The sequence below is a fragment of the Gymnogyps californianus genome, chromosome 3 (genome assembly GCF_018139145.2).
Source record: "Gymnogyps californianus isolate 813 chromosome 3, ASM1813914v2, whole genome shotgun sequence".
NCBI lineage: Eukaryota > Metazoa > Chordata > Aves > Accipitriformes > Cathartidae > Gymnogyps > Gymnogyps californianus.
Genome location: NC_059473.1, coordinates 94,737,617 through 94,809,705, shown reverse-complemented (window position 1 = coordinate 94,809,705; position 72,089 = coordinate 94,737,617). Strand labels below are relative to the sequence as shown.

General features: G+C 43.3%; 1 protein-coding gene across 2 annotated transcripts; it reads right to left on the bottom strand.

Moving 5' to 3' along the window:
* Nucleotides 1-44,098: 44,098 nt before the first annotated feature.
* On the bottom strand, nt 44,099-55,010 carry OGFRL1 (opioid growth factor receptor like 1). 2 transcript variants are annotated; one of them, XM_050894248.1, is made up of 7 exons: nt 54,723-55,010; nt 52,603-52,689; nt 51,966-52,047; nt 47,509-47,587; nt 47,350-47,416; nt 47,062-47,207; nt 44,099-45,500 (listed from the first exon to the last, which is right to left on the bottom strand). In XM_050894248.1, the coding sequence occupies exons 1-7, from the start codon at nt 54,990-54,992 to the stop codon at nt 44,741-44,743; spliced, it is 1,491 nt and encodes a 496-aa protein (XP_050750205.1). In that variant the 5' UTR covers nt 54,993-55,010; the 3' UTR covers nt 44,099-44,740. The 2 variants fall into 2 exon arrangements, with proteins under 2 accessions (XP_050750205.1, XP_050750206.1); XM_050894249.1 differs by having other exon boundaries at nt 51,966-52,044.
* Nucleotides 55,011-72,089: the final 17,079 nt, after the last annotated feature.

Below are 72,089 nucleotides of genomic sequence, written 5' to 3'. Positions count from 1 at the left end.
CATAAGAAAATTCTAACTTTCTGACATAAATAGAGGTTTGTAAAAAGGCTATAAGGACGAGTTTTCACTATATTTTTGTTAATACACAATCATCTCTTTTGTTTCATTTGTTCTGCACTTGCTTTTTTGTTTGAATTGCATCTTATCAAAGTGGTGCAGAAATATGAACTGCAGAGGATATTTAACAGGCCTGATAATTGAAGTTATAGTGTTGGAATTAATAACCAGACTAAAAAAAATATATAGTGCTTTATCAGAATCACAAATTGCCAAACATGGTAGCATTTTCCTGTCCAGAACCCCTCTCAGATGGCAATGTCAGGCTGAGCTGATTTTCCTTGGCACATCAATTTCCATTTTGGAGAAAAGAAATTTCATCTTTGGGCCTTGGATTCATCATATCACTGACAATTAATGATATTTTGAAAAAAGCTGTACGTCTCAAAATCCACCGCAATATGGCTGGCCCATAGCACAGCAGGAAAGGAAAATTTAACTATTGTAAATACATATCTCCATTAGCCTCAATAACAGAAATGCAACAATATCTTGAAAACTTTCATTGTATGAAATAAATAATAAATGGTTCCTGAGCAGTGATTGTCCCAAGGAGAGTAAAGTGCTTGCAAGTTAAAACTAGACAAACAGATTTTTCCTGGTCTTTCCCAAAAGCCCACCACTTACCCATGTTCTGTGATTGTGATGGGGACATGGTGCTTTTGTAAATGTTGTCTTTCAGATGAGCTATGTAAGTCTTGATCAGCTGTATACAGGACCTGGCAGAGAAGTTAGAGGGAGAATTATTAGCCAGAAAACCAGGACAAATTCCTTCTTGGGTAATCTCTCTGCATTTAGTAATACCTTCAGGAAATGATGTTACTCTTCTTCATTTTCTGTTCTAAAATAATCAGTTACCTTCACAAATTGTTGGTGTGGAGCTGGATTGTGTTCCCCCAGGATACGATTACTTTCCAACATGTCCCTTGTATAAAGACAGCCCTCAGTTTAATGCATTTTCCTTTTGCCATTGAGTTTGTTACTGCTGTGGCAGCCAGGCTGCCTTAATCACAAGTGCTGTGGCGTGCTCTGGATCAATCAGTGATGTCCCTGCCTAGTCCCAGGGTTTTGCTCCGCACAGAGCAGCGGACTGCCTTGTTCCCCTGCATTTACACACTCACTGGGCAAAGGTGACACTGAATGTAGGAATGAACACAGAAAACAAACTCTATGAGGAGGGAAATGTCATATTAGATCCATATTAAGCCTGAGTTTTGATAGGAAGGGACCATGAAAAATCACAGGAGAAATAATGAAAGAGTGACACTGAAGGAAAGGGAAGTGAGTAGGGACTCGTGAGTGGGAGAGGGTAAGGAAAAGCAGTGAAGCTGAAGCAATTGGGAGATGTGAGATGAAGGGGCTGCACTAAAGGCTGAGCAAAATTGCACTGTGTTCTCTGAATGGCCATTGATTTCCCTTCTGCTCACGGTGGCGATTTTGCAAGTGCTGCTACTACTTTGTCCAGCTGTAAAAAGCTCAAAATGAAACTCTTAAAAGCATACCTTTACAATATAGTCTCTAAGACATTTTGGGAGCTTTTAAATTGAAAAGTTCTACATTAAAACTAGGTTATTAGCAACAATTACATGTTACAATCTTGCAAACCTCTGGTTCCTTCATTCCCATCATCAAAGCTTTTTATATCACAAGGTTTTTATTCATTTAATTGTAGCCTTACATTAAACTTGTCCTGCATTTTATCTAGCTTCAGTTTCTGGAACAATAGCTTATCCTTTCAACTACGTAACTTTCGAGTCCCTTTGTAGCATGAGAGAAAGATGAAGATGCTGAGTTGATTCACAATAATTATATTGTTCCATTGTAAAGAATCACAGAGCACTCTCCCTAAGTTCCTTAATAAAGACTTAGCTGTAATTAAGCATTAGTAAGACCTATTAAAACATTAGTCTACCTGGAAAGTTGGTATCCTCACAAAAATTCATATCTTTGTTCTCCACTTTGATCATTGTTATATTAGATGCTTTCTATGCAAATTAACTAAATTTTCTTTCTGAAATATTGTTCTCCTTTAAGCTTTCCATGATTAGCTAGAACTTTGACTTTCCAGCTGAATTCAGTTTAGCCTTTTCTCTCTGCAGCTCACTGCAGTTCAAACTGCCTCTTCACTTACCCACTTTCACTGAGCTCTGACATTTGGCCAATATTTGACATCTCCCCTTGGATATCCACTCATGGGCTTAACTGAGGAAAACCAAAACTCCTCGTCTTCCCTGTCAAATTCTCAGACTCTCTCACTCTCTGCTATTGCTGCCACTGCCACTGTCCTTGTGTTGCCCTGGACACTATGTGGGGTTTATTTTTCTCCTTTCTCCAAACATACAGGCCACGTTCAAATCCAGCAGAAACTCCTTCTAGAGCATATTATTGCTGATGCTTTGCACACTGCCATTCAGACCCTCCTCACCTCCCATGGCAGCAAAGCCTACTGTAACATTTCGTTCCTTTTGCTTCTATTACTCCTTTCAAACTATCAAAAGATGAGACAAAAGCCAATGTGTTCCCGAGCCAGCAGCCCAGCTCTCCCATCCTGCTGAAAGTCTTCACAAGTTCACCCTTTCTGCTGCTGAACCCGAGATGTTACACCTCATGGCCGAGGCTTCGCACAGTTTCACCTTGTCCTACTTTTATGATTTAGTCTCAGAACATGTCGCCCTTCTGCCTTTCATTATCATGCTACCAGCTTTGAAGGTTCCCTTCTCTGCCTCGCTCACAAAAGACTGTAATCTTCTTCGCACATCGCTCCTCGTACATGCTGCACTCACCCTGCACTGAGGCCATGATCCTGTTTAAAACCCTCCTCAAGACATCACTGCCTTCTGCGGCCTATATGTGCAGCCTCCAAGAAATTAGTCATCCATTAATGGCCAAGACTGAATATCATGAAGCTGATATTCTTGGGGTTTTCTTATATTATACTTACAGAATCAGACTTAGTGACTCTGTGAAAGCACAGAGCTCTCTTTTATGTAACCACAGCATCATGATTATTCATCTCATCACTGTGTTCATCTTCCATCTGGTTCTTCATTTCTTACAACTTGTTTTGAATTCCATTTTAAACTCTTTGGGGCACAGACGATGTCTTCCCATTGTTGTGGTTTAAATAGTGGTATCCATAGTCCTTCCAGTTCCAGGGGACCTTGTTCCCAGTTGAAGTAAGTCTTTGGGTGCCATCACATCCCAAATTATATTAAAGAACAACAGTAACAGTGATTATGTTCCAGAGTAACAAAAGAAAGCAAAATTAATAGTAGCAAACAGGACCGAAGTCTGAAGCGTGTTTCTGGACAAACACAAATAAAGCCAATTCCTAGTTTTCTTATTAATCCTTAATAAAAAGATTCCAGGATAAGTGGCATCCACAGCCACATTCTTACTGGTGGTCAAAGCAGTACCTGGGACAGACAGACAGACAGATGACTGTACAGTGGTCCTAAGGCTAAGCATATTTTGGTAGTGCATTTCCAAGCGAATTGTTCCAATTATGATCATCTTTTCATACTTGTCAAGATACTTTAAATAATGTTAGGCAGCTGACCTTTAGGAGACCAAGTGATAACTGAAGCTACGCTATATTGTGTTTAAAGGGTTAGCATTTTTATGTGTTTTTAAAAAACAAAATTGCTCTGACTAGGTTCCGTGTAGAGCTGTTCACAAGACTAGACACCTTTCATAGAGGAGAGAAACACGCAGCCCGGTGTGGAACTTGGCATCCCCTGGGAGGGGATGCGGTGTGAGCCAGTGGGCTGTCCTGCAGCATGCACTTAGGGAGCATGGCCTTAGGCAAAGAGCATCTCTTGCAGCTTTGTCTGCTGGATGTTTCAGGGATTAAAATAGTACCCAAAAAGCACAAGTGGGCTCTAAAGCTGTCATTTTGGCCTAGCCCGTAGCACAGCTGTAGAAGGCTGGAAGGGTAGCCTAGAGTCATACCACCATAACCAGACGGACAGACACTTGGTGATGCAGGAAAGCCCATGCTGCCACAACAGTCAAATGCCAATGACTACTATAAAAAGCAGCAGATAATCAAATGTATCACTGAACGTGAGCTATCAGTCTGCTTTTCTTTCAGGAGAGGTAGTGATGTCTGATGGTTTTAGCTGCTGAAGATTCAGGTACATTGGTTGCTGCTAGAATTTGGGGCAGAAGTCACATGCATCTTCACATGTGGTCCCCTGAATTGAGAGCTTGTCTGTCCTTAAGTTGAAGTATTAGTTACACCTGAGAATGGTATTTAAATCATGCTTTTCAAGATGTTGTAAAAGGAAACAAAAGGTTTCAGGTGGACTTTTGGCAAGTGGGACTCTCTTTGAATGGGCACCAAGATTAGGATTTAGAGACTACATGGTTAGCTGGGATGGGCCTGTTACATGTGCAGGGAGGAGAAACGTGCTCTGAAACATTGTGGTGTAGGAGTCAAAATAGACCCTGGAGGGGCAGCAAAGTGGGGATTATGGGAGGCTGCAACATCACATTTCTGCTCCTGGGGTGGGGAATACAGCAGATCTGACACATCTTCATAACAGACTGTATGCTCTTACCACTGATTTAATTTCACAAGGTTTCCTGTTGTCTTCCATGCCATTCTCCGGGAAAGGGAGCTCTATTCCGCATGAGAAGATCATTGTCTAGGCCAATACAGCCTTTCTCCCCCTTCCTAGTCTAATCGTCTTGTTAACTGTAATTGATAGTAACATTTTGAATTGATGTCCCATTGAAATAATGGACAAATCACTTTTACTGCGACAAATCGCTTTTACTCTTCCTGACATATTAGTTTTAAAGCAGTGATCTCTAACCACTTATTAATGCCTATTCATATGAATAATCTCAGAGGCATCTGCCCTGGTTTTGGCTGGGACAGAGTTAACTCTCTTCTTAGTAGCTGGTACAGTGCTGTGGTTTGGATTTAGTGTGAGAATGATGTTGATAACACTCTGAGGTTTTAGTTGTTGCTAAGTAGCGCTTATCTTAAGCCAAGGGCTTTTCAGTTTCCCATGCTCTGCCAGCAAGCAGGTGTGCAAGAAGCTGGGAGGGAGCATAGCCGGGGCAGCTGACCTGAACTAGCCAAAGGGGTATTCCATACCATGGAACGTCATGCCCAGTATATAAACAGGGGGGAGTTGGCCGGGAGGCGCGGATCGCGGCTCTGGCATCGGTCAGCGGGTGGTGAGCAATTGCATTGTGCATCACTGGTTTTTTTCCTTCCCCCCTCCCCCCTTTTTTTGTTATATTCCTTTTCATTACTATTATTATTATTATTATTATTATTATTATTATATTTCATTATTACTATTGTTAGTATTATATTTTACTTTAGTTATTAAACTGTTCTTATCTCAACCCACGAGTTTTACTTTTTTTTTTCCTTTCCTCCTCCTCACCCCACTGGGAGGGGGGAGGGGAAGCGGCTGCGTGGTGCTGAGTTGCTGACTGGGGTTAACCCACGACAGCATCAAAGCTCACTACTTTCTTTAGGTAAAAATGTAAAAACGTAGGATTGGTCTGCAAAACTTTGTCTTTACTTTGTACTTGATTTTTAATAGGTAGCAGCTCTTTTTGTGATGGCAACACAAAATGGTAGAAACAGGAGAAGCAGTTAACACTGAGAGATCTCAAGAGGATTTTTTACCACTAGGGCCAAATGGCAGGTTGACTTCCTGACCTTGTTGAAGGCTTAGCACTAATCAAGTTATATCGAAACACAACCATGCATTATCAAACACATCAATAAATATCAAACACAAGAATTTTGGCAAAGCTCCTGTACAGTTTCTTTATTTTAAGTAATTTTAATTTCTTTAGTTTTGCCTTTTTATAGAGCTGCTTTGGTCACTGGATGAACAGTTGTGAACACTTTCACAGGCACATTATGCCTTATTCTTAAGACTAATCCCTGTGCTTTTTCTGCCAATGACTTTGCATGTAGAAGGTAAACAAGGATTTCCAACCACTGCCTGTGATTAAGCAAAGCACAATTTATAGGGAAAGGTCTCTTTTATTAGAGGAACTGATATAGTTGAAGAAAAAGTAGCTGGACAAGCTGCTGTGATTGTAAGTCCTTTTTCAAGTGATTAGGAGTTAGAGGATTCAGGGAGCCCTGAAAGGAGAACGTGCCTAGCAAACAGCTTTGTGAGGGGAGAAGACTCTGATGCTGCTACAGAAAGGAGCTGATGTTTGTTCTTCTCATCCACACAATGAGCTCCTAAACCTCCCTAATCTCTCTAAAGTGCAGATGCTGCTTTGTGAGCTTTATATTTTAACTATAGCCCGGTGACAATTTCTGCTAGCAGTCGCTCAACTTAGTAAGGTTTGACCTTTTCTTGCAGATGAAAGCTGTAGCCAATGTAATTTTAAAATCCTAGGGCAATTTACTTTAGTGCTACAGCATACACCAGAAAATAACATCCTAACTAACCAAATGTCAGCAGAACACAATTACTTAGGACAACTAAAATTATATCTTGAAGGCAGTCCAGAGTATAGTCTTAGTGGAGTCTTCTTTATGAAAAAAAATTGTCTTGGTAGGTTCTGTTCAGGAATGCGTAATTTGTTCAACCATGTCGCATCACTTGTTATCAAGTGAGATATTTAGTAGAAGTGATAACTGTAAAAAGACAGCAAAATTATTAGCCTATCATAACTTCCTAGGGACAATAATTTTTTTACAAGACTGTGCATACTGAGTGGAAATATATTGCTCAATAGTAATGGGAGGTAAGGAGCAACTATTTTATAGTACTACCTTTAAAATCCCCTTACTCAACATTTGCTGACATTGCATTATCTCTCATAAATGTATTGCATGTATTTGTAATAAAAGCAAAATTTAAAGAAGAAAATAAATCACTGGTGCCCAGGTTAAGAAGCAGCTTTTTTTGGCATCATCATCATCAAACAGCAGTGATGGCAGTACCCCCTTTTATACAGATGTGTGGGCTAGAATTCGCCTTTAAATGTTGGCAACTGTGGTACCTCAGCTGGGATGCAGTAGTTGCGTTCCTTTGGATGCAGTGAGCGAAGAGAAGCACGAAGCTCAGCGAGCAAGTCGGGCCCTGGTTGAGGCAGAGCTGCCCACCTGGGCCACCTCCTCCCGCTACACCAATGTGGACAGAGGCGCCTGTTCCCACGCACAAGCCTTGCCCATCATTGCACACCCTCCTCTGTTGAGGGCTATCCACATGCCCTTTCTTCCAAGAAAGTTCCTACAGTTCTCAACACACAGCTGCCAGGGAGGATTGTGCTGTTTATTGCTGGTTGTTATATGATAGATGCAGTAAGAGGCCTCAGCTAAAACTGGGCTCTATTGTGCAACAATAGCAAACGTGCTTGCCTTCTCTAGCCTGAGACTCTCACAGCCTAACTAGCAAAATAGGACACATTTATATTTCCCCAAAGAAATCCCTTTGCTCCTTGTGTCAGAGGCTATTTCATCTCAGCCGTGGAAGGATAACAGGCTCAGCTGGGGAGAGAGGTACAAAAACCTCTCCCACAAGTCCAAACTATTTGAAGAGCTCTCTGTCCTTGCTGCATTGCAGGACTGGTGGCCAACATTGAGGGGAGTGCAGGAGCTGCCCACAGGCCTCCTGCATGTTTCCCGGGGGGTGTACCAAAGGAAACTCCATGTTTTACTCCTGTACAGGTGTAGATATAATTCAGATGATAGGAAGATTTCTCTCCAGAGATACCTTTGTTCCAACATTGATTATTTAGCTGCACGCTGTCAATCCTGCTGCTGTTGCCTCAGACAAACCCTGGCTGAACAAGGAAGAAAGATGATGCTTTCTCTTCTCTATCCCTGGTGGACAATACCAAATTACCCTGCCCACCATTTGTCTCTGCTACATTTTCTTGTAGCTGAATGGTGCAGATTAACCCTGCAAAATGCATGGAGTTACTCTGAGAGGAATAAACAGGGTGCCTGGCTTGGTCACGAATTTTTGCTTACCCCACACACTCCCCTTAGAGAAAGTAGCAGAAGCTGATGAAGAGACACTTGTGGGTTTGGATCTCTTTGCATGATCCATGTATAATGGGAAGAAAAAGGGTAAAGAACAAGCCTGTGGAAGCTGCCAGGGTTGCTAAACCGTGCAGTGGCTGAGGCAGCGCAGGGCTGCCCAGCTGCAGAGCTGCTGCATGTACCCTGCCCAAATCTGTGCTGGGTGGCCAGGCCATGGTGGAGGCAGCAGGCATGTGGTCCTATTCCTCCTGCATTCCAACCATGGCAGTGGGTAAATCTCTTAGCCATGTGCCTCCCAATTTATTTTTTATTACTACTTTGGGACTGGGAATGTTTCTGACCTTGTGTTTGTGTAGTGTCTCTCTTTGTATGGGACTCTCTCTCCTTTTAGCTGTCCCTAGAGATATTGTACTTTTAATATATACCATAAGGAGACAGAAATAGTTTTTTTCACATAGTAGGAGGAAAAAATGGCAGACATTAAATACTAAAAGTAATGCAGAAGGCTGCTCATCATTCTTTCTATGTATTTCATTTTAGACTAGGATTTGTAATTTATAATAAAGCAGTAAAGTTTTATGAATTCTGGTATTTTTGTTTCACTTCCTAGTCAAACTTTTGAAATGGGTTTAGTAAAAAGAGAAACAAAGAAGACAATAATCTATACAAGTGCTAGAAATGGGAGCACAGGGGAGCAGTTTGAAGCTGTACAACCAGCTGTGCAAAAATGTTGTCGTTTCTGCTACTGCCTCAAATTGGTCCTGGTTGTAAGGCTCAATTCACAGACCAGACCTGGATGCCAGTCTTGGTTTTCTAAACAATTTAAGTTTAACTCTCTGTTTCTTCTGCTCTTTTTACCTTTCCACTAATGTCAGTCAGCCTTGCCGTCTCCCATTGTCTTCCCCTCCTACTCATCTAGGACCGTCTGTCCTGGTGCCCAAAACCGTTCTGTCAGTGTTTTCAGGTCTTCCAAATTGCTTTGGAAAATCCCTTTCCACATGCTGCCAAACAACCGTCTTAGCAGCAGCTCTTGTCCTTCCCATCTCCTCTGCCCTTTTATCTCATAATCACCATCACTCGCTGGGTCATGCCAAATATGGATTTGTGCTCTTCTTGGCAGGATCTCTGTCCTTACACGTTTGTTTGAGGTGTGTAGCACATACCTGATGACAGCTTGAGAAATAAAGCAGGTGAATCATATTAATCTATTAAGGCATGATTTTTAGAGAACTGAGGGTGGAAATTTCCCAAAAGCTCTGTGGATTTTTATGAGTGACTCCGAACCATAAATCTCATACAGATCTCACATGGGTCTCACTCTGGATCTGGGGCAGGACTGAGGGGGTAGCCCGCAGGAAATCCGTATTCAGGACAGGAGAGCTATGGCTCTGGGTGCTAGGATGAAGCTCCTCCCATGTTAGGGAATTAATTTTGAAAAAAGCAACTCTTGACAACTACTTTTGAGGCAGCCAAGGGCGTGGCATTTCCTTCAGGTAATGACCCAGCAAGGCAGGGTGCCTCCAGCCAAGACTCTCATTGCTGTAAGTCATCCCCCAGGTATAATCACAGAGCTTAGGCAAATCTGGAGTAGGATCTATTCTGGCAGAAACAAAGCATTGACCTTGTAAAAGAAGTCTTGTCTATACAGTGAGTATGAAGACGGAGCCTTGCTGAATACAGGAGCAAAGAAAAGGATGACATGCTGGACGGCAGCAGTGGATGTACCTATGCTGATAAAGCAGCTAAAAAATGCTGAAAGGCTTGGCAGCAAAAAGGTGAAGAGAGTTTAATTAACAGACCCAAACCAACTAAGTGACCCAGACCCAAACACAGGGCTTTGTTTATTTGTAACAAGAATGTTTAACATAACCCTCCTGGTGATGTCACATTTTATATTTACTGTGCAGATCTAAAAGTGATGACACAGATCTCAAGGCAGTGGTGAATTAGTGCATGTTTGATATTCAAAGAGAGAAAAGTGCTCTAGCTTCTGATGTACTTTGTTGCCGTACCAGAGAATGTTTTGGTGTTTCCGTTACCCGTTTTGGCCATTAGGCCAAAAACCTCAGTGGTATGTTCAAGAAAGCTGCAAGAATGAAAGATCAGTTACAGCATCAACATTTTGGTCCAAAACCTAATCTTTACTCTACTTCTCTGTAACATCTATGTGTCAAATGCAGCAGTTTGATGTTCACTCATCTCTGTTAACCGTGTTCAAACACTTTCAGATTCAAAAAATTTCTTGTTTTTAATTTCTGTCAATCTTTGGATAAGCTGTGATAGATCCGAAGTGATTTCAAATTACAAAGATGATTTGAACTTTGAAAGTATTCTAAAATACACTCTAATAAATCATTCCATTTCCTCTCCTGACACCCTAAGCCCGCAGGGCCTGTGCGATAACCACTCCTTTCTCGAGTCTGCTTCATCCTTCAATGAAGCAGATTAATTTAATAACCTTAACATAGGGAATTTTGTATCTCTCTAATCCCTGCAAGTTGGAGCCCTCAATACATATACCCTAGACACCGACAAATTGAAAGTTCATTCAGAACCAGAGCGATAGAAAGACCAAGGGAAATCGCGACACCCGTCAGTTCCCATGGCAGCCCTGCTGCTGTCTGCGCTCAGTGGAGCTGACAGGGGGTCGGATCCAAAGGCATCACGCTCTGAGACAGACCGAAATGTGCAGGGGAGCTGAAGACATTGAAGCACTGTGAACGCTTCCTTTGGACATCATACTGTAAAGGGAAAATAATTGAATTAGTCTGAGGCTTGGCTGATGTTGACATTTTCAGCGAGAGGAGTCAACTTGTAAGCTTCTGCAACCTTCAGTCCTTGCTGACATAAAGTAATAGTTTGTTCCTTGCAATATCTTATTCACTTAACGTTTCAGATACACTGTCTGACGTACCTTGGGATCAAAAACACTCCCTAGATAAGCATAAGCTACTAATACAGAAGGATACTATTTACTTCTTTGTGATGCCCTTTCCTCCACTCTCACTTTAAAATGAGTTTTCTGTTGGTAAAAACCCACCAGATTGACAGCTTTATAGACTGCAGCTCTTATCCACATAACAAGTATATCACAAACAGCAGGACCCTAGCCATCCTCCTTGCCACATTATCCAAGCAAGTGCTTACCAGGAAGGAGGTGCCTCACCAGAGGAGAGTTTACTCACTGAAACACTCATTCAATTTATAATTGGTTTGTAAACGGTGTTAATCGGTATTCTAAAGTAAACAGCAAATTACCCTGAGACTGGAGTTAGAGCATAAAAATGCTGAAGAGGGGAGCACCCACACAGTATTAATCTCACCTAAGTTTAAATATCTGCAGCATAGAGATGAGCTACTTGTCCAGAAGTCCTGCACAGTTCAGGGAAAGAAACAGGACCATCTAGAAGGATTTGTCTCAGGTAAATTGGATCTTACATGCCTTGTTTATATGCAGATACCTACATTACAAGCACCTGAATTTGGATTGACGAATCCCATCCCAAATGACATTTAGATGGCCAGAAAATTTTTTAGTTTTGCTGTTCTAGGTCAAATTCAAAGTCATGATTTCAAAGGAAAAAAAAAAAAGATGTACGCTGCGATGAAACTGTGATTTTGAAAGATGTTGTTAGTCCACTCGAAGTACTAAACTGACACTTCAGAACAGATAATAATAATAATAACAGAAAGCAAAAAGGAATATATTTTGCAGGTAGAGTGCCCTGTTTTCAGAGTCTTAAACTGCCCCAAAATAGTCGGTATTAGTATTATTTATTATTTTAATTTTACCTGCAGAGTGCCAGGAACATTCATGCAACTTCACAGAGAAATAAAGGTGACAGGCCCTTACTTAAGACCTTAAAATATTAATGAGACTAAACATAGGAAGTGATGACAACAAATGAGTGGATAAACTGGGGCATGGAAGAAATAGTTGACAGCAGTGTAACAGCGTGAGAAAAGCGCTTTGGGGTGGCAATACCTCTTTAATTCCTCTTGGGCTCCTCCAGTTACTATTTTGTATGTGTGAAGGGGGTGATAGAAAAAACTCAAAGGACTTGCCCAAGAAGAAAAAGTGCCAGAATTGGGACTATAAACTACAGGAGTTCACCAGACCTACCTCAAGCCACTGTACCAAATTACTCTCTGAAGAGCTCACAACAGTGGAACAAGTAAAAGTCTGAAAACATAGTAAGGTAAACAGTTCATTGTTCCTCTCCTTATTGAAAGAGGTTAAAGCAACTTAAATAGAATTTCACTCAAACATTGCCATCCCGATGGACAAATTTCAGTCCAATGTAATTGGAAATGGCAGTTGAAAAACCTTGATAAAAGGGGTTTAGATGAGAATGCTAACAAAGAGCAGTAAAAACTGGCAAGGCTAATGCAAGATTGTTTTTCCTCCTGTCCCCACAGTAATTTTCTAACCCAGCTATTGAATTTCTTATAATATTCGTTAGGTATCTCCTGAGGAATGCTGTGAAAGCTGCCATTCAGCTGCTCTAAAGGAATCCTTATTGTCTGAATCGAGGAGACACATTCAGCTCACGAACACAAACCAAGCTTCTTTTTTTACTCCCTAGATTTTCTGGACAAAGTTTTTCTCATATTATTCCAAATTATGGACCCAATTCACCTCAGGCTACAATAAACTATGGTTTTAGTATGTTCTGGGAGAAGATGATTGATTAGGTGCCTGACAGAATACACACTGAACTAAGCAGGATCATCTAACCCCTTCCCAGTTAATTAAGATGTCTTCTGGGATGACCTGTCGATAGCACCCCTCACATAGCATGACAACCCCCTCCTCGAGTCTTTAAGAAGATCATTAGTATTTGTGACCCTTCTATACAGATACCCCTTGAAGTGACCTAAGATCATTGTTAAGGAAAAACACATATGAGCTTCAACCAGAGGTGACAGCACAGTGTTACATGTATGGCTTCAATCAAAAGATGCACAAGAGACTGTGTGATAAGCCAGAGTACTTTTCTATAAGTTTATTAACAAGACAGCCACAGCAAGCGGCAAAGAGGGTACTAGTCGTGTATGAACTGGGCATGTGCAAACTGGGGATATCAAATGAAAGAAACCCTGCACCTTAAACAGGTCGTGCAACTACCAAAATTGTTACAGGTAGGTCTATAACTTAAGATTCTTCCTGGTTTGTATTTAAGGCAATTGCTTTTTTATTAATAGCACTGAAGGAAGGACCCTGTGACATGTTATTTTGCTATTTAGAGTGATGTTTCTGAGTGCCACCAAACGTTGCAGGAGAACCTGTGTTAACCTGACAATGTCCAGGAGGAAAAGGCACTCTGTGCATGTGAGAAATTATGTTTTGGGATGTCTAAATAAGGGCACAGCACAATGAATGAGGGGGGAATTGATGTAGTGTGAAGATAGGTGACAGGAGAAATGGAACTGATGTGAATAAGGTATAGAGCATGTGTACATACCATGCTTCCATATACCACATAGAAAACTGATTATTTTTATGAAGTAGCAGAAATAATCATGTCTACATCTTTTAAGGAGTGAGTGAACTGGAATAATACATTTCTCTATAGAATGAAGTCTTACAGTGTATTACAAAGAGATTGTGAATAACGTTGTACCATCTGGATTTCTATTTCTCCATATCTTATATGTTAAAATAAAACTAATCAGTGAAATCTGAAATCAAAGCAGTCCACACTGCACTGAATTTCCTGTTGCTAGGCATCACTTGTTCATACTGTGATGTGAGGTGTTGTTTTATTTCTAGCATCAAAAAAGGTGGCAAGATTTTCCCACCTTGTAAACATTTCATCAGGCAGTAGAACAGATAAGCAGGTGCCGAAAAGAAGACTGGCTAGATCCATCATCCTTTTAAATCCCAGGAGAATACAATAACCCAATCCAGGGAAACGGGCTGTTCCCCGTGATCATGTTCATGCCTTTATGCTACCGGTTTTGTTCTCAGACTGGCAGGCTGCCTCCTGTCCACTTAACCTTGGTTTGAGCCCAGTAGCTTGGATTTCACTGTAGCATGTACTGCAGGAAATCATTGAGTTCCAACCCAAAAGTGCCACGAAATGGAGAAGCCACCCTTTCCCTGAAAGTTGTTCCCAAATTATTCACCCAGACTGCTTTCAAACTGAACGTGGCTGGCTCTAGGTTCCAGCTACCAATTCCTTCTGTCTTCTCTTTCTCATCAGTAAAGGATTTCAGTACCTCATCTTTTCTCTCAGATAATTACACTATAATCAAGTCTTCTCTTGAGTGTCTGTTGGATAAAATAAATTCATCGAGCTCTGTATGAATATCACTGAAAGGCTTTTCCTGTAGCTGCAAAATATTTTTTATATCACCTCCAGCATTTCAGCATCCTTGAAAAATCGTGGACATCGAAAGTAGAATTCAAATAACCTAAATTTACTTGTCTAAGACACAGGTGTCTAGTCTAATATAATAGTTGTGGCTCTCTCTCCAGTCAATGAAGAGAGACAGACAGTGCCAGGAGGCAATTTATCCCACCTCTCTCAGGCACCTAGGAAAGGCTGGATGCCCCGTGAAGGTGTCTAATTGAATACGCAGGATGTCTGAACAGCTAGTTTAGACTATATGCTTGTCTTTTAAATGGTGAATGCTAGTCGAGATGTGTAGCACCACGGAGCTGTACAAATTCACATATCAATCAGAGAAGAATATATCACCTCCCACTCATTCCTTCCTTCTACTAGTAATACACCCATCAACAGAAGTAGCTTTTTCCACTTGGAATTTATATTCAATTGCTCCTCTGCTACAAGCACTAAATCCATTTTTAGAGGCACGTTTACAGTGTATGTTCACACATTCTGTAAATAGGCCTATGCACTCCCAGGTTCTGGATGTGGGGGTTTTTTTATTCAGTTGTTGCAAAAATGCATGCTGTGTGAAGAAGATCGGTTTATCAGACAATTCCGTCAAGACTCTCTTACCACTGTGTCCTTCTTATTGTCATATATGTTTAGCAACACTTCATGCTGGTGTGGGCCCTAGAAATGCATTATACACTAGGACCCAGGGTGCTGTCAATAAAATCCACAGTGATGTCCCTGCTTTGGAGAGATTACAAAGTAAAACAGCACATCTGTTCATCATTCTTTGCAAACAGTGTAACATCTTATATTGCTTTAGTTCTGAGGAGAAAGAAGGAAAGAAACACACCTCACCAAGTGAGTTTGAAGCTTGCGTTACACAAAGCGGTACTTTGAAAGGGACCATTATCGCAAACCTGTAAGAGAGGATTTGATGGAGAAGGGGACGCAGGAGTCTCAGATCAGTTTGAATGATGACCACAGTAGGATGGCTTTTCTTAATCCAAAGTTTTGTACAGCAAGGTTGCAGTTATTACAGTCTCGTCCAGACAAAGCAGCTGCTGAGATAGCTCCAGCTTCTTTCACATAATCCCAGCAGTTTAAGCAGAAAATACTAGAAGCTGCTACTCTTAAAAATATGCTCTGTGTACAAATAAGATGGCTTGCAGAACTGTGGCTCCTTTTAAATGATATGGAGGACTAATGTTAATCTGACTGCAGCTCTTCACAGACGTTGCTGGAAAAGCTCCTGCATTACCCCACCAAACTGAAGCTCATTTTGATGGAAGAATTGTAACAAAAATGTGCAGAAATGCCACTTCTTAAGTCAGCATTCTCAGATATTTTTGTTGGACATCATCATGCTCGGCGGTGACACTGTCAAAGCTTAAAAGAACACTGCTGAAGCATTTTACATGATTTTCAAAAGCAGTTTCCTCCTCACTGGAAGGATTAATACTACTCAGATAAACCATCTCTGCTGGAGCAACAGAAAGGTCGATATGTATCTGATTTTTATTTACCAGACAGAGGACAGTTTTGTAGTATAACTTCTTGACAGTAGCTCCTTTTAGCATGTGAAAGATTCACTTTTAAGAAAACAGCTTGTGTTTTGAAATCAAATTTGCCACTGGGGGAGTGTTTTGCTGTTGATTGGAAAGCTACTGCTGTAGAATTGAACTGAAACTGAATTTAAATGAAGAGAATTCAGTTCCTGTGTCTTTTTAATGGGGTCAGAAATACTACTGTTTACATAAACTGCCAAATTGAGAAGATGAATATCTAGATGTCTGAGCTACAAAGTTTTAATCCACAGTTTAATATTGGGTTCAATTTTAGGATTCAGGAATATAACAGACACTGCACTTTTTGTGAAAATGTCTAATGGGACAGGCACGAAGTCACTCTGGAAATAAATAGCCGACATCATTATTTCAGGTCCTAGTACCACGAGCACTACTGTTACTGCTGCCTCAGTTCCCTGCTTCCACCCCCGTGGCAGAGATGGCTGAAAGAGGATGTGAGCAGTCCTCACTCACTCCTGTGCAAATTCTCCATTTTAAGTTATATGGCAGATCAACCTGGTTTGGGATAATCTAGCTGATTTTATTTTAAAGTGAATTAGGCTGGGAAAGAGCAGTCTCTTTGCAGAAATGATATAATTTCTTACAGATTCTAAGTGGCTTCGTGTGCCCTGGGAAAACTATAATGGCCAAAGGAAGCAATCACAGCTTTTGTTGTGATATGTAGGTAAAATCACTACTTTCAGCCGAATCTTTGAGTGCCGTAAGTGGAAACAGCCCTACTGACTACCATTTAACCTACCCAGCAATTCTCTGTCCATGTCTGTGCAGGACACTAATTCCTCTACTATGATGTTGCTCTTCATGGCAATGTCATTGCTAGTAAATAATATGGGCAAAGGGCTGTTCTCTAAAAAATGCTCTTTCCTCCCAAAGCAAGGTGACCTTGCCCAGTGTGGTGGGTTGACCCTGGCTGGATGCCAGGTGCCCACCAAAGCTGCTCTATCAATCCCCTCCTCAGCTGGACAGGGAGAGAAAATAGAATGAAAGGCGCGTGGGTCGAGATAAGGACAGGGAGATCCCTCAGCAATTACCGTCACGGGCAAAACAGACCTGACTTGGGGAAAAAATAATTTAATTATTACTAGTCAATTCAGAGCAGGAGAATGAGAAATAAAACCAAATCTTAAAAACACCTTCCCCCCACCCCTCCCTTCTGCCCGGGCTTAACTTTACTCCTGATTTTCTCTACTTCCTCCCCTCCAGCAGCACAGGGGGATGGGGAATGGGAGTTGTGGTCAGTTCATCACATGCTGTTTCTGCTGCTCCTTCCTCCTCAGGGGGAGGACTCCTCACACTCTTCCCCTGCTCCAGCATGGGGTCCCTCCCACGGGAGACAGTCCTCCATGAAGTTCTCCAACATGAGTCCTTCCCATGGGCTACAGTTCTTCACAAACTTCTTCAGCATGAGTCCTTTCCACAAGGTGCAGTCCTTCAGGAACAGACTGCTCCAGCGTGGTCCCCACGGGGTCACAAGTCCTGCCAGCAAACTTGCTCCAGCGTGGGCTCCTCTCTCTCCATGGGGCCACAGGTCCTGCCAGGAGCCTGCTCCAGCACGGGCTTCCCACGGGGTCACAGCCTCCTTCGGGCACATCCACCTGCTCCGGCGTGGGGTCCTCCACGGGCTGCAGGTGGATATCTGCTCCACCATGGACCTCCATGGCTGCAGGGGGACAGCCTGCCTCACCATGGTCTTCCCACAGGCTGCAGGGGAATCTCTCTGCTCCGGCGCCTGGAGCACCTCCTCCCCCTCCTTCTTCACTGACCTTGGTGTCTGCGGAGTTGTTTCTCTCACATAGTCTCACTCCTCTCTCTGGCTGCAATTGCTGCTGCACAGTAACTTTTCCACCTTCTTAAATATGCTATCCCAGAGGTGCTACCACCGTTGCTGATGGGCTTGGCCTTGGCCAGCAGCAGGTCCGTCTTGGAGCTGGCTGGCATTGGCTCTGTAGAACATAGGGGAAGCTTCTAGCAGCTTCTCACAGAAGCCACCCCTGTAGTCCCCTCTGCTACCAAAACCTTGCCACGCAAACCCAATACACGCAGGGTGCCCATTGGGAATCTGCCTAGGAACGTGCTGTTTGACGTGGGCCCAAGGTGTTCCACGAAGCATACTAACAACTAAACAACAGAGACAGTCCCCCGCAGGGTGTTCAAGTCCCTTGTGTCTGGTTGTGTCTGGCAGTGTAGGTGTAGCCCAGAGGACCTGAGAAACAAAATTTTTCCCTGCTGAGAAAAACTGGATGAAAGACCAGATACATAACCTGTGTTTGTAACACGGCTTGACACCTGCTCCCTGAGCAAATTGGGGTTCTAATTCTACTTCCATTAGCATCTGTTCAGACTTACAGAGGACAAGTCTTTCACTAAGCCAGTTATTAATGTTAGTGATTTTGAAGTTCCTAGTTGTTTGTAAGTACTGTCTTAGCCTGTTCACAACTAACAGCGATGTACAGTGCAAGTTGTGTATTGAAACTTTATAGTTAGAGTACAGAGACTTCCAGGTTATATAAGTGGAGCTTTGCGGATGCTGAATAATGTTATCAGACAATATCCTATCCCCCTTGTTCTCTACTCTAGCTGTGGAGCACAAGATTTATATTGAATACTGATAAAGTGGTATTAAAAAGACTGGTTTTAGTGGCTTCAGCATGTGTTTCTTAAAAATTAAATTCTGTTTCTATTTTAAAGAAACAACAGAGAAATAGCAGTGACAAAGAAAATATCCCTAGGGAAGTATCTGCTTGAAATTCCAGATGGAACTGAGAAAGGCAAAATGCAGCTGTCCCAGTCTCAGACAAAGGGCCCTGATACAGGGAGATATTCTCATCTTTGCAGATATTTCCAGACTTCAAGTTTTTCAGGTATTCTCTATTCCCCTATACACTTTGTTTCTCCTAGAAAGCCCAGGCATGGAGCAGAGCAGCTATTGTACCAATACGTAACAGAAAGACAGTGCTTGTCCCAAGAGGCTGAGGCTGAGATCTAAAATACACGCATCTATTTATTTAGGCAGAATGTAAGGAGACGAACCACAGGCACCTGCTTTTCCTTGCAGACACTTCCTTAGGGACCCAAAGCTGGCTGAGGCATACCTCTGACCATTATTATGTGCTGTTCCAAACAGGTTGATACGTATCAGCCACAGACACTCCAGTACTTCTTGCTAGAGCTCCACACCAAGATCATTTTTTTCCTGCTGTTAGCTAGCTAATATATAGTCTTTTTTTTTCCCCTCCAAATTTGTTTTTTCTCATTTAGTTACTTCCTTCATAAAAAGCTAAGGATGATATTTATCTGTATTGGATTTGCGTAGCAAGGTTTTGGTAGCGGCGGGGGCTACAGGGGTGGCTTCTGTGAGAAGTTGCTAGAAGCTTCCCCTATGTCCAAGAGAGCCAATGCGAGCCGGCTCCAAGACGGACCCGCCGCTGGCCAAGGCCGAGCCCATCAGCGACGGTGGTAGCACCTCTGGGATAGCATATTTAAGAAAGGGAAAAAGTTACTGTGCGGCAGCAATTGCAGCCAGAGAGAGGAGTGAGACTATGTGAGAGAAACAACTCTGCAGACACCAAGGTCAGTGAAGAAGGAGGGGGAGGAGGCGCTCCAGGTGCTGGAGCAGAGATTCCCCTGCAGCCCGTGGTGAAGACCATGGTGAGGCAGGCTGTCCCCCTGCAGCCCATGGAGGTCCATAGTGGAGCAGATATCCACCTGCAGCCCGTGGAGGACCCCACATCAGAGCTGGGGGATGCACCTGAAGGAGGCTGTGACCCCATGGGAAGCCCATGCTGGAGCAGGCTCCTGGCAGGACCTGTGGCCCCATGGAGAGAGAGGAGCCCACGCTGGAGCAAGTTTGCTGGCAGGACTTGTGACCCCATGGGGACCCACGCTGGAGCAGTCTGTTCCTGAAGGACTGCACCTCGTGGAAAGGACCCACGCTGAAGCAGTTTGTGAAGAACTGTAGCCCATGGGAAGGACTCATGTTGGAGAAGTTCGTGGAGGACTGCAGCCTGTGGAAGGGACTTGTGTTGGAGAAGCTCATGGAGGGCTGACCCCCGTGAGAGGGACTCCATGCTGGAGCAGGGGAAGAGTGTGAGGAGTCCTCCCCCTGAGGAGGAAGGAGCGGCAGAAACAAAGTGTGATGAACTGACCGCAACCCCCAGTCCCCGTCCCCCTGCGCCGCTCAGGGGGAGGAGGTAGAGAATTTGGGAGTAAAGTTAAGCCCGGGCAGAAGGGAGGGGTGGGGGGAAGGTGTTTTTAAGATTTGGTTTTATTTCTCATTCTCCTACTCTGAATTGACTAGTAATAAATCAAATTAATTTTTTCCCCAAGTCGAGTCTGTTTTGCCCGTGATGGCAATTGCTGAGGGATCTCCCTGTCCTTATCTCGACCCACGAGCTTTTCTTTATATTTTCTCTTCCCTGTCCAGTTGAGGAGGGGGAGTGATAAAGCGGCTTTGGTGGGCACCAGCCAGGGTCAACCCACCGCATTATTTCACGTTAAATCTATGCATTCACTCGTCTGGTGGATCAACAACAAAAAAGGTTATGCATGTACAAAAATTGGTTTACGCAGGTGAGTCATGCCCCAGATTTGCTTCAGAATCTAGATTTTACTTCAAATATTTTGCTCGAATTCCTTTGTGCTTTTTTCTGCTACCTGCTGTAAGAGTTAAACACTCAGATTTCCTGTGATTTAAGCTGTGAACAGACGGGTTAGAATAAAGGAAAGCATTGAGAGACACCAAATGAGCCAGTTTTCTGTCACTCTTTTCAGGCTGATTACAAGTCTCATACTATGCTATGCCCCCTTGGAGTATTTTACAAAAGATTTCAAATCTGTTGAAAAGGTAAATGAAATTCATCCAGGAAAAAAATAGAAAGATTTTTCTGACAGTCTTTGTTCTACCCAGATAAGGGACTGCTTCTGTATCATTTACAGTCTTTGTGCACAGCAAAGCTTGTTGGCATTCAGAATGGCTTTAATACAGTGTCACTGTACTTGGGAGACATCCTAGCCCGCACCATGCTTTTGTCATGTCGGAGTCACCCTCCCCTCCAAATGGTTGTTGCTGCTTTGTGAAAAAAAATTCAGTTTTTCAGCCTTCCCACAAAGCATGTATATTATTCTCTGAAAAGTCTCATTAAAAAATAAGAATTTAACCATCTTTCACTTGCCAGAGTTTAAGACTGGGAAATAACAGGAGTGATACAAACTGTGTTAATATTATTTTAATCACTGGTTTCTTTTAATCTTCCACACATCAGAGGTAGAATAGCTTTTCCTGAAGAACAAAGCATTCAGATACATATTTTGTATTTTCCCCTGCTGTGTTAATGAAACTGGGCAGATTTTAGGGAAATCAAATTAGTGTCCTCTTTAAATATTCATTATTTTAAACAGGAGGACAGGAAAATTGGTCACTAGCTATTCAGTAAATAGCACTCTCAAATTGGCTATGTCCTTATGATTACTATGTTTTTTTAATAACATTGATTTCTTTATGCAGTGAAATAACATATTGATACAAGCACATTCAGGGCCATTAGTACGGTTATTGTTCAGCTGTTTTCTGTAGGGCTCCTGCTTAAAAAATGATACCTTGATGTGACCTTGTACGTACTTTGTGAAGGCATTAAGTAATATTTCTCTGACTGTCAAACCAGTAGCAAACCTCAGGGAGACCACAGCCATAAACACTGTAAAACTCATAACAAAAAAAGATGTAAGCACTTTGGGAAAATGTGCACTAAATCCTATTTTTGATGAAACAGACTCTTGAATGTGTAAGTGATTCTTGAATATGGACCTTCTGGTGTTATTTAGTTGCTTTTTAAAATGCTACTTACATTGCATATACCTATATTACAGACCTGTCCCAGATTTCCTAGACAGATGTTTATGAACGTGCCCATGGAGTCTGCAGTGGCCAGGGTGTACCCGGCCTGCCACACATCTACCGCTCAAATGACAAGTATTTGGAGAGTAAGTCTGAGGTCTTCTCCAAGCGGTGGGCTTGCTGAGGAAGCACTGACCATCTGTCCAACACACAAGCAGTACACTGACCCCTCTCCATTCAAGTGTGTCCACCAAAGAGCTGAGCTGTGTATGCATTAGGAATTTGGGGAGGATTGGAGAGGCTCCTGTCCTTAACTGACTGCTGGAGATCTGGAAATCTAGTACTAGTGTCTGGAGTCTTCTTTTCCCACCCATACTAAATTTTCTGGTTGGAAAAAGTAAATCATGTGGGGAACCTTGATAACAGCACTTTTACGTACTGTAGGTAAAGTCAAGGAAGCATTTGAGCTAAGAATGCAGGAATCATCAAAATTCACCTTCACGTCACATAGCGCCCGGTCAGGGAAGATGCTGAGCACTACCAGGAATCCCATCCTTGACATACAATTAGTCTGTGCAATTTATCACTTAGCCAGTTCTTCATTTGTTGATCACTGGCTACTTTTGCGCAATGATGAATGAAACTGCCCAGTATGTTAAAGGGAAATTTCAGAAGACAAATGAGAAACACAGATATAGGTCACAAAAATAATCCTACTTCCTAATCTTTACAGGAATACACTTCTTTACTAGTAAAAAAGAAAGGAAACAGGAATGTATGCATTCCATTATTACAGTTTTCTGTTCTATATACTGTACATATTATAGCCAATTGCATCTATATACATCAGCTTCTTTGAGCTACCGCATAGGAATGTGAACCTTCTTCAACAACAACTTTGAACAACTCTCCTGTTTCCGAAAGCCAAAAATACCAATATTTGTCACATCTTCTGAATAATAAAGTTATTCCTGACCTCTGGCAGTAAAACAGGGACCACATTTTTTTCTTTTGACTCTCTGTATGTCATTTTACTGAAGTCTGTGCTACAGTAAATGGTCGGTTCAGGACAGACAAAAAAGGTGCAACCTGAACGCCTGAAATACAATTTTTGGAGAAAATATGGGACTTGGGCCAAGGAGGCAGGGTACATAACACATTGGTTGGGTTTTATGTCCTTGACTCATTCTTCTATCGTTCTCAGCAGGGGACAGAAATTCTGCCTTGGCTCCAGAGGAGGAGGTTGATGATCGGCAACCTGAACCCAAGGACACAGCCCTGTTGCATGCACGCGTACACTTAACATCAACCGTGAAAGACTTCATTGTCTGTGTAAGCCCTCTGCCAGCCATCAGCAGAAGCCAAATGTCATCATAAGCAAAAAGCTCCTCGTTCAAGTCTTACCGGTTTTTTTCCAAGTTAATAAACAAATAATGATTTTTAAATAATATACGAACACAAACATATTTTACTAAGAGGAAAAGAGAATATGGGGATGTACCGGGTGCGGGTGCCCAGGCACTGGCAATGAGGGCTTCAGGGCGGCCTCTGTGAGGAGAGGCTGGGGCAGCCCTGTGCCAGACACAGCTGGTTCCAGCCGGCTCCAACTGACCCACCGCAGGGTACAGCTGAGCCCCTGAGCCAAGATGGTGGCACCTTGGGGAAAGTGTGTATAAGAAAGGGCAAAAATGCTGGAGAGCAGAGAGGAGTGAGGAAAAAGGAGTGAGAAACAGCCCTGCAGGCACCAAGGTGAGAGAAGAAGGCACAGAAGGCACTCCAGGCACTGGAGCAGAGATTTCCCCTCAGCACACGGAGAGGACCACACTGGAGCAGGTTCTCCTGAAGGACTGCAGCCTATGGACAATCCACACTGGAGCAGGGGAGCAGCATGAGGAGGAAGGATCGGCAGAGAGGAGCTGTTATGGACTGACCACAACCCCCATTCCCCATCCCCCTGTGCCGCTCAGGGCAGGGGAGGCAGAGGAGTTGGGAATGCAGGAATGAAGTTGAGCCTGGGAAGAAGGGGGAGGGGGAGATGTTTTAGGTTTTGTCTTTGTTTCTCAGCATCCAACTCTATGTTAGTTGGCAATAAATTAAATTAATCTTCCTGAAGTTCAATCTGTTTTGCCCGTGATGGTAATTGGTGAGCAATCACCCTGTCCTTATCTCGACCCATGAGCTTTTTCATCTTATTTTCTCTGCCTGTGGAGAAAATACAGCAACTTCCCTCAGCTAGATATTTAACCCAGGGGAAAAAAAAACCCAAACCCCACTTCTTTCTATCTAACTCTACTAATCCTTTGTCTCACTTTCCCTACATGCTTGTTTATGTTTATAGAGGCAGTAGATCTATGAACATTCACTTCCTCCCTCTCTAACGTTATCTGTGCTTACTGTTTTGTTGGTGAAGACACATAGCCTGGCAATGCTTTGAGCCTCGACCGTCTGCCTCAGCTAGGGAGTACTGTGGTGAAGCAATGGGGAATGTGAAGGCAAAAGAAACCTTCCCAGGTATCTGTGGAAACAGGCAAACCAGGGGGACAATTCATTGCCACAAGCAAAAGGCAATTATCCAGGGCTGGAACTCAGGTAAATATAGCAGGTTATGGCATTTTCATTCATTTTTCTTCAGTGGGTCAAAATACTTAACAAAAACTCTTTTCTTGGCACTAGGGGTTTTTCATGTGATAGGCTGTCCACACAGCTGTAGACAATAGGTCAGTGCTTTAGGAGTCTGCGAAGATTTAGCATACTGCATTTTTGTCATATCCAGCACAAGCATAGGCTAAGTGATTTCTTTCCTCTTTGGAATGCTCCAAAGTTAGTTTGAAGCATTTGCAGACTCCTACGATGTTTCTCATTCAATTTGTCTTCTTTAGGTTAACAGTCTGAGTCTGTTCAGTATTTCTTTACAGGTCATATTTTTTGGCCATCTCAGCATTCTTGTCGCTCCACATCATACTCAAAGCTGAGGTACAAAACCTTGGATCAAGACCTCTAGGTTACACCTTCAGCATTATTCAGCATTATTAAGGCTGAATTACCATAGCTCTACAAATCTATTCATACCACCTATCACTAAATTACCTGTGCTCAGAGTTTTCTTGATGCTCCTATTAAGGAAGATCTGCTTACATTCGTTTGTCCTCATACCACAGAATCATGGAATAATTCCATTTGGAAGGGACCTTGGGGCTGTTCAGCCTCTGCAAAGAGCCCGTCGATCTCTTGCTCATTCTCCCTGACAGCGTGCAGCTGCTCGCCTCCTCCGCAACTCCTTCGCCTGCCAACAACTCCTCACCCCGCGCACATATCCCACCACAAGGACACGGCCACTGTCCCCTGCCCCAGCCCTGGAGCAGCAACCGGGCACTGCCTGCTGCCTGAGACTGGGATGGCGGCATCCTCCCCCAGAACTCTGTCTGGGTTGAGGCCTCCGATATGCTGAGGCCCATGCTTCCTCCCAGGTAGGAGACAATGTCCCATGGTGCCTCACCACTGTCTTGGGTTTACGTATATAAAACCTTTCTGGTTTTAGGTATACATACACACCATTTTTATATTTTGGTTCTTCCAGTTGTCTGAAGAAGGCTTTATCTACTTCTTCCTGATCAGGTGGTCTGTAGCTGACACCCATCACAATGTCATCCATGATGATCTACCCTCTAATCCTGACCCATAAACTCTCAACTGGCTCATCACCCCTCCCAAGGCAGAGCCAGCTGCATCCCCGCTGCTATCTCACATAAAGGCAACTCCCAGTTGTGCTGATTTCCCAGAAAAGGTATGAGATCTTCCCCCATCATGCTGTCATGTAGGCTCGCCCTTATTTGTGTGCATACCCTTAGGACGGGCCCCTTTCTGCTCCTTTCTGGCTTATGTTGATATAAGGTCTCTTGTTCACATCATCCCACACCCTTTGCTTGCCAACTACTTCCTCACTTGATTATAGGTCATCATCTCTCCCCCATCACTTCTAGTTTAAAACTTCTCCTCGCCAGGTTGGGCAGCATGTTGGCAAAGACATTTTTGCCCTGCTTGGTCACAGGCATCCCATCTCTTCCAAGTTCTTGATCATCAGAAAGGCTTCCAATGTCTTGAAGATGAATCTTCGTTGTTGACACCAGCTGTGCAATCCCTTGTTGACCTGTAGGACCCATCCACTCCGCCTCAAGACCTTCCCCTCACTGGCGGGACTGAGGAGACATCACTTTGGCCCCCGTGCCCTTGGCCACCACCCCCAGATCCATGCAGTCATGCTTGATATGCTCCAGGTCTCCCCTGATATCATTGGTGCCCCCATGGAACAGCAGCAGGGGGTAACAGTCCCAGAGCTGACAGGCCATGGCAGCCTCTCCACAACACCACAGATCAAAGCCCCTAGCAAGCAGCAAACCTCCCCACCAAACTCCCCGGCAAACCTCCTCTAATGAACTTGTTTGTAGCTTTACCTCCAAAGAGCTCCCAGGAGTCTCCCTAAGATCCCAGAAGAAGTTCCCAGATCTCAAAGCTGAGCCCAGCACCTGTTGTTGGCTGCTTCTGTTAACTGGGCTGTTGGCTATGTCCTGCTTTGGCTCCCTGGCAGTGCTGTGCACAAGGATGAAGGCAGGGGATTTGCACCTCCGAGCTCTTTGGGTCATTAGGAGCTCTCTCCCACCTCTGGCTGTCCCACCAGGTGGGACAGGCAGCGCTGTGAGGGCCTGTGTCCTCGCAATGTGGCTCAGGCTTGGCTCCCTAGCTGCGCTGGCCCCATCTCTGCCCCACACCAGAGGAAGAGCCAGGCCCCATATGAAAGGAGAAGAGTTGGGGTTTTTTTGCTAGCCTCTTTTTTCATTTTTCATGACCTTTTTTGAATAGAAAGGTGGGTTTTTTTTTTCCCCACTAACATTTTGTTTTGAATGGTTGGCAAGTTTTGCTGGTACTTGCCTAAAGGAAAAAGATACACTGATGGGGAGGGGGAGTGCTTCAACATTAAGCTCAAGTGCCTTCATGCCCAACGTGGCTTTTTGTCTTGAACAAATGTAGGTGAGAAGCTGCTGCCTTCGAGGCCTGACTGAAATCAGACAAGAAAACCAACAAACTGTGAAGACTGTGACCTTTCTCCATGACAGAATTGAAAGGACAGTTGAAGAAAAAACCCACAACATATAGTTCAAAGTTCTGCAAAGAAGAAAACAAACTGCAAAAGTGTGGAGGAGAAAGTTCTGGACTCACAACACTTAAGTACAGGCTCAATTTTGGATGTGTCAGTATCTCACTGATCTCAGAAGGTCTGTTTAGTGAACTGAAACACGTGCAGCCAAGTGCTTGGCCTAGCCTGTGTGCTTCTCAAAACACCAGGAGGTATCTCAAGCAAACAAACATTTAATCAGTGGCTTTCTTACAGCCCAGACAAAGGTTTTTAAAACGTGGTGATTTTGAAAGCCTGGATACAGAAGGCCCCGGGCTGGCTGGGAAGAGTGAGGTGGTGTTTTGTGAATGAGTTATCATAGTGTCTCCTGATTTAGACATAAGCAGTTGAAGAGATGACCTTATTTTTGCATTCAAAAAATGTTATCAGATGTGACTAATTGGAAACTAGAGGCAGGGGAGAGCTTAGAGGCACAGAAATTGTTCTTGTCTGATCAGAAGGATCAAAAGAGAATCCCTTAGAGAGCTAAATTAAAAAATGAGATTCCTGTGGCATGTTGATCATAAGATTGATTTTTTCTGGACATGCCTGGACAAGGAGAAAAGAGCTGAATATGATTAAATACAATTTTGCTGCCAAGGAGTGAAGAATTTGTTCTCTTTACTACATGCCTTGTTCTATATAATGGTCACATTTCCATTTGTCTGCTCAACAGTTACACTTTAAAAAAAAAGATACAACTCTTCTAGTCTTTCAGGAATAGAGAATGTACTATCTGGCTGTGAAATATCTGTGTTTATAGGAATTTCAGTGTGAGGGATCTGAGTGAATGATTGCCAGCAATGATTTTCAGTTGAAGAATTTTGTTTCAAGACCACATTGACCCTCTGTCTTACGGCTGAGGACGCATAAAGACCACTCACTTAAACACTGAGTCTCCTGTGGCATTGCGGCATGCGTGCAGTAAGCCCAGTGTACTGATGCCGAGGAGTGGGAGACATTTGGGAAGCCCAGCACAGCCACCACCAGCCTGCCCAGTTCATCCTCTGAAGCCTGTCACCAGTCAGGACTTGGGCCTGGGGATATCTGAACTGCCGTGGCAGTTGGTGCTCTGGGTGAGCACGTCTGACTAGGAAGAAAAGAGAAGATGCTGCTGTGCACTTTATGTTCGCCCCTGTCTGCACACGCTGGCATTTCCAAAATAGAAATTTTTTTTCCCCTGAATACTTCAAATCTTAATGCCACCAAATGCAATACAAAATGAATGAATTTACAGCTTTGTGATGGAGCATTGTACAAAATGCCCTTGGGAAACTCATCGTAAGGGAACTTCTTTAGTGTTATACAGCCTCATTCAGGCAAAGCCTCTGGGAGGGGCAGATCCTGGTGCACACACATGGGGCATTCAGAGCGGGAGGTGTCCCGTGCCCAGCAAGCGCAGCTGGGATTCACATCTTTAGGTTGTGCTTCACTGTCTCCTATTTTTTTCAGCTACAATGAGGTCTCACCAGGCAGGGACATAAAAACTGGTAAAATGGATGAAGTCAATGATGAGCTGAAAAATTCTCAGTCCTTTCTCTTGAAGTAGAAGAGCAATATCACTTGATAAGGGAAGAAGAGAGATTTGAAAGTGCATTGTCTCTACAAGGTTTCCTTCCCAGTGCTCCTGCTCTGTCAGGACTCTTCCCCCCCTTGAGAAAGGGATGCAGAATACGTACCCACATGAAGCACTCACTTCAACAGAGCATTTCTCTGTCACAATGGTTTTCAAATCTTCTAACATGCAGGCAATTGCTTTGAGTGGCTGAACCTGGCTGAACCTTGCTCGGGATCCACTCTTCTCTGTTTCCCTTCACAGCTGCACAGATGTTTTTCAGAGGCAAACCCCAATCCTGGAGAGTGGGACAGGGCACTCCAGAGCTGGACCATCCCAGGCACACGTCTGCTTTGCTCTGGGGCTGTTGGGAGAAATGAGCATGTTTCACATAGGCTGCGTCTTCTGTCCCTCTTGTTGTTTCTCTAGCTGAATTCTTCCTTTTCAATAGATGCACAGCCAGCTTACACCACGCTGCTTACAGAAATGGCTGAGTTTCCTTCTTTACTTCTTGATTTATCTTCACCACGGTACATGAGATGATAGATACACAGAAGCTGGTCTCCTTCTCAGTGTCCTCTTGACATGCTAGTTACAGAGTAGTCTTCAGTGTTGAAGATATTTGTCACCATTGCAGGCTTTTCTAGAGGGTATCTTGTTAATGCCAGTGCCGGCTCTTTGCATTCCTCTCTGCTGTTGCTTTTATTACCCATTTCTGCTAGCTAAGGATAGAAGAGCCAGCGCTGCTCTCTGTGACTGCTCTTTCCCTTTTAAGGCATTGCACCCAGTGCAAGCTGGACATAAGATGCATTTTTCTGTGTTTCTTAGCTAGGCACTTCATCTTCTCTGGCATTCATGTCTTGCTACATTTTTCTTCAGCTTAACTAACAGGTTTTGTAAATTGATGTACTACAAATGCTAGTGTTTTCAGCTCTGGAGTGAATCCCAGAATAGAGAACCAGTATTTTTCCATTTTAAAAAAATAAACAATTAAATCCTGACTTTCAAGATGAAGAAAAGATTTAGAAAATATAGTAATCTACTAGAATAAAATGCTAATTTTTGCTTCATATTTTATGGCATGTATTTCTCTGTTGTTTCAGTACTACAGTCAATGATCAAAAATAGGTCAGTTCCCAAACCACATAGGACTGAAATGTATAAAAGAAAGAAAGAAGAAAGGAAGAAAGGAAGAAAGGAAGGAAGAGAGGAAGAAAGAAAGAAAGAGAGAGGGGAAGGAAGGAAGATACCATTATTTGTCTTCGTTGTAAGTCTGGTTTGGCTAAAGTCAGACTAAAAGTTTTAAGCTCTCCTAATGTCCCACAGGAAGTAAAAAAATTTTAAAATAAAAGTAAGACAGGTTGAGCTTTCATGTAATTACCAGATCGTGGTATCAGAAGAAGAGGAATTTACCTTTGGCTGATCTGCAGGAAGGAAAAAAACATATTATCCCATTTCACAGATGAGGAACAGAAACATAAAAGCCTAAACTCTTCCTGTCCCACTTTGAGCTTCTAACCGGGACAGCTGTGTTAGGAGCAGCAGTGTTCCCTTCGGTGCTCGTGGAGTGAAACAGGCACCTCCAGAGAAGAGTTTCCTAAGGCAGCAGTCACGCTACCTACATGAATATGCTCAACGCTGACAACTCAGTGCTTTCACAATCACACATGAGAATCCCAAAACCACAAACTGGCTCAAATCAGAAGATTTAAGAAAATGCACTCGGGGGTTGTTCCATTTGCTGCGGCTGTTAGGTAGAGGTGGGTCACAGTTTTTTCTTAACCATAAGACCCAAAAAGACTTTTTTTAATATAAGTGCAAGATTCTTGAGTAATCCCACATCTATTGATGCTAAGGTTTTAAGGAAAAAATGATGCAGCTCTCACAAGCTTCAGACTAAAGATGGAGAGTTGGCAACCTTCTATCTCCCCTCTCCGAATGATAGATTTGAAATGCCATTTTTTCAGCAGGGCTTCCCTTGCCTGACTGAAAAATTTTCTGTTGTTGTCTCATGCAGCCAGCCTGACCAACGAAGTGGTAATTCATGGCTGGCCGGCTGGTATCAGATGCTCACCCTGCTATGTGTCCCTGCCAAGGCTCCACACACAATTCGCTCTATTGAAAAGCCAGCTCATTTCCACTTGCAGCCAGCTCTATTCATATTCCTCTCAGAGTTAGTGACAATAAATATTACAAAATCACACAAATCCAGATGGTGTGGGTTGGAGTTGCCAGCTGTTCTACCACTTGTGAATTGCCTCTCTTGTCCTGCAGCTTGGCTTCCACAGAAAGCATCTCATCAGTTTCCTGTGGTCTCATTGCATTTCTTTACAAGCCATCCTCATCCTGAGATATTTTCAACTTTCACTGTAGATATATGAGAGAGAGAGGTGAAACAAATTGGAGGCAGAAAATCAAAGAATCTTTCACCTCAGAAATTCAGGATTTTTTTTCAAATAGTGACCTTAACCTCTCAACAGTGTCCCAGTTCTCACCTATGAAAACAGATCACTTCAGGGGTTCAGCTGATTTTTACTAATTCTCTTTCGTAGGAGACTTACAGCTAAAAGAGAAGCAAAGGTTCTCTAATCTTGCTGGTAGTTATCATTGCAAAACCAGGAGGAAACCAGTGCCAAATGAACACAGAAGCTGAAATACTGTCATGACCTGTGCGAATAGCGTTGTGTAAATCTGAGACTTTGTGACGATTACCTTGTTTTAGCTTTGAGTGTTTGCTCTGAGTGTTGACTTTTTGAGCCTGGGGTGGTATCTGCAGGCTGGAGGCAGTCTCCAGTCCGGTGACGTTACCGTCCAAATGACCACCAGGGTTAGGAGAAAGACTGCAACATAGCTATGGTTAGCAGTGCTGTCATTAATGTAGATGTGAAAGTTGACACGATTAACAAATGTGCGGCTGCCATTAGTTTTGGTCGTCATATTGGCTGTCTTCTGAGTTTTTTTGTTGAAAAGGGATGCAGACAAGAGCGAGCGGGAGGCAAGGGAGGCAAAGCCAGGACAGCGAGAGCGGGGGAAGAGACAGCCTGAGCCCAGAAGAGCAAGCAAAGCCACCAGCTGTGGGGACATGCTGTAAGTCAGCAAGCTCTTGGGCTGTGGTGCCAGAAGGGAGCAGGCACTGGTAGTGGTGCAGATGCTCACAGCAGCTGCTCTGGCTGGTGCCATGGTTTGGGGCTGTGGTGGTGGGACGAAGGTGTTTCAGGAGGCAAGAAAACCTTCAGAGCCCTCCAGGCACGTGTCTGAGGCACCAAAGTGTCTTACCAGCAGTCTATCTCATTACATTTGAAGCAAAGACTATTCAATTACATTGTTTAATCTACTCTTTCCCTTGTCTAGCTACAAAATTGAAAAATAAGAATAATGATGAGGCAGATCCAGTCAAGCCATGAGTCAAGTCATCCGGCTGGGTTCAGTGAGGAGCATGGTTGGGCGGAAGCACGGCTGCAGTATAGCTCAGGCAAAGCCCAGGGATCAGGGGCTGAGCTTAACCCCATCTCCCCTGCAAAGCAGGGAAGGCCCCCAGTGAGGTGTCTCACAGTTCTTTCTCCCACAGCTCTTTTCACAGCAGTCTGATCCCGGGTTACAGGGCTGCACCGGATCAGGACTGACCTTGAGCACAGGCAGCCAAACCCCTCGTGGGATATTGCAGAGCCTGTTGGTGCACTCAGGACCAAAAAAATTAAGAATTGTAAGGACAGTTGCTCCACTAGGGTCTACAAGAATGACCACTGGTCCTTGAGGAAATCCTGCTCAAGGTAGGCTCAGGACTTTTGAATAAAGCTTTTAGCTTATGTTACAGGAAGGTGAAATTAGATTTGCAGATCCATTAATGCATCAGGATTTTGAAGGCAACATAAGTGTCTTTTGAAACATTCATAATTTCTTTTTATCTCCAAGTCAGTGACATCCAGTCAGTTCTGGCTGAGAAAGCGAGAGGAGAGGAGCGCCCACCTCCAGGCTATACACAGCCCATCTCACAATGGCATGAAAGCTCCTCTTTTCATCCCCAAGCCATTACTTCAACAGTATCCTTGGGCCAGAAACCCCCCAATCCAACAGACTCCTTTCTGTGCCTTTTCTCTCAGCATCCCTCGGTGCAGATCCCTGTAACATTTCATTAATTCCCATCTGCCTCCTGATGCTGGAATTTCACCATCAGATCCTGTCCAGAAGTGGGATATCAGGCATCTAGGAAACATTTGACTTAATAGGTAAGACAATTTAGGGTTAGGCAGCCACTGAACTGGAGTTATCTGGGTCACAAATTTCACATTTGCTATGCTATTTTTAAAATTTTTTAATTTTTATTTCATACCAAAGGATTAACTTACCAAAGTCCTATCTTCACCTTTGCTCTTAGGCTGCTCACACCAAAAGACTGGGATTTATATCGTCTCCCAAATTATTTCTGACACAGTGGATGACGCTTGCTGGGATTTACTCAGGTGTCAATGGAAGAAGAGTCTCTGGCACAGCTTTCATCCTACCTCTGATTTCAACAAACAGGTCCCAGAGGAGTCGGATTCTCTCCAGGAAAGATCCTTGAACTACAATGTGACTCTTATTATATAAATTTATCATCCTTCTGAGTCTCTATGAAAAGATCTTTGTAAAGTCCTGGCAAAACTCTGCCTTGAATTTACCTGGTAGGACTCCTATTATCTCAGTAGCAGTGCAGCAAATGAGTCAGCAGAGAATGTGCCACTGGGTATGTTACTTAATCATTCACATCTGCTGCATTTGGGGACACATCTGAAATAGGCATCGGTGTTCCCAGCCGTGCCCCAGGGAGGCACTTACCCTATGCGGGTGTGACTCAGCAACATTTCTTAATTATCTGATGGTTGCAGGAGATTTCAAGATTGAAATTTTGTCAGCAGCATTTTATTCAAAGTGGTGAAAAGCTTCTAAAAAGCACTATTGGGACACATTCTTGCTAGCTTTATGGCACTGGGCCTTCATTACCATAAACAAACTCTGATACCTGAGTGTAGTCTTTTGGGGAATTTCATATAAAGCCACAGGAAGGCTCATTGCAATCACTTACGCATGCGTCCTTCCTTCAAAGCAATGGTACTCCCCCATGTGGGCTGGCCCTGAGGTGGGCTCTCCGTTTCCCATGGGATGGTGGCCTTTCCTCGCTGCTCCTCACTGTCAGCAAGGCTGCGCTGCCTTGGCACGGGGGTCACAGGTTTGTTGTCATCTCACTGGGTGAACGGAGCTTGGCACCAGGTATCTGCACAGTTTAAGGGTGGGATAACAGCAAAGGCCTTGAAAATACGGGCACTGGTCGAGGAAAGAGTCCCCAGAACAACTAACAATGCACCGACGGGTCATTACCCATCATTGAAAAAGTGCAAGGGAGAGATGTGGGAAAAGACTGCTTCTGCTTTAGGAAAGGGAGCAGCAGCTGAGCAAGGAAAGAAACAGTGAGCAGCAAGGTGAGGCACCTGCTGCAGCCTGGAAAGTAACATCCCCACCAGGATCAGGCAGCGTGTAGCCCGGGGTGGAGGCCTAGGGCTGGGAATTGCCTCGAAACTCAACCACCTTATAAAGGGACCGAATTTGGGGGTGGGGAAGAGAAAGCAGATGCCCACTTCAGATCCAGCTTTCCTCACTGAAGAGCTCCTGGGCGTGATCACCTCCACCTCAGTGACTGAGGCCATGAAGGACTGTGGCCAGCAGTGCTAGTTACACAGGTCAGCTCCGTGGTGTTGGGCACTCACAGTTGGGCATGATCGCCGAGCAGGGATGGCTTTGAGTGTGCGACGGCGGTGACTGAGGATGAGTAAGAAGCAACCACCAGCATGGGGGGTGTTGTTGATGCATGTCAGCATAGCAAAGGTTTGTTTTACAGCTTAAACTGTAAAAAAGGTGCCATTATCACTGTGTGCTTACCATAAAAAAAAAAAAAGAGAAAAAAGAATAAGAAAGAACTCTTATTTTTAAGTGAAGACTTAAAATGTGGGGTTTCATGATAACCTTTTCAAAACTGACTGAAGAACTAGACTGCTCCTGAGCTTCCTCTAGATGCAGAGAAACCCTTCATAGGCTTCCTGAGAGCACTTGTTAATTGAGTATCAGCATTAGGTGCCTTGTAGTTTTGGAAAATTCTACTACATTTCTGCATTTTTAGTTAGCGAAGTACTACAGATTTGCCTCCAAGTGACTGAGGGTCCCATGTAGGGCTGAAGGTCCCAAGTCCTAGTTCTCAGAAGTAATTCAAGGCTGTAATTTCAGCTGCCAGTTTGGAAGCAGAAAATTAGAAGCTTCCTTGTTTAAGCTTTCAAAGGAAATTGGAGAAGTGAAAATGTGAGGTTTCTTTTTTTTTTTTATTTCTATTCTGAAATTTGAAACAGCTGCCACAAAATGTTTATAACCATACATAGTGCTCAATAAATGTCTAAACCTGGAAGGAACTATGCATGAATTATGTCTGATTTATACATTAAATAAAAATAGAAAGAGCTAGTTGAATTTTAAATGTTCTTCCTACATTCAGTAAGCCTTGAAATTATGATGTCTATAGAATATTGCCTGCAAAAACGTTTAATGCATTGCATACACTATATCAAAAGAGTTTATCAGATAAGGCAAATACTTGGGCCTAATTAAACCTTCTTAAATTAGCTTTTCATAGGGAGAATTCTTGGAAAATAATTTTATTTTTAAGCTCACCCCATAACAGGCAGACCAAGATTAACCATAAGGAAAGGTCTGAGCTGCCAGTAATTGCTGCAAGTAATTGCACTTGGGCAGGGCAATAAACCCACCGGGCGCATAACTTAGCCTGCAGGAATCAGACCCCAGCAGTGAGGCAGAACAACCCCCTGCCCAGCCCTGGACTCTGGCCATGAGTGGCAGATCCCAGGCCAGCTCTGAGAAGTTCAAATCTTCAGCTCATCGCCTTACGGGGAAACGAAGCGTGTTTGATTACAGCATCTTTGGAGAGGTGGGAGCAGGGCCGGGTTATGACCCTGACCCCAGACTCTGCTTGACTGGCTCTCCATGCCAGCCAGGAGTGACAGCCTTCCAAGGTGGGGACGAAACTGGGGACTCCAGTGTTTCTAGACATCCACTCTTCCTGCCCCCACTGAAGAGCGCCACACTTTAAATAACTTCAGGGAGCTGAAGTGCAACTTTCATATTGGGTACAAATGAGCCAGTAAAGTCATACTAGAGTTTTAACTACAATGTAATCCACCTCAGAAGACATTTGAAGCTAACGTTTAAAGAGCAGCATCATTATATATCTTTATTTTGTCGCAAAATACTTTGGTAGATACTTTTGCTGCTTCTTTGGAGGATTATTTTTAAACTGCAGATACTCTCCAGTCACACTGATTTAACTTTGAAGTGATAATCATAGAATCATAGAATGGTTTGGGTTGGAAGGGACCTTAAAGATCAACTAGTTCCAACCCCCCTGCCATGGCAGGGACACCTTCCACTAGACCAGCTTGCTCAAAGCCCCATCCAATCTGGCCTTCAACACTTCCAGGGAGGGGGCATCCACAACCTCTCTGGGAAACCTGTTCCAGTGCCTCATCACCCTCACAGTGAAGAATTCTTCCTTACATCTAATCTAAATCTACCCTCTTGCAGTTTAAAACCATTACCCCTTGTCCTATCACTACATGCCCTTGCAAAAAGTCCCTCTCCAGCTTTCTTGTAGGCCCCCTTTAGGGACTGGAAGGCTGCTATAAGGTCTCCCCAGAGCCTTCTCTTCTCCAGGCTGAACAACCCCAACTCTCTCAGCCTGTCTTGCTAGGAGAGGTGCTCCAGCCCCCTGATCAACTTTGTGGCCTCTGGAACTCTGGAACTTCACTCCAACAGGTCCATGTCCTTCTTATTTTGGGGGCCCCAGAGCTGGACGCAGTACTCCAGGTGGGGTCTCACGAGAGCGGAGTAGAGGGGGAGAATCACCTCCCTCGACCTGCTGGTCACGCTTCTTTTGATGCAGCCCAGGATACGGTTGGCTTTCTGGGCTGCAAACACACATTGCTGGGTCATGCTGAGCTTCTTGTCAACCAGCACCCCCAAGTCCTTCTCCTCAGGGCTGCTCTCAATGCACTCATTGCCCAGCCTGTATTTGTGCTTGGGATTGCCCCGACCCCATAATACTTGGCCTGTTTGACTCCAGAGAGTGAAGATATTTAATATTTTGTCTTCCAGTTTATTACCCAGCCCAGCCAAACAAAGCAAAATAAATCCATTAAAATGTAATTTTGAGAAGAGTATTCCCAGGTTCTGCTAGCTAAATCACATTTTTGCAATTAACGTGATCGTTATAAACATTTTAGGCCTTGCTCAAGATCATCCACGTATATCAAAATAAAATATTCTCATCCCAATTTTATGGCACAGCTCTGTTAGAAAAATATTTCAGCAAAACAACAAAATCAAAACAAAACCTTGTGTTTTAACTCCCTAAACAACAGAGGTAGTTTAGATTTATTTCAGCCGTCTCCACTGCTGTTCTATGCATAATAAAAGTGCTTCCCAACTCTCCTTGCACAAAAACAAGCGTTGTCATCTCGGTCCTTCCTTGCTGTGTGCTCTTCCCACCAGCACAGAAGCGCGCTCTGTCTGCCCCCCCATCACCCTGGCAGCTGAAAATTTCCTAGATTTTACCCCCCACAATAAAGCAAAAAGTAGGTGAATGCATGCCCTGAGAGATACGCATGTATTTCCATCCACCATCATACTTCCGTGGAGGTGGGGACAGAGCAGTTTGCTCCCCTACTGACCCAAAGGCACTGACAGACGGTGTGTCGCTGTGTTCCTAAGTGGGTGCCTTAGGTCCCCTTTGGCTGGGGGAGGCAGGAGGCAAGGCGCGGGGTGCTGGGCCCATCACCCCCTTGTTCCACCTCCTCCAGAACCTGGTTTGTCTTAATTTAACTAGGGCCAGCTAGATTTGGGATATCAGTTATGCTCTTACCCTTGTAATGAGCCTCGAGAAAACTTTTCAGAGGTGGCTCTGGCACCCATGAGGGTCCGTGCTCACACAGGATCAATCTTTTCACTGCAGACGGGCTCAAAGTCTGGAGTTGCTGGTACAACAGCGAGCAACACAACTAAGTGTCTCCATACAGGCCATGGCCCTTTAGTTGTGAAGTTTATGCTCCAAGGGTAGAAGAGGGTAACTGCCTTGCAGCCAGTCTTTGCCAACGAGCAGATGAACCATCACAATTGCCTCAGGGAGCTGTAACTGAATTTTCTGGGGAAATCAACACACTGATACATCATGTTATTGCCTGCCAGTTCAACCCCATCCCTGGGTGACCTGACAACATGGAATTAAGTTAATATAGCATGTTAACGCCAAGCTTCGTTCGAGACACGGACAATGTATGAAGCCCTCCTCCCGTGTAAGGAGCACCTACTTCTCCTCGCTTTGAGAACAAATGTGTGAGAATAGGAAACCCTCTCCAAACCTGCTGGGCCCTTTATAGAGCTACCTAAATGTGCAGTCTCACCATGTGAATAACAGCTTACTACGAAACTGGGGGGAAAAGGAGCTGAAGCCATAAAATTCTACAGCTTCAGCACAGGATAAATACAACCAGCAGGTTAAATGTTTCCCTGCTAAGTTTGAGCAGCAGTAGCCAGTTGCTGGCACTGCTCCAGACGGTTTCTGCCTGCATGATCATAATGGATATTTTACCCTTTAATTTTAACAGTTTATATAAAAACAAACAAACAAACTTTTAGTAAAGTTCACTCTGGGCCTTCCCTTGCTCCTCTGCTATCCATGGTGGTTTTGCCACTGACAACAAAAAAAGAGGACCAGAGCCTTTAATGCCCTACTTTTAAGTGTTAATACATTTACAGAAGACTATACAAACAAGCGCCGAACAGCAATTACACATTATTAGAGCTACACAATATTTGTACATGTTGCTAAAACAATGCTGCTAAATGAAGAAGCTTTATTAGTTTAGAGTTTTTGGCTGCTATTATTAAAAATATATTTACCTGAAAGGAAATCCAAGTATTTCATTTTACAAACGATTTAAAATATAGCAGTAAGCAACATAAACTATTGCTTTTTATGTTTATACAATTTTTTTGGCATAACACTGCCATACAGTTACAGAATTATAAAATATATCTTTATAGTGCATTACAAATCCAGAAACTGGTTACCACTCCTACCACATACATATGGTATTGGTACTACCAAACATGCACGGCATTCTGTAATTAAACACTGCAAAGGAATACAGAGAAGAGAACAGGACCATTCATAAGAACTGACATGTAGCTGTTTCATTTTGCAAGTAAAAATTGTTGGGTTTTGGTTTTTTTCTTTTTACTGCACTTTTTTTCTTAGAATACATTTTAACAATGAAGTGTACGATAGTTCCAAATTTTATCAGTGCAAAACTATACCTAATCATCTGTTGCTGAACTCAAACTGCCTCAACGGCAAACAACCATGGAATAGGTTAAAACACAGAAAAAAGACCAACTAATGATTAGCAAACATGCTTCAGCAGATCCCAAAAATATAAGTGCCATAACCTTTTTTACTGCAAAACAATAATTTTCACATAGTTAGCCACAGTAGTAAATACATTCAGTATATTTCACAATAAACTTTAGTTGATGAATACGCCACTAGACTTGTAAGCGTGGTAGAATTAAAAAGTGCTGAGTTTCTAAGAAGAGACTTCTTTCAGAACAATTTGCCAATTCTCACATTTGTTATTTTATAGCAAACAGCTTAATGCTTTTGAAAATAAATATAAAGGTGATTATAAGTGTAAAGCCACAGGAGTTCTCTATTTAATTGATCTCTATAGCTTTTGAACTATATTTTAGGAGTCCATTAGGTATGGCATGTATTAAATATATTCTTTAAAATAAACCCTTGCTTTTCCCAATGGTCTTAAGTAAGTATACTTAAGAACATGGGCTGTAAATGGAACACAGCTTTCAGGAAAAGAAATAGTGCATAGGCAATACAGAGCACAGAGATATTACAGAGACACAATTTACATTCCCCTTGGACAATTGCATCTAAATACCTGTTAGTAGTGAATCTATGGTGTTGACTGTGACGTGAATGGAGGGCGGGTTGCCCATGCTTAGGCCTTTTTGACCCATCCTTCATTTTCAGGCTCCAATGGCCATCAAAAACGCCTTTTGAGCAGTTACTCCAATTGCAATTGGAACTGGGGACACATATCAAAATAAGTTACCAAAGTGTGGAATGACGAGTATGGCTCTCAGCAAACCCCAGATAATATTTCCATCTTCTACATGATCACAATGTTACACCCATTGATGCTGGTGTCTCCAAATCCAGAGGTACCTCACTCACATGTGGGCTAGGAACAGGTTTTGCCTTTGACTGATCTTGCATTTACACCAACAGGGAAAAAAAAAAAAAAAAAATCTGTTCTGCAGTTGGAATCTGACTTTTAATACTTCATACAGAAGGATTTATGTGTAAAAATGTATTCAGAAGGGACAAGTAAGATAATATTGTCATCAACATAGGACAAGTTTTCTGCCTAAGCAGACATCTTCTGCCTAAGGACAGAAACATAGGACATTTTCTGCCTAAGCACGTATTTTATCATTAGAATCTCCCACGGCTTTTAAAAACTGACTTGAAGTGGATTACTGTTCATCTTACAGTACTTTCAGTAACTGTGTTCAAATGCACTAGCAATTCTTGAATAAACAGATCTGAGACAAAGAAGAGATTACTTTTTCCACACAAAACATAATTAAAACATGGAACTCGCAGCCACAAGGGACTGTGGAGGCTGAAAGAAACCATGAGTTCAAAAATGGAAAAATTCCTGGAGAAAAATGGGGTTACCTTATCTGTTCTTTGTTTCACACCATCTGTTGGCGGCCAGTGCTGGAGGCAGGATACAAGGCTAGAAACATCTTTGGTTCTGATCCACATTGGTAGTTCTTAAGACAATGTACATCACTAGCATGACATTGTCACACTTTTATTAATGGCAAAACTTACTTCACATACTTGCATCTTATTCATAAATACAGCTTTTGTCAAGGAAATTCAATATGATATGCTACCTGTAAAAGTATGGCATAATAAAGAGTTACATTTTCACTTAAACATATATATATTACTATAATTTGTGATCAGTACCATCACAACTGTCAGGAAGGTGCAAAAAAAAAATTCAACTAAACAGATATACATAAATTTTATTTAAAAACAAATAAGAGCTGTTTTCCATTTAAATCTAGTAAATCTCCCTTGACTTACCTTATTGGATCATCCATCACAATTATACAAAGCTTCTAAGGTCTGTAAAGTTTCTGGTTATAGTATAGGTATATGCAACTGTAGATTATTAGAATTATCCTGGAATAATTCAACAAGGCTTACGCTAGGTTACATGAAATATTAACTATGATTATACAAATACCTAATACATCAGACTGCTGCAATCTTAGAGCAGGAAACTGAGGAGCTGACCAAGCCAAGGAACAGCTCTCAAAGGCTTACTGCAAATATTTTTAGCATCCTTCAGGATCACGTCTTTAAATATGAGCAATATGGACACCAAGAGCTCAGTTCTGCTTCTAGATATGTGCATGTGTGTAACTGCTCTTCTTCTCTGAATGGTCTGTGGTGCACACCTCATGTACCCAAGCTTTCAGTCTCTACGCCAACACAGCATCAGGTACCGAGGCACAGTTATGTCCTGGATAGTAGGGCACAGAGCTGTAACTGATTTTAAAGTGCTGCATTTTTGCATGATTTGTACGATCACCTTCACTTGCATGTGTGTACTCAGTAACATTTTGTCAAATTGTGCATTCATATCCCCTCACCATAGGACATTTAAAATCAAATTCACAGGTGTGTGCATGTACACACTCCTCCCACTTAACAGTACCAGAGGCTACTCAGATGTACTTATTAGGAAAGAACCCCTGTATGGGAGGTTCTGTTCAATTAATAAATGAATAGCTCAGATTCTAGTAAAACACTGGGCCAACATACATTATTGTAGTAAGTACACATAAATCCCTGAATACTTAAGTAGCGAGACAAAAACAAGTTTAACAGTGAGCAAATGTCCTGACTTTCTTTGCACATCCTCAGTTTCTGAAGTAATGGTTAAATAACTAAGTACTGGCATTTACGAGAATACAAGCATTTCAGCGTATATTGTACTGTAAACCTGAAAGCCAATACTTAGAAACTTCAAGCACAGGGTGCTTCTGGTTGCTAAGGCCATGATTCTGTAATGAAATACATACAGTGCACCTACCTGATCCTCACAAATCTCAATGGGATGCTACACTGTATGATTGCCCTGCAATGAATCCTCCTTTTAAGCACTTGCAAAATCAGAAGAAACAACTACACCATGAAAAGAATGATAGACTATCACATTTTACGTAGAGCAGAATTTGTTAGTTAAAGCTGAAGTGTCCCATGGGAGTAATTCTGTTGATAAAGCTATAGGACAAAGATTACAGAGTGCAGGAGCCCGCCTGACACAAAAAACCTCACTTACCTAATCCCCATAGTTCTTTGTAGGCAATTGATATGCCACTACTCTTCTCACTGCTATGAAAACTGATAGAAATATATACTGAGTTGCGGATTTAAAAAAAAAAAAAAAATAGTTGCAGAGTTAATAAAGATATGAGTCCCAAAGTTCTTGACTGTATTTTCAGATACACTGGGCCCTTAACGCAGACAGCCCTGCCAGGTTAAAAGTACATGAAGTACTTAACTATGAGTGGAGAACCAGCAAGCATGTATAGATGAAAGCTGTGTCACAGTAACAGAATACCATACTGCAGAGAAATCTTTTGGATGCACATCCCGAGAGCTTTCTGGTTTAAAATTAGAGCAAGATTTCTCTTTTTTTTTTTTTTTTTTGTTCAGTAGACAAAAGATCTCCTGAGGTCATCGATGTTCAATCAAATTACAGTATAAATATAATAACACCCCCAGCATCCCTTATTTCACTTGAACACTATGCATTTTTTTGAAGTGTTTAATACTAAAGTCCATAAATTGAAGGCTCTGTATAACTACCTACCTTATAGTTATGTTCCTCATACACAGGGTATAAATTTTCCCTATGCCATTCAAGAAATAACTATGTAAAAACAACGCTATTAAGTTGGCATGGTTAGGCACTCAAGATTTAAAAAGTCATAGGCAGAACATAAAGTTGTCCTACCTGTGCGTACACGTGGGGTCAGAGTCCTTAACTACACGGACCGATTTTATCTCAGCATTTCCTGTCCCCTTCTGCTCTGAAGGTCAGAGGCAAACATGAACAAGGGGATCCTTGTTCAAGTCCAGGGCACCTTTCCAGCTTTAAAGAGGCGGTGGCTGCGGGAGGAATTCTCTGAGGCATTTCTGCTCAGACAGACTTAATGTCTCCTTGAGCAATCTGGGTTATCCTTAAAAAAAATCCATGTACATACGTTCCTTTCCTTACAAGTCAGCACAGGAGAAGGAGGGATAGGTCTTCCTTCTTCCCTGCCTCTTTAGGATGGAAAGAGCCTAATCTTTGTCCATGGGTGCCAAGATCTCTAACTGCCACTCTATTTGATCCCAAGAAACGGTGCTACTTGGGGAAAGCAATGGATGATGCGCTGCCATGATGGAAATTAGCAAAACAGAAACATACAAGACATTTTGTCTATGCTCTGAAACCTCTGAAGACTTTGTCATTTTGAGTTATAAGACTTGAATAAAGTCCTGTAGCACTCTGACACTCAAACTGTAGTCAGTCACTTGACTCATAACATTTCATCAAAAATACATTAAAGGCAGTGGATAATATGTACACTTTTAAATAGAAAATACATACAGAAGTTTTAGACTATTTTAGGACTGTAGAAAGTGTGAGTTCTACCTGCATTATTTTTTAATTCATATTCTACACAATTAACTTGCTGGATACTATCTTGTTTGACTGAATGGCCTGAAGTCAGAAGAGGCTACTCGGGAAAAGCAGACAGTCCTTCAGTGAAGAAAGTTGGGAAAGATCTTAATTGGGAAATTCCTACCTGCTGGGCTGCAGCCAGGCTAGCAGGCTGGCCTGCCTCAGGTTTCAGCCGATGATCAAAATAACATTAAACTGTGAAAGACCTCTGGTAGAGAGCAAAGAGAGGAAAGAGACAGCTGGAAGGAAGCATCAGGACTGCCTTTCTCTCCCAGACCAGCAACAGGGGGTTCAGCATCGTGCAGACCTTACCCAAAACTGGTCAAAAACCATCCAAGTTCAGGTAAGATCCAGCTGGACAGGCCTGTTGACATTTTCTCTGATGGCTTTGATGATTAAGCAGTGCTTTGTGGTGAAGACACTGCTCTTCAGCTGTCCGGAGGCTTTGCAGGTGCGGAACCCAGCTGAGGGAGTTGTTTTATTACAGCTGCTCAACAGAGAGCTTTCACACTGAGGCCAAATCTGAGTGATCAAAGAGATCCCTCCCCTCAAATTAGTAGTAGTAACAAACGAGTAGAGAAGAGAGAACTTAACAGGGACTAAAAGAAGTCTAAAGTGCAACTTCCTGTGTACCCAAAAGCTGTGGATACAGTTTCACTGTAAGTTAAACTTTTATTCAATGTACAATGATACCCAGCTGCATAGGACATTTTGAAATCCGTTACTAAGTGTCTCCGGCAAGGACGCTAATCTAAGGTAAAAGATGCTGTGCAAATACTGCCGTTAAACATGAACATAGTTCCTAAAAAAATATCCACTAGGGAAAAAACTGTGCTCTCGAAATAATTTCTAGTCATTTCATAAAAGGAAATCAACACTTATAGCATATTAAAAGAAACTTAAAAATTCTGATGTTCCAAGGCTTTCTAGTAAGTTAGGTTTGTTTGTTTTGTTTTTTTTTTTTTTTTAAATACTGGATGAATTTAATGACAAAAAAATAGATAAGCTTTTCTATGCAATCTGTCTGGAAAAGATAATTAATTTCTTAGCTTTGAATATACACAATTGTTTTAAAGAGCCACACCTGGTTGGCTGCTGATAAACTGAGGTTGAAAAAAATAAAATTCATTAACCTAACAGAAGCCTAATCTGATGCATTCGCAACAAGCATAGCCTCATGAACATTTTATACTATACTAGATGGAAATTTCACCCAAAATGAAGGAGCAATGAATAATTTGCTTCATTCAATATGAAACATAATGATTTTTAACCTCAGGCTCATGATTTGAGCTCATCCTTGTTTTTTGTGGTGGTCCCCCCTGAAAGCGTATCCTTATCAAGGTTATCTTGTAGATCTGCTGACACATTATTTGAAGAATTCTCAGTGTCACATAAATCTTTCGCTATAGTGCCTGGGTGATTTCCACAGTCATTGTTCAGATTTTCATCATCTTTTTTGGAATGAGAAGCGTCCTCCTTTCTGTCTGAAGTATCATGAATTTCTTCTGATTTTGAAAGCTGACCGGTGTCAGTATCACTGTCCTTTTCACTGTTGTTCTGCCTAACAGCATCACAGTTCATTTCTTGTTCATCCTCGTCATTTTCTTCTCCGTTTTTTGTGAGTTCTACCTTTCTTTCTTCAGTTGTTTTACCAGCTGAGCTTCCACTTGCCGATGTATTCTTAGGCTCTTTTGGTTTCTTATGCTTAGAAATATAACTACTGTGAATAGAAATTGGAGATGCTGGCTTTTTATTTGGTTTGCTTCCCTCCGACTTCTGTTTTCTTGGGGGTCCCCAGATAAAATGCTCTGAGGGCGTATAATGTTGCTGGGCAAATCTCAGGAGTTTCCTCCTTTCTCTTCGGTCTCTGATAGTGTACACAAAATATTCTAAAGCACTTTGCTTAATGTTGGGAATGGTATCTTCCACAAGAGCTTCATGGAGAATAAATTTTACGAGGGGAGATTTGAAACTCTCATATCCAAGCTCACCAAGACTTTTCAGAATTCGAGTGATTCTCAAGTAGTTGTGTTGAGACCTTTGGAAGAAAATGGAAAAAATTCCATTGAATCAGAAAAAAAAAAAAAACCACCTTACAGATACAGAACTGGAACTGCAATTCCTCACTCCTTTTTACCACTCCAGGTGTGTACTTCAGGCTTCCTGTACTTTAATTTCTCACAGCTGCTGAAGCTTGCTAGCACCTCCTTTGCTAGGATGTTACGAGTGAAAATTAGTGTCTGTAAAATGCACGGAGGCAACAGGCTGAAAAAAAATAAAATCAAAGTGTGTACTGACTTTGATTCCTTCTGCTGTATGTATTTTTTCTGAGGAGAAAAGCCAGTCACTTTATAAAATATGGGGTTTGTAGTATATTGCAGTAATACAGCTACAGAACAGGGTTCATTGCACTTCACTTAAGCTATTTAAAAGCTGGGTCTCCAGTCTAGACTAGCTACCTGCACTTCTGATACAGTCAGTGCTGGGAGAAAAACAGGCACCTCTGGAGAGCAAGTCCCACTGTCGTAAGAAGTGTCTAAGATAAATGGAACTACATTCTGGAAGTGCTTGTGAAGAGCTCTTTACCTCATAAAGTACACCTAAGTAAACAGTAAAACTTAAATGCCTAAATTTTAGATGGCTAAAATTAGGTAAAAACAGTCCCAATTCCTGACTTAAAACTGTGGAGCTACTCACTGGTGAGAATATAGGAATTACAATGTAAAAAAGTGCAGCGAGTAACATTTGGGCTTCCTGAAACCCTGTTTTATCTGTGGCCTGAGTCTGAGCCCACACCCATATTGGCTCATATAATATTTAAGTAAAATAAATAACAAATCATTCCCATTATTCACCCAAAATTATCCATCAGCAATTCTACCTACAAGCTTTCACTTGGATAGGAGAACAAAATACTGCAAGAAAACAATCTTCAGCTCTAAGGTCAGAGGTATTAGGAAAGTCATCACAAGATTTGAAAAGAGTTTTTGATACAATTAATCGCATGGGACAAAATTCAGTGCAAACTTATGCTCCACACAATGCCGATGAAAAGCGACAGATGTAATTTGCTGAAAATTGGGCTAAAGTTTGACTTAATGTGTGTCTAAACCTCTCCAGTTAAGCACTGCAATTAAAAAGTATTAAATACATAATATTTCATGTTTTGAGGAGGGAGGGAAATCTTGTTATTTAGCTTCCATACAGGTGTGGAGAATTTGATTTTTCTGAAAAAGAAATGTGGATACTAAGATAAACCACTCGTTCTTTCCAACTGAGAGGCAGCACTTTGGGATCAGGTGAAAATGCGTTCAGTAGCATGACAAGCAAATTAATTTGGAACTGTGATCTTCAGCACCATCTAAGTTGTGTTTTCAGGGAATTCAATGATGTCAGTTAGACTGGTAACGGGTGAGAAGCACAATCAAAAAAAGGGGAAGGAGGAACATAGACAGACAGACACAAACCAGGCATTGACTACTTCTTTTTCTCTTTTTCCTGGCAATCTTTGGAAAATATATCTTCTCTTTCTCTAGGAAACAAAAGGCTAAAGAGATTCTATGGCAATTCTAGAGAGTGGAGTGCATGTCATTACTTACTCATTCAAATGTTGAAATCTTTCTTGCCAGTTAGCAGCTCGTGCTACGTTTCCAGTTTTATCAATTAGCTTTATTCCAAAAAACTCCAACATCATTTTGTAAGCCAAAAGGAATCTTCTAATTGCTTCTTTTGTTTTCTTGAATTCCTAATAAACAAAGAATACATCCAAAATTCTAAGTGGCACTAAAGCAAGTATTTCTGCATTGTATAAAACAACTCTACAGAACAAAAAGCAGTTATGTATCAAAATTAATGTGATGGTTTGTATTGAGCTCAATTTGTATTACCTCAATTTCATATGTAGTTAATTCTTTAGCATAGAAGTTCAGACCTTGTTCCCTCAGTGGGAAAAGCCTGTTAAAAGAAAAAGCGCATTACAGCTCACAGTATATGAACACTTAATCAAATTAATGCTTTGAAACAGAAATAGGTAATAAGTGACCAACCACTGTATGTAAGTGTGGTTATGTTCCAGTTTTTCATAGTCTCCTTTCCATTTATTTAGGACTTCTTCAATATAAACCCCTGCATAAAAATAATTTGAAAACTGTTAGGTAGCCATCAAAACCAGCATTCAGCTACATAAAGTACATGCCATGTTAACATAATGATAGAATATATACTTTAGTTCTCTTTCACATACTATGTGAAATAAGGTCTATTACAGCCATAAATAAATTCATTTAAATTTACAATTAATTTAGTTACTAAAACTTAATTAAAAATAAGAGATTTATCAAATTTCAACATAAACAACACCAATTGACTTACACTGAGTTACTTACCAGCAGAGGGTATGTGACAATAACCTCTGTAAAATATACTTCCCCAAAAGTTTTCATGTCCTAGATCCCTTTATCACACTGACTGGTAATTAACAAACCACTTACTTACATAAAATATTGCATCATGAATCACCTGTCATTGCCTTAACGTGACAAAACTCTGCATATATCTCTCTCTATATATCTATCTATATCTATATATCTATATTAGTAGAACAAAGCCTCAACTCTTTAAGAAATCTCCCATTCCAGGAATCTCTCCAGCCGCAAATAACATTACGACTGGGAAATCTTTCTCAATTAGCTATGGCCAAGAGTCTTGCTGCCATTGTTATAAGTTTGACCTTGGGTTCTCAAGTCATGCTCAACAAATGAGAATTTCAGCTTTTAGTAGTCTCAAAACAGTTGTGGAGTTCAGTCAGTTCCTCTTGGAAAGACACAGCAATAGAAAAAGGGGACAAAGTACATGTAAAAGGAAATTAATCATTCTTCGCACTGAGACCATGCTCATGAAATTCAGTCATGGGCCAGGGCACTTTTCCAGGCACTGCACAAATACACAAAGTACATAAAAGGATATTCCTTTTTCCAAAACCTGTACAGTCTCTCTCCATGAATGAATGCTCAGTGTTAGCCTATTTCTACTCTGAAACCAACAACAGTTTTACCACTGCCGCACGGCCTCTCCCAAAGTCAAATAGCATAGGAGTAGCCTAAAAAGCCCAAAGCCCCATGTAGATAGTCTCCTATTATGCATTTGAGATCTCTCTCTCCCCCCGGGGGAAAATTTCCACTTGGGTCTCAATGACAAAGGAAAACTCATTTGGTTTTCTTCAAGAAATGGAGAAAGCAGCCAGTCAAAGGGGCTGCTAAGAACATGCGGTTTCCAGTTGTATTGGGTTTGCGTGGCGAGGTTTTGGTAGTGGGGGGACTACAGGGGTGACTTCTGTGAGAAGTTGCTAGAAGCTTCCCCTATGTCCAAGAGAGCCATTGCCAGCCGGCTCCAAGATGGACCCGCCGCTGGCCAAGGCCAAGCCCATCAGCAACGGTGGTAGCACCTCTGGGATAGCATATTTAAGAAAGGAAAAAAAGTTACTGCACAGCAGCAATTGCAGCCGGAGAAAGGAGGGAGAATATGTGACAGAAACAACTCTGCAGACACCAAGGTCAGGGAAGAAGGAGGGGGAGGAGGTGCTCCAGGCGCCGGAGCAGAGAGATTCCCCTGCAGCCCGTGGGGAAGACCATGGTGAGGCAGGCTGTCCCCCTGCAGACCATGGAGGTTAATGTGGAGCAGATATCCACTTGCAGCCTGTGGAGGACCCCAAGCTGGAGCAGGTGGATGCCCCCTAAGGAGGCTGGATCCCATGGGAAGCCTGTGCTGGAGCAGGCTCCTGGCAGGACCTATGGCCCATGGAGAGAGAGGAGCCCACGCTGGAGCAGGTTTGCTGGCAGGACTTGTGACCCCATGGGGACCCACGCTGGAGCAGTCTGTTCCTGAAGGACTGCACCTCGTGGAAAGGACCCATGCTGGAGCAGTTTGTGAAGAACTGCAGCCCATGGGAAGGACTCACATTGGAGAAGTTAGTGGAGGACTGTCTCCCGTGGGAGGGACCCCATGCTGGAGCAGGGGAAGAGCGTGAGGAGTCCTCCCCTGAGGAGGAAGGAGCAGCAGAAACAGCGTGTGATGAACTGACCACAACTCCCCTTCCCCATCCCCCTGTGCTGCTGGAGGGGAGGAAGTAGAGAAAATAGGGAGTAAAGTTAAGCCCGGGCAGAAGGGAGGGGAGGGGGAAAGCTGTTTTTAAGATTTTGGTTTATTTCTCATTCTCCTACTCTGATTTGACTGGTAATAAATTAAATTAATTTTTTCCCCAAGTTGAGTCTGTTTTGCATGTGACAGTAATTGCTGAGGGATCTCCCTGTCCTTATCTCGACCCATGAGCCTTTCATTATATTTTCTCTCCTCTGGCCAGCTGAGGAGGGGGAGTGATAGAGCAGCTTTGGTGGGCACCTGGCATCCAGCCAGGGTCAACCCACCACACCAGTGCAGGCAAGGCTGGAAAAGGACCTTGCAAAGAGGACCTCCTGCCACCACCGCACTGTATCCAACCTACATTTCAAGTATTGGAAAACTTGCTGCTCAGTTCCAGGGCAAAGAGACAGACAGGCCAGCTCTGAGTCAGAACCACAAGCTAAATCTGTAGGTCATGGAATTAAACTTCAGATCTAGTATTTCACTAGAAGTGTCTTTTTTTAATAACATTCCCCTCTAGTTCAGTCCCTAACATGGTAGCTTAGACTCCCTCTGAACACTCTCACAGATCCACAGACTTAGGTCAAGGTGGTAGCTACTCTTTCCCATTCTCAATAAAAATTTCTACATAACCAGAGCTCACAGCCATCAACACTTCAGCCTCAACAGCCTATCAGCTACCTCTGACATTACCTACTGTGGTTTTCTCCTAAAATATTACGAGAAATTTTATTCTTTACAAATTTTAGGAGGGAAGCCCTCCTCTAGCTTTCATGACTACCTCTGTTCATGGCTAATCCTCTTGAATTGCTCCTTCATTTTGCACTGTAAAGGATCCCTCCCCCAGCCTTTTCTGGCTTTCAGTTTCAGGTTCACGTGGTCCTCAGGTTCACATGGACCTCAGTGCCCTTCTCTTTCTTTCTATATCTGTTCTCTGTGTAGTGTCTCCTGAATTTGCTACCTCTGTACTGGTAATTCACAGATCTAACTCTTCTTCCAGTCAAGCTAAAAACACAGCATCTGCCTGTGGATATTTAGATGAAGCTTAAGGTGATTAAAACAAAGGTCTTATCTTTCTTTCACATAACCTGACTTGTTTTCTCACTTGCTGAGGATATTATCACTATCTTGCCTATAAACAGCTCTCATCTTCAACCTTCCTACATGTACATCTTTACATTCTTCTGTATAACATTCCCTCCCATCCAGCTTCCTATCAGAACTTTGACATTTTGCATCTCAACACCCTTCTCCCTGACCTTGAAAAGTGCCCTCTTGTCACGCTTACATCTACCCTGAATGCTGCTGGTAAGATCATGTTTCCAGACCGCAGCTTTTTTATATTGCCTTTTTTTTTTGCTTTGCATTCTTCCATTGTGAAGCCCTTTTCTGTAACATCAAACAAAAACTATACACCTTCACTTCCAAAGCCTTTTGTGACCTGTCCCTTCCTACCTTATCAGAACCCATTTGTTGCTATGAGACTGATCCTGCCTCCGACAAGATCCTGCCTCAATAGCAGCCTCAACATCTCACTTCTTCTGTACTCCAGTGTGCACTTCAGTATTTCCTCCCAAGCTGCTCTCATGCTGAAAGGATCTTTCTGCAAACGCCTTCAAAGTAACCTCCTCATCATTCTTTTAAAACTCTCAGAAGCTTATTTTTGGCCTGCAAAATTTTTTTTGCCGATGGCTGAGCTCTCATGTGCCAAGACTCCTGTCTATCATTATAACCTAGACTGTTCTATTGGCTCCTTCTGCTTCCCCATCTGTCTGCTACCTTCCTGTCTCTCAAACTTTGACTGCAAACTCTCTAGAGAAGGTTTGTCATCTTTCAGCTTGTCCTGTGTTTGTGCAGAACCCTGCATATGAGGTTCCTGCTCCACTACCAGAACCACTAGGGACTCTGAGAAATGATTTTATTATTGTTATTATAATAATCTCACATAGGGTAGTTGCAACACATTCTTTTCCCCTTACACAGTGCTAGGGATAACACCTCAATCCCTGCCACTCTTATTGAAGCAACAACAGTTTGTGCAGCATAGTGGAACAACTTTATCTTTGTTTAATAAAAGGTAGTGCCACTACTGTAAAACAGTGGTACGAACAACGCCCTGTACTACATCATGCTGAAAATGCATGAGAAAAGCACCACTTCCCTAGAGCGAAAGCTAACTCTGGTTTGAGCATAACCTGCTCCCGTGTTATCAACATGCTACTCCAACATGGGAGGTTCAAGTCGTACAATATGTAACTATACACCTTTAATTTGTCAGCACCACAATTATCACTACAGTTTCACTTTGTTACTATTATTAGTGAGCATTCTTTTGTTATCACTATTATTGCCACAGATTACTCACCATCAGGTTTAAATGGGATTTTATTTTTGTAAAAGCGGAGATTGCACAAGTCATTTTGATATCGAAGATCTTTAAAGTTCTGCTAAAAGAAAGGAAATAGGACATTATCAGCCTACAAAAACCTATCAAGAGTATCCAGAAAACGATATCATGCTCTTTGAATAATTTGAGGACAAAAAAATTTCAGAGTTTTAGGAACCACAGAGTTTTACTCATGCACTTAAAGACTCAGTTTAAGGATCTGCAAGTTCCTTCTGGATGGTACCTTCTCCTACCGAGGCAGAGGTTAGACCAGCAAGCATAGCAGCACCTTGACTTCAGTCTCAAGGAACTTGAGAGACAAATAATAAGAAGTCCAAACTCTATAATCTACCCTCTTCAATGTTCAAGGCACAAGCCTTTTTCTGGGCTCCTACCGCTGTTCCCAGGCTTACACATCTCACGTGTTTGCACGCACCTGAGATGAAAAGACATTGCACTAGTTTCACTCCTCTCTCACTGGCATACATTGGGACTCTGCATCAGCTTTTTGATTCTCACTTCTCGTATTTATTAGGCACCACAAAGGTTTAGGAATGTTTGGGTTGTGTGCTGTCTTCTGTTAAAAAGGCAATTTTAAACCATAAAATATTCTTACTGGATACTGGTGTCGGTACTTGTATAAATCTCTTGCTGCGTAGAAGCTTCTCTTAGGCTTGGCTGTCAGCTCAGTTCCATCAGCACTCTGAAACAGTTAGAAAGTAGGTAATAATCATACACAAACACACTAAATCACGAATATGTGTAATATTAAAATAATTATTTTTCATGATGGATTTCAGCAATGTAAAGAAACACAAGTGCATGTATTTGCCTACTGTTTGGTCAAACACTGAAAATCTCCCTGCTGAATACATAACACCACACACTGTAAACCTAAATTGAAAAATAAAATAAAATACAAAAGCAAGACTATGAAATGTCCTTCCAATGAGACTGAATTTGATTTAAATCAACAGGTTGATTGTCATTTCCAAATGCAAGACTTCAAAGTAACCTAGCAAGTGCTAGCACAAGATGAAATAAGTAACTGAACATGAAAATGCAAAGACACTACTCATTTTGAACAGGAAATCGTACTATTTGCAAAGACTATCTGCCATGTGTACATTGACTTAATTGCTATCATTGCATCCTGTGGAAGAAAACGAATAGTCATGGACAAACCAAATTGCAGTTCTAACACCTTCTTGAACCATTTTCTATTATTTGTTTCTCAGAACTTAAATTTAAAGTCTAGTAAGAAGAAACACTAAACCCCAAAACAAAAACCTGCTTAGAGAAAATACATATGTATGAGAACTTGTACTGGCCCCCAGCTGTTCGGAAGCTGCGACCTGAAACAACCAGAGCCCATCAAGGTCAACGGAAATAATCCCACTGACTTCAAAGAACACTTGAAAAAGCTGCGTGCATTGAAGAAAAACAGAAAATTAAGCATTCGTGTACAGCGACTTCAACTTGCTACCAACAACTTTATTTTCTTTGTAATTTCTTTATAACCATACTGCAACAAAGAGTTTTGTATTCTTCAATCTCGTAAAATAAGTCTCTACACTAAAACCAAAGGCCAAATGAGAAAAAAAAAAATTCATTCCACTCCTTGCAATACACACATAACAGGTTAAAGTCAAGCCTAAAAAGGGAAGTTCCCTGTGAGTGCACTGGACATTTGCCTTTATTATTGCCCATCCCAATGCTTATCAATAGCACATTAATGACAAACAAGCATCTGTTGTCATTCTTCCTTTTGCAAGACCAGCTTTGACCATACCTACAGGCAAGGCACGCTTACTTGAACAAGCAACACCCCTTGACACTCAGTTATCAGGCATTGGTATCACCACGTATCAAGCAGAAAAGGGAAAATTGCTTATGCTTATTTAATTTTGCAGAGTTTCTGAACCAAATATAAAGGTAATATATCTAACAGGCTAAAAAAGAGACCCAGCTGGTCCACCCTGCATTCATTTCTAACTCCAATAAAATTATTGGCAAAGCAACCCTTTATTTCTTTGGGGTCGGCATTTTCAAAGGTTCTAAAAGACAGAAACTTGCTCTGAAAATTCCTCACCTCGGACCCACCGAGGAGTCACAAATCCGTTGCCACGTACGAGCCAACATTCAGATTTTTAACCCATTTAATTAAGAGGCCAAGTTCAAGACTACATTTAATTTAAAGCAGAACCTTCCCTAGAAACAGCAGCGGCGGGACTGACAACGACTTCAAGGCCTCATTTTTCTCCCAAGAGTAGGTTACCATAATGATGGGGGGGAAAAATGGGCTCATTTCTACTTCAGATGCAGAGCTAGTTTATCACAAGCCGCCCTATGCAACGGGAAGCTCCCCGCGCCGCGGTGCCCCAGCCGCCGGCAGCCGCCCGGGCCCGTGCTCCGGCCCGCGAGTGCCGCAGAGCGGGGAAGGCGGGAGGGAACGGGGCTGCCCCGGCCCGGCCCGGCCCGGCCCGGCCGGGGGGCTCGGCTCGGCTCCGCCCGTTCTCCGGCGCCAGGGAGCGCAGCGGGGGAGCGGCAGGAGCGGCCGGCCCGGCCCGGCCCGGCGCCGCACGGCGCAGACGCCAGCGCCAAGTGCCGGCCGTCCCCGCCGGCCCGCGCCCTGCCTCCCCCGCCCCGCAGCCGCCGCTCCTCCCGGCCCGCCGCGGCACGGCCGCCGGGCCCGGGGGCAGGGCGAGGTGGGGACGCGCCCGGCGCCGGCGGTACCTGCTCGGGGCTGGTGGCGTCCGCCTCTGCCCGCTCCCCTTCCTCCGGCGGCGGGGACGGGGGCGGCGGGGGCTCCTGGGGCCGGCAGTCTGCGGCGGGCAGCTCGGCCGGCTCTTCCCCGCCTCCCGCGGCGGTGCACACCCCCTCCTGCCGCCGCGGCTCCCCGCCGGGCTCCGCCGCCTCGGGCTCCGAGTCGGTCTCCCAGGTGGAGTCGCAGTCCTCCACCGTGGTGGGCTCCTTGAAGCTGACCCCGCTCAGCAGGCTGCCCATCGGGCAGGGCAGGGCAAAGCCGGGCCGGGCCCGCCGCTGCCGCCGCGCCGCCCGCAGGCCGCGGAGGCCGAGGGCTGGGAGCGGCCGCGGGCTGCCTACGGCTGCGGCATGGCGGGGCGGGGCGGCGCGGCGGCCGGGGCTGCTCCCCCGCCCGGCCCCAGCCCACGGACACGCGCAGGGCGGAGCTGGAGGCTCCGGGATTTCCACAGGAGACACGCACGCCCGCCCAGTCCCCCCGCCCGCCCCACACCGCCCGGTGCGCCCAGCCCTGGCAGCGGGCACCGGCGGTACCGGGCCGCCGGCACCGCGGAGACGTGCGGGTGTCCCAGCGCCACCCGCCGCCGTCCCGGGCACTGCTCGCCCGGCCGCGGGGCCGCAGGGGGACGGTGCCGCGGGGCTGGGGCGGCCCTGGGGAAACCCGTGCTCCGCAGGGAGATGGCGGAAATCTCCCCTTCGAGGAGGTGCACCCCGAGGGGATTTCTCCTCTTGGAGGAGACCTCGGTGTCCCCTAAAAGGTTACGAGAAAAGCAAGTGGGTGCGGATGTTTATCGAGAAGAGCGGGGATGGCAGCTGTCCCAGAGCAGTGGTCTGTGAAGGAGATGCTTATTTGGTGACAGAAGCAGTTGTGTTACCAGCAGCGTGCAAGCACGGGTTGTCCACTAGACATGGGAAGGGTTGCAGTGAGGTGGACCTCAAGGGATATAAAGGTGCCAGAGGAAACAGGAACGGAGGGGGCAATAGTGTGGTAACCAGCCAGTTTCAGCTGCTCCTAAAACCCCTGAGAGTTTGGGGACAAACCTGACATGATATTCAAAGACTGATTTGGCAGTGGCAGTGTATTTTGTATTTGGCTAGAGCATGCCTTTTGGACAGAAACACTGCCTGGAATGAAGACCTGATGAGCTGAAGGCTTAGCACGTTGTTCCAGTGGCTGCTCTCACCCTCCTGATTAAAAATGTGCTCTTCATTTCTAACCAGAGTTGTCAGGCTTCAGTTCACACTCACAGATTTCTGCCTTTTTCCTCAAAGACAGTTCTGTGGTGTCTGGTATATTGACTGCTCCTAAAGAGATGCACTATCATCAAGTCATCTCAATCCTCTTCTTGGTAAACCAAACAGATCGAGCTTCTCCAGCCTTTCACTGTAAATTACCTTTCCCATTCCCTCACTCATTTTTGTGCCTTTTTTTCTGCTGCTGCTTCAATGTTTTAGCATCCTCTCCAAGTGCAGGTACCGACATTTTAACTGGGTGGCAGGATCACCAGTGCAGAGGTGATATCATCTATACATTCTTGTTTCCCAATCCACTCTCTATAAACTGAAAGATGATTGTAACTCAAATTGCCACAGCATCATGCTTAGATGCATTCATATCACTCTCACACATAACCCTCCTTCAGGTTCATTTGAAGTGTACGAGCTGCCCATGCTGACACCAAGGCCAGGAAATTACTGGGAATACCCTGGTTGTCAGGCCTTGTTTCAGGCAAGCTTAGTTGCAGTTAGAGCTCACCTAGATGCAGCCACAGTTGTGTGGCTGAGCTACGAGCCTGTCCTACGGCTCAGTCTGCCTCAGCTGCCCGTGCCTCTGCCTCCCCCCACCATCATCTGCCTTGGCCAAGACAGTTCTCCCTCTTCTGCTCTTCGTGGAGATTAATGAAGCCCATTAAGCCTTTCCAACACGCCTTAGTCACCATCATGCCAGCTGCTGCCCTCCACAGGACCCAGCTACTCCCACTCAGTCCAAGATCAAATCTGGTGGTCCCAGCCAAGACCCCCACCCCAACATTCAGCCCATTTAGCCCCTGTACTGGAGGTGGTCCCCGTTCCACAATAATGGTTGGGACAACAGGATGATCGTACACAAATTGGTCAATCTTGCTTCCAGTGTTGGAAATGGTTGTTTAGTGATACTTACTGAAGGATTTAAGAAACGGGACATTTACTTAACAGTCTTTACCCTGACATATATTCCCAGCTTACGAAAAATCAAAGCTTTAGAAACCTCCAGTGCAAAAGGTTGCACCTGAGTCTTGATTTTAATAACCGTCAATGGACCTGTTCCTATACTATTTACATATACTTTCGACCTCTGTTCTAGTGAAACAATGTTACATAGTTTAAATACATGTTATCTAGTATATATTGTAGAATATAAAATATTATAATTTCAATTGATGCTGGTTAGTTCTTTTTAGTTCTGTTTTAATGAGAAACAGAGTATGATTGTTCCCTATTTGCCTCCATGCTATTCACAATTTTATAGACCTCTGTCACTTCAATACCTGTTGTTTTTCTTCCAAGATGCAAGGCCCTACCTTATTCAGTCTAACCTAGCATGAAAGCCATTGCATTCCTCTTACCATCCTTGTGACCTTTTCCTGTAGGTTTTCGAGCTCTGCTGGAACTTTTTTGAAATGTGATATCCAGGAATGCACGTAGTATAGAGGAAGGTTCAGCCTCATTCTTGCCAGTGGACAGTGTTTTAATAGGGAATAAAAAATCCCCATCAAGAAGGCACAAGAAAGGTTATAAGAGGGCAAGCAGTAAGGCTGGATGCTAGAGCTGCAGTTGGGGGAGCACAGTCTTTTATAAAACTCATGCTTATGTTTCACATTTTTGGAGAGTTCCGTTTTCTTTGGCCTTATTTGGAGGAAAGGCAGACTTGTTTCCTGCTTCCACAGTATCTCCTCCCACGCTGTTGGCATAGTTTGAAGGAACTGACTTAAGAAATTCTGAGGTCTGGAACCTGTTTGTCTTGACTGCCTGCTGACTAGCTACTTCCATTGACCAACAACAACTGGTCCCAGTATAGACCAGCTCTGCTTCCCCTCCCCTGCTACAGCTTTTGTCAATACTCCCTCACATTGACTGTGTTTATACTAGGGACAGCGGAGCCTCAAAAGCATGCCTTCTGCATGCATCCAAAATCAGGTGAAGGTTTTGATGATATTTGGTTTGCATGGCAATTAATCCCACAAACTAAAGATCTTCCTGCAAGAAAGCTCTGTCTCTTGTGCAAATAACTGCACCTTATTATAGAAAGCTCAGTTCTACCTGAAGAGCAAAGCTGTCAGCCAAATCTCATCACAGAGCTTTAGGAGGATTTTTAAAGGATCTGGATCTCAGACCACTGATAAGAACTGGGAGTCAAATTAATTGACTTGGTATTGCTATGGGAAGCCAGTGCCAAGAGCAGAGGACTGCTTTGACTTACTTACAGTAGTCTATGCTGCTGAGGTGATGTGATGGAATTTCCTGAAGTACTGGGATGTATTTTTGGAGTTTCTTAAGGGTCAATAACTAGGTATAGCATGTTGCTTGCAATCTACACACTAAGTGACAGAAATGAGCTGGCTGAAGCCTAATCGACTGCTGATGGATTGCCAGGGTGGTGCAGGTTTTCCTAGTGTGTTGGGTTTGTGTAGCGGGGGACGGGCTACAGGGGTGGCTCCTGTGAGAAGCTGCTAGAAGCTTCCCTGGCTCCAAGTCGGACCTGCCTCTGGCCAAGGCCGAGCCCATCAGCAATGGTGGTAGCGCCTCTGTGATAGCATATTTAAGAAGGGCAAAGACTGCTAAAAAAAGAGCTGCAGCAAAGAGAGGAGTGGGATGTGAGAGAAAAAACCATGCAGACATCGAGGTCAGTGAAGAAGGAGGGGGAGGAGGTGCTCCAGGTGCCGGAGCAGAGATTCCCCTGCAGCGCGTGGTGAGACGGCAGGCTGTCCCCCTGCAGCCCACGGAGGTTAACGGTGGAGCAGAGATTCCCCTGCAGCCCGTGGAGGACCCCACGGCGGAGCAGGTGGCTGGGCCTGGAGAAGGCCATGACTCCATGGGAAAGCCCACGCTGGAGCAGTTTGTGGAGGACTGCAGCCTGTGGAAGGGACTTGTGTTGGAGAAGCTCATGGAGGGCTGACCCCTGTGAGAGGGACCCCCACGCTGGAGCAGGGGAAGAGTGTGAGGAGCCCTCCCCCTGAGGAGGAAGGAGCAGCAGAAACAATGTGTGATGAACTGACTGCAACCGCCATTCCCATCCCCCTGCACTGCTGTGGGGGGAGAGGAGGTAGAGGAATCAGGAGCAAAGCTGAGCCCGGGAAGAAGGGAGGGGTGGGGGAAGGTGTGTTTTTAAGATATGGTTCTATTTCTCATTATCCTACTCTGATTTGATTGGTAACAAATTAAATTGATTTCTTTTATTTCTTTCCCCAAGTTGAGTCTGTTTTTTTGCCTGTGACCATAACTAGTGAGTGATCCCTCCCTGTCCTGGTCTCGACTCACGAGCCTTTTTGTTCTATTTTCTCCTTCCCGTCCTGCCGGGGGGGAGGAGTGAGCGAGCGGCTGCGTGGTGCTTTGTTGCTGGCTGGGCCTAAACCACAACACCTAGCCAACCAGAAATGTTGTAAGGCATTATTCACTGCTATAAAGGAGCTTATTATCAGCAGGTAGGCTAGAAGAACTCTCAATTAGAAACTGATTGTTGGTATGGCACTTTAAAAAAAGGCAGTGACACCAATGATGCAAGCCTTCAAAATGTTGCAAATACCCATACAAATAATTTCAGTTTTAGCTAGAGTCAGCTCTCATGCAATTGGTTTTCAGCCTTTAGCTAATCATTGGTCAGTGGCTAGTTTCTAAGTGAGTTTGCTCAGGAAAGGAAGATTAAACAGCTCTTATGTAGATCAACATCCAGCAAGAATCGCTAGTTAGACAGCGATGGGACATCCACTTTGTGCCTATTGAGACCTGGCTGCACTGTTGTGCAGCTGAATGAGGAACGAAGAGTTCCTCCCCTGAGAGTGATCTGCTATTTTTGTCATCAGTTACTCGCAACCGTCTCTCAGCTGCCCAGAAGGACACGGGTTGGACCTCTTGAGATAACAACACTCTAAGCTTTGGATGTGGTGGGGCAGATCTACACTTTGCCAGGTGTGTGCATTTTTCCTGTGAACAATGTCTTCTTTCACAGTTGCAGCTTATTGCTTGTTCTGGTTGTGAACTGGAGGCAGTCAGGATTCATGAAGAGGCTCTAGCACCTTACATAGCTTCTTAGGGTGGTATTTGAGAGCTTGAACAGATCCCCACAAGATGTATCTTAATACAAAAAATACAGAATTAATTTCAGTTATCTCACAGTCCTAACTGGTAGTCATTTTTGAGAAGGTGGTGAATTTTTGGCACTTGAGTTCACCAAAGTATTCCAGTACAACAGAAGATGACTAAGTGCTAAAGCGAGGAGGAGCTGTTTCGATCAAATAGTCTGACTTCCATATAACACAGGCCAGAGGCGTTCTTACCCCACCCATTTTTGAAGAACAACAGAAGACCTAGGGAACTGCAAACAACTATACATCAAATACAGACTTTCATAATGCTTATTTAAAAAAATAAGCATTTGACTTTTGGTTATATACATTTATATACATTTTAAACAGCATGGATTAGTCAAAAATATTTTTTTTTTCTTTCATGAGGACTTGGTTTTATAACGACTTCAAAATGGCAACCGCATTGCTTTCTGGAAGCTAATGCTACATGTATATCAGTGTGATAACTGTAAAAATTTATTAAAAATTAAATATGAGGTAATTGTAATACTTCATCATTATCTTGGGAGGATGTTTTGAATAGGATACCAGAGAGGTCCATTAACAACTGTGGAGAGTCTTACCAACCTAATATTAAGGTGATATAAAGCTGGGAGGGTTTATACATCCTTAGGGGATATGAGTAGACTACAAAACCACTTTGATAAATGGCAGAAGAGGGCAAAATAAATAACTTTGGTAAAATGAAATTTAGTCGAGATAATGTAAAATGATTCATAGTGGATACTTAGACATACAAAGGTAGATTTCAGAAATGCAGAAAGGCAGCAATACAGCAGAAATATCTGGGAGTTACAGTATTATTAACATACCTTCAGACAAGGGTCCGAATATATTTGGACATCAACATATATTTGGGTAAGTGTCCAAAGTCAGACAGGTATGACAACGTTTGGTATGCAATAGCTGTGCTGACTGGTATTTTAATGGGGTTTGTTACCTTGTTGGCTTATTTTTGAAAGGAACTGGGCATTCTCAATGAATATCTGACTACGGTGAATTTTAATTCTCTTCTTTAGTTCAGTAATGCCCCAGATTGCTAAATGCCAAGCCTGATGCAGTATCTATATAAGGTGAACCTAATTTATAAAGTTCTCCATAATTTTCCTCTAGTGAATGTCATTGGAAATGATTAACTAACTGGAAACTCAGAAGTCAGGTTGTATATTTGCGTAAATTTGTTTCTATTGAAATCGGAAATTAATTTGCAGAGAAGAAAAGACTTCACATAGATCATGCTAGACATTACAGATCAGTGTATTAAGCTCACTAAAGCCAGTGGAAGTTCTTCCATTTTTTTGCTGGGTTACGATTACAACCCTGAAGACCTTAACTAAAGCCCTATTTATTGAAGTGTCTTGTACCAGGGCTCTGTAAAAGGTCACAGCCAAGGTAAGCCCAGAACAAATTAATAAAAGAGTGTATTACCTTAAGACAGTTTGTCTAGGTGGTCAGAAAAGTAGTCTCAGTCTAGTCCTTAAGCCTCTAAGATTCTGCTCAGTTTCTTCCCAGACTGGCCTTTCAAACCCGGCAAAAGACTGCAGCCAGTTTCTTGAGAGGAAATTAATCCAGCTGTAGGAAGCAACATGGTCTAAATGAGCTGCTGTGCAGCAATCCCTGATTTATAGCTAGGGTCCTACATTATGTGATGGAGTGAAACCAGCTGCCTGGGTTAGCATGCTCAGCTTTCCTGCAGCGGGGCTTGACTACAGTGCATCAGCAGGTCAGCTGCCTGACACCACTGATAAGAAATGACATTTACTTGCCAGAAATTCACACAGGGTTAGGTGATGCCATTAAGTTTTGCTGAAGGGCTCCTGGAGTGCACCAGGCAAGCTAGTAATTTTGGCAGTGGAACCTAGAAAGAGATTCTTCTCCCTGAAAGACAAACCAAGAGTGTGATTCAGAAGCCCAAATGCAGGCATCCAAGTGCCCTTGGAGATCCTTTAGTGTATTCATCTTCTGCTGCAGAAGGGCACTGGTGCTCCATAGGCTCGGTAGGTCCCGCGGTGTAGCTGTCAGCCCCATGCAGATGTCTTGGCTACTCTAGGATATCTCAAAGCTGCTAGGTGTATGCTTATCACATACAGGCATAGGCCAACTATGCCTATATGTGACTGATTGGTTGGCTGAATCACTTTGAAAGCTGCAGGGACTGTATTGACCAGAGCTCCATTCATCTAACGGACACTTACACCCCTAGTTAGCTTGTTGGCATACATCTGTGTAAACAACTAAATTTAGGTGTTTTATTACAAACTCGATCCTGCCCCTAATCTCCCTGAGCATCCATATTTCTGTTGGGAAGGTGTACTACAGACTGTCTTTGCCATTGGACGTGTAAATGGACATTTCTGATCTGGCAGCACACAGTATCTCCTGTCTTGAACTTCCAGAATTCCTAAACCAGGCACTTTCTACCTGTGCTGGATGTAGGACCTGACTTACAAGAGTACTCAGAGTAGGCCCAACCCCCCCCAAAATTGTGTGATTGTCTTCTCCGGGACATAAACCAGAGACACAGACTGACATACTTCTTGAGCCTGAGCAGGCTTCTCATTTGGGGAATTTATATGCCCTGAGGCATCTAACGTGTAGATGGCTAGGCCTGAGCTAATCACACAACATCCTTGTGTAGTCAATGGAGAAAAATGGGCACCTCCAGAGGATGATCCGTATCATCCTAAGACAGGCATTTTAAATATGTAAGCTAAATCACTAAAGAGTTGTTTGTATCTACTGATTATAAAGCAAGCCAAGGTCTAGCCAAACTCAGATTTAGACATCAGACTTTCAAATTGCAAAAATTACATGACATTACCCAGTCCCACACTCTTGAGGCTTTCTGAAGCTATTGAGTTTTGAATAGAATACCCAACTTCCCATAGGAACAGGAACCCAATTGAACTGGTGGTGAGCATCCCTTTCCCTGGCATGAGGAATATCTGTAATCAGGTCATACCACGTAATACACTTCCAGTGAGAGACTGAGAGGACCCTTGTTTCAGAGTGTCTGTTGCCAGGTGTGTAGAACTCAGAGTTCAAATCTCTTTAGGAAGAGACAGGGCTTTAACCTTCCTGCCACGTCCTATTGAATTTCTTATGCATAAGATCACAAAGATAAGGAGACTAACAAGAAAATTGCCTCCTCCTTGATCTTTGAATGAATAGCCAGTCTTTGGCTCTATGACCAACAGAGAAGTATGAAAGGGTATAAGGAGATCATAGCATCATAGAAGCCTGATATGTCATTATATTGTGCTTTATTTCCTCACCTAAACACAGCAGAAGTTGTGCAGAGCCCCTTCCCCATCCATAAAGAGGAGGCAATAATGAATCCTGTTCTGCTCTGCTTGGGTTAAAGGGCCTGACTTTAAGGCAACATAAAGCCGGGGCATCCCCTGGGAGTACAGCCCAGCAGTACCGACGTACAGCCATCACAAATCTGGCCCACCTCTGCCAGCTGAAAGAGAAGCACGCACAAGCAGTAATACTTCAATTTGACTAGACTAGGAGCTCATGCTGTCCCTGTAAAAGATATTGCCAGTAAACCATTATATCAAGACCACAGACTCTGCTTGTTCTTTCTTAACTGAGTTTTTGCATGTGACTGTGTGAATTTATGTAGTCGGGATGGTGCAGCATAGCTATTTCAAAGATCTCATTGACGTCAAGATTGATGTGACTCATGGGACTCATAGGATCCCTACTAGTAAAAAAAGTCCGTGTTAAATGATATGCATTTGTGCAGTTCCGTAGTTTGCTTTTGGGCAGACGATTCTGGATTTCATACAGTTCATCAAGGATAATTTGAAAATGCCTAAAGTCATTGATCTCTGACAAACCCCTCAGCAGTTAGTTCCAGTCAGAGGTTGGCACAAGGCCAAATAACACAAGTGGGACAACTGCAGGCACTGACTCTGCCACCACCTGCTTTTCATCCTTTTCCATATCATGCTTTGTACGTCATCTGTAGAAAACCCATATAAATACAGAAACTGGGGAAGAAGTTCATCAGGGAAGCCATTTTTAATTAGGTCACTGATGCTCCACACGGCTTTTAGCTTGTGATTAAGGCAAACATGCATAGACTGAGATATAAAAGCAAGCCAACAAACACAACCAGAAGCAGAAACCACCAACAATACTGGCTTTCATTTACTTATCACAGGCCCAGTGATTTTTATAACCATTTGGGCTAGTTCACTGAGTTAAACTATTCAGCACAGCATTAAAACACAGGTCCAGCTCCCCAGCCGCACTGGGGCAGAGTTGTCTTCTGCATCAGCCCTGCCTGTTAGTCTTTAATGGCACCTCAGAGTGACCCTTCCCCATCCCTGCCAATCTCTGCGTGACTTCAGAGTGGGCAGGATGAGGGAGAAGACTGCACAGTTGAAGAATTCAACTACTTTGGAGTGATGAGGAGCAAGAAATGGCCCGCAGTTTGTGACACGAACCTGATTTGAGATGGGACTGAAGCATGTTATACTTCACATAATGTGAGCTTCAGAGAAAACTCTGTAAGCACTTGGTGCACTCAGATTCTGGAATGAAAGGAGTGATTTTTTTATCTTACTTGTTGCCCCTGTAATATTCCCCATCACAGGCTTCCTTAGATCACCACAGGACAGCCTCATCATAATGCTATTGCGTTCTATTCTGAAGAAAACATGTTAGTAGAGCCTGTAAAAGCCTCTCCCTCCTTATCTCCGCAGTGCCACCAATACATTAAGTGTACTTGTCATCTCAATAGCGCATGCAAGATGGTAAGTTTAGAGATGAAATTCTGCTTCTAGTGACACTGGAGAGCTAACAAGGCATAGGGAAGATCTTTTCCTGATATGGAGAATCTGAGTTATGTGGTAACAAATAATGGTAATAAACGTTCACTTTAGGAATCTGATGCAGTGACCAAAATTATCTGAACACAGTGAGCATGTGCAGTATTCCAGAATTAGCCCGTTCCATTTTGTAACATGCCATGTTACAGCATGAAGCCACCTGGCAGCTGGAGTACAGACAGCCTTTGATGTGTTCGGGAAAGACATCGCTATTCTTTCACATCAGTGTTTGACCAGGCTGACTGAACAAGTGGCATCCAAATGGGCTCACTTCTGTCTTGAATAAAGAGATGAGTGAATAAGCACATCATTGTCCTTTTGCATGTGGCAAAGTGGGCCAGCAAAATATTGGTGGTAATGTGCTAAAATATAATGAGTGCTTTGTCCTCCTTCAGCACATCATATCCAGGAGTTTGCTTGCAGCTGATTTGGGAGGAGTCAATTTGTCAAAAAAAAACCCTAGGTGAGCCGGGAAATTCCAGGATTTGGGGATGAACAAGGGAGTGCAAATTACACGTGTTAATCAATGGCATTGTTAAAAAACAAAGCAAAACTAAAAAAACCTCCACATTGTCACCATAATTACAGATAAAATCAGAATTAACAGTGGATAAAGCTGTTAAAATACATTGTCAAACAAAGGTCATTACAAAGTAAAACACAAACCAGGACACAGGCAAAAGAGCACAGCCAAATCCAGACTCAGCAGGCAGAGCTGAAGACAGCCAAAAAAGAAAAGGACTGATCCAGGCCAGTGAGGGGAAGCAAGGAGCATCTTCCTTGCTGGGTAAACGCGGCTTATTCAGAGGACAGGAGGATCCTTACCAAGAGGATAAGAGCAACTAAACAATATACTTGCTTCATCATTGTCATAACCTAAAAAAATCCCCATACTCATCCTACAACAGAAATGTATGGGTAACAAACCAGAGGCAATTTTTATTCTTGAAACTGATGTTAAAAAGGACAAAACCCAATTGTTTTTTCTTAAGAACATTAAAGCGATGGCATTTCCTGGCTTGCGGTGCTTTGTGGTGGTGTTTCTTTGTAGTGGGAGGCTACAACTTAAGATCAGGAGATAATGTTAACATTGCAAGGAACACAGGAGAAAAAAAACATGATGCATGTTTGTGCTTAGTAAATGAATTCATCAAAGGAATCAGGATGAAAACAAAATAAAGATTGCCAGCCATGCATGAGTAACAATATTGAGTGTTCTGGATGTTTTTTAAAGGAGCTGGCTGAAACTCTGACCCAAGCAGTTCACCCTCATGCAGGTGTTTGCAGTTTCTAGAATGCAATGATCACCTCCCTGTTCTGCTCCAGATGAAAACAATGATTAATTTTTGCATTACATTTCTACGAAATTTGTCACCCTCTAACACCACTTATAGCTGTCTTTAAGCAGGGAAATACATGACAGGTCTGAGGGCATGCCAGAGCGAAAAATAAAGCATCCATGGTAGTGTAAGCATCATGTTAGGGCTAAAAAGATAGAATAGGAACAGCCCTTTTCAGCACCATTGGTTTGAGCAGACACAGCAGAGGGATATGTATCTAACCGCTTTGGTGTGTTCTTTCATTTACATTACAAAGGAATGTTTTTAGCAGAAAGTCGGTGTAAGTAGCATTCATTATTCCTTTAAGGGGCTTGATAATTCAGTATGTTAATACACTGCAGGCTATCAATGCCATCAACCATCCACCAAGATATAAATTAAACCTTGTTGCAGCATCAGTATTTCTGTATGCAGTCCTGAGATTTAATGGGATTGGAGTTCAGATCATGAGGTGAAAACTAGTGATGGTTGATATGTTTGTGAGACATTTTGGGCCAGGCAGAAAACACCAGGAACTGAATAAAACTTGCAAAAGAAGTTATCATTAGCACACTGGTTATGAAAATGACAGAAAATGAGACAAGTGATTCAACCTGACCAAAAAAACCCCAACTCTCAAGATGAATCCTCAAGTCATCTCTGAAGTCTGGCTCAGATACAGAAAGGAGAAGTGGGCTTCTCATGCAGCTCTGGATATCTACAGCATGGGTGTCTCTTAAATGGTTGCTCAGAGTCCCCTTACAGTCAGTGGAGAAAAACTGGAACTTTTAGGTCATGAATCGTTTAGTCCTAACATAGACATTTAAACTAGGCCTGATGAAGTGCCTCTTCTTTGTCTTCTTTATAAAGGGAGAGCAACTGACTTAGCTACATGTAGACATCTACACTGAAGATACCTAAAGTTACCTAAGAAGAGGTCCATCTTCAGTACCTAGACACATTTTAATTTACCAGGCTGAGCTTGTTCTGCTTGGCCATCTGATGAATGACTGACAAACTCAGCTGGTTTAAAGGACTCTTGCAAAGCGTGGTCCTGCCAGGAGGGCAGCTCCGAACTGCAGTGGTGGCAAATAGAACTCACAGCGCAACTCTCAGCACCCAACTTTGCTGCAATGAAGTAGCTGGCAAGTCTCCACAGACTTGCTTTATGCGGAATGAAGAAAGAGGGAGACTCCCACAGCAAGAGATTGAGACTGCATCTATATTAGTGTTTTGGTCTGGATCACAAGAGAGCTTTTAAAGCTAAGTTCCCAACCCTTCCACCTGCTGGGCTTTGGTTCACATTATTCATTCATGCAGTCTCAGAGAACGTGAACTTTATTTTTTTAGATCAAGTAAATTGGAAGATGAAGTCCAGGAGTATACCCAATACACTCCAGATGCAATGGGCATTCAGTCCATGGGACCAGATGAGGTCCCCTTCTTCCCTGAAGAAAAAAAAAATCCCTAACATTTTTATAGTGTGGGTGTCAGGTCCTCAGCACTGACTGTTTTGCTCTTCAGGTCTGCCATTGGTTTGCACTACCTGCTAATGTAATGTAAAGTGAATAGGGCCCTGGAAAAGTCCCCTGCTCCATTAACCATTGGGGGAGTTTAGGAAGATGAGGTCGCTAAGTTAGCATACTCAAAAGTGAATGAAACGAATAACCACCAAATGGACTGTAGGCTAGTTTTCCAAAATCCAGTATTTAAACAAAGGAAGCATGCATTAAACAAAGGCAGAAACAAGTCCTGCACAAGGCACGAGGTAGTGAATTAACTGAGGATGCAAAATACCTGCTGATTACAGATTACTCTTCCGGGCCTACACAGTTAGTATATCTGTCTGAGATGGCTAGTAAATTCTAAGTACAGCTACCCATGGGATTTTGTTTATAGCAGTACAGCTTCAGGACTTCATCCAAGCATAAATTGTAGTAAACTAACCATGACATTATTATCTACCAGTTAACATGGCTGCAAAAGAACAATACAAACTGCAAAACAAAGCACGAAGATAATTTCCAGCACTACCGACCTAGCTGAGGGCACCAGTTACCCCAGTGAGAAGAAATGTTGCACACCTGATAATAAAGTATTATTATCTCTACCGGAGTCCCAATACAAAAGAAAATACTTTACGTTAAATCTTTTATTTACGAGATGGTACAAGAAGCTGATGAGAAACACCACTAACCAGGGCTCTACCAAGATGGCCTCAAGCATACTGAAATCAGCTTAAAGACAGTCCTGAATTTCTACTGATTTGGGATCAACCCTTTGGAAAAGGCAGACCTGGAGCGGTACTCGGATGGGAGACTGCCTGGGGATACCTGGTGCTGTAGGTTTTTGGTAAGTTACCAACACTGTTTTAGCCACAGACCCAAAACACAGCCCCACTATGAAGAAAGTTAACTCCATCCCAGCCTGACCAGTACACTGCCCAAATTCTCCCACACACCTTGCCACCCAGGAATCAGCTGCCTCAGGGCAGACTCCCATGTCGCATCCCTTACCACCTGGCTACCCTTACGAGAAGGCAAAATCAGGTTCACAGCCCACATCCGCATGAGAGCTCTGATTGTGTAGGGAAGTTCAAGAAGAAACTGAGTGGTCATTGCAATAAGGCTGGAAACATCTACCCCGGAGGAGAAGGGGGAAGTGCCGTTCTTCACTCTCCCCACGAAGTGGCTCCCAGAGGAGAGGAGGAAGGTGTAACTGCTACTGTCTCCATAAAATGGTTCTCCAGAGATTGGGAGGGCAGTGATGCAAGGGCCCAATACCAGACCGGGCTCAAGGCCAGTGCTTTTATCATAGGTTTCCCAAGCAAGGCAAAACAAAGCGATAACATAGAAAACAGCAAAAGCTGAAAGGAGCCATTAACAAGCCCTGCAATTCAATGTACAGCAAGAAGGGAGCAAGTAATCGAGCAAGTAAGGGAGGTAAGGGAGCAAATATGCCATCGTCGGGACCAGCAACAGCAAGTACCAGCCTGCCAAGTAACAGCTAAATATCTATAACAGCTGTAAACTCAGTCTAGCACACTCTGATCAAATCTGTCATTATCTTGAACCCCTCAAGCCCCAGGTCAGGTGCCAAGGAGGACTGTGGTGGGTTGACCCTGGCCAGCAGCAAAGCGCCCACATAGCTGCTAGCTCACTCCATGACTCCAGCAGGACAGAGGGAGAAAACAGGAAGAACAAAACTGAGACAACTCGTGGGTTGAGATAAAAGCACTTTAATAGGTAAAGGAAAACGAAAAAACCAAGTGAACCAAAGGAAGTCTCTCACCACCTGCCATAGGCAGACCGATGCCCAGCCAGTCTCTGAACACTGGCCACCTAGGAAGCCACCCTCTGTCCCTTCTTCTTCCTCTACCTCAGTTTTTATTGCTGAGTATGATGCTATATGGTGTGGAACATCCCTTTGGCCAATTTGTGCCAGCTGTCCTGGCTGTGTCCCCTCCCAACCGCTTGTGCACACCCAGCTGACTTGCTAGGGGACAGAGTGAGGAAAAAGAGAAATCCTTGACACTGTGCAAGCACTGCTCATCAATGGCCCACTGGTGTGTTACCAACACTGCTTTAGCCGCAAATCCAAAACACAGCACCATGTGGGCTGTTACAAATTAAGTTAACTCCATCCCAGCCAGACCACTACACCTTGGAGCTACTGCTCCAAGTGATCATTACAAGAATTGCTTCATATGACATTATCTACGAGCGCCTTCATTGCTTCACAAGCTTTAAGGTCTTCCTCATGCAATGTATTTGCATACTTTCAGGGAAGTTACAAAACCCTTTATCCTTCCTGTAAACAAAGGGACACTTTGATGCTCAGGAAGAAAAAATGACATACTTTGCTCTTTAATAATTCTGATTAAAAAAAAATAGATTTGGCATGTTTCCATAGTTACTTTTTTTTAAGACTAGTAAACTGTTTCAACCCTTCATAGTTTAATCTGAGTACGTGGTTAAAATTGAGTTTTCCTGAGAAGGCTACTCCGAGTTAAATTTCAGCAAAGCTGCTACCAAAGGATCAAAATATCTTTTACTTTAAAAAAAACAAACAACAAAGCAACCTTTTTGAAGTATATTGGAACAAGGATATCTCATTAGTTGTTTGCTCTGTAAAATAAGTGTATTAAGGAAAAAATATCTGTAGAACGACTTTAACTCTGCACCTATAAAATTCAAACTTTGTTGCACTGATTTTCTGAGATAGCATAAAACACCAGAAAGGCTAAATGTAATGTTCTGCAAGGAACCACAACATTTTCATTTTTGCATACTACACAAAACTAAAGGGACACAGTTCAACACATCTCTTAATAGCTAGTGTTCTTTAAAAATGGAAATTTAAAATCAATCCTTGTGATCTTTGTTCAAAAATACTCCTACTTTCACTCAAATAAAATCAGACATTAATACAACTGCAGCTTCTCTGCATGGCAACAAAACAACACAGACAATTCTGGTCCTCTGTGGGTATCTCTGTGTATAACATGGTTTCACACACTGATGTAATGCTGCTTCTTCATTCTCTAACCCTTCCCATTCATTTGCAAAGGAGGCGTACATTAAAATAACCAAGAATTCTTCTATTGAAAGCATTTACTTCCTCCAGGAATGGAGACAGCTAGCAAAGCTAAGTGATATAACAATTTAGAGAAAATCATACAGCTTCAGCTGTGAACAAAAAGTTACATCCTTCCTTATGCCTACCTTTCGTAACAGCAGCATCACTCCCATTCTCCTTGTAAATGAACCTCTTATTGCTTGTATTAAACTAACATCCACTGGTCCCAGTCAAGGACTTACTGTGCCATGCCCCTGTAGTAGCAAGCTACTTCCCTGACCTTGAGTAACTCACTGGGGATCTCAGCTCATGTAAGCACTGCTGTGAAAGTCATATAGCGTATGGCAGTACAGCAGCACTGTTCACCTGCAAAACTAGCTCTAAATTAAGACAAAATGCAACCAAATGATGGGAAAATTGAACACAGAGTGTGGGAGGGTGGATAAGATGGGTAACACTGAGAAAGTGGTGTGTCTTCACTTTGGTGGGCTGCAAGCAGAAGGTGCAGGACTTAGGGATGGATCACTTGGTTTCTTGGCCCCAGGGTTCACCTCAGGTTGCTGTCAGGCATCAGCAAAGGTCTGTGAGATGCCATCGCCCAGTCTGTGCAATGCTATTCCCCTACAACACGTGAAGCACACATCAGCACCAGAGCCCTGCCCTGAGGGCACAGACCACAGTCTGGCAGCAGAGCTGACCCCTGCTTCTCCAGCTGCAGGTGGGTTTGCTTGCTACCAAGGTAGAAGGTTTGCACCCAGGCTGACACCAGCACAGGCTAACAGAAATGCCCACACCACTGTCCCCTGATGGGTAGCTCCTGCTGTACCTATTCCCCACAAAGCTGAGTCACCAGGCACAAAATGCAAAGACAGTGTTCAGTTGATGTGACATGCGTGACAAGGCAAAACAAGAATACAGCATTGACAAGGTATTGTGGTAAATGCCATGGTAATCTAAAGAATTTAACTGAGAGCATACTGTGTAGGATCTCTGCCTACTTGGCCCAGCTAGTGAAAATCAGCGTTCTTCCACTTCCGTATTGAATTCTTTGTCCCTAGTGTGGTGTTAACTCTGCACATAGCTGAGCATCCGTCCAACACTAGGAAGAGCTAGTTATGAAGCCATTCTTTCAGCTGCTGCTCCTACACCAGTGCTTGAGGTTACCTGAATGAAGATGTACACCACGTTCACGGGCTCTGAGCAGACTTCTTCATTGTTACACAGCAGGGGGTGGGGGTGATTCATTTGCCCAACTCA

What these genes read in the sequence shown, in the direction of transcription:
- OGFRL1 (XM_050894248.1), bottom strand. Translation starts at nt 54,992, where the DNA reads ATGGGCAGCCTGCTGAGCGGGGTCAGCTTCAAGGAGCCCACCACGGTG. An exon ending in AGTACCGACACCAGTATCCA is followed by an intron (nt 52,048 to 52,602) that starts GTAAGAATATTT and finishes CCTTTCTTTTAG; the next exon opens with CAGAACTTTAAAGATCTTCG. An exon ending in AACCACACTTACATACAGTG is followed by an intron (nt 47,417 to 47,508) that starts GTTGGTCACTTA and finishes TTCTTTTAACAG; the next exon opens with GCTTTTCCCACTGAGGGAAC.